Source organism: Helianthus annuus, chromosome 3 (assembly GCF_002127325.2).
Source record: "Helianthus annuus cultivar XRQ/B chromosome 3, HanXRQr2.0-SUNRISE, whole genome shotgun sequence".
Taxonomy (NCBI): Eukaryota; Viridiplantae; Streptophyta; class Magnoliopsida; order Asterales; family Asteraceae; genus Helianthus; species Helianthus annuus.
In genome coordinates, this window is record NC_035435.2 from 157,810,117 (window position 1) to 157,882,205 (window position 72,089).

General features: G+C 39.5%; 1 protein-coding gene across 1 annotated transcript; it reads left to right on the forward strand.

Moving 5' to 3' along the window:
* The first annotated feature begins 24,681 nt into the window (after positions 1–24,681).
* Positions 24,682–33,628, forward strand: LOC110930218 (nuclear pore complex protein NUP98A). The gene is made up of 13 exons (XM_022173467.2): positions 24,682–24,839; positions 25,190–25,265; positions 26,146–26,430; positions 27,045–27,653; positions 28,178–28,390; positions 28,466–29,121; positions 30,899–30,974; positions 31,069–31,111; positions 31,186–31,324; positions 31,415–31,531; positions 31,616–31,796; positions 31,884–31,946; positions 32,597–33,628. The coding sequence occupies exons 2-13, from the start codon at positions 25,247–25,249 to the stop codon at positions 33,280–33,282; spliced, it is 3,087 nt and encodes a 1,028-aa protein (XP_022029159.1). The 5' UTR covers positions 24,682–24,839; positions 25,190–25,246; the 3' UTR covers positions 33,283–33,628.
* Positions 33,629–72,089: the final 38,461 nt, after the last annotated feature.

The window sequence follows — 72,089 nt, forward strand, 5'->3', positions numbered from 1 at the left end:
GCTTATTAAATTATAAGCATGTCCCTAAAGTTTCACGTCAATCCGAGGTCTAGAATGAGAGTTATGCTAAAAGGCGCACTTTTAAGAAAGTTTTGTAATTAACGGCGCAATTAGCATAACGCTCATCTAACCCAAGTTTTCGGCACCAAAACTTTTACCCACTGTGGTAAAATAATATTTTGGGAATTTTAAAGATTTTTAATAATTTTTACCTTGCTCATAACCTGCGGTTATGGCTACGGTTCGGTTAATACCGAATATGCCCTTTTTGGCCAAAACGGGAGTTCTACAAGGTCTTTTGACCCGATTCCAGTTGCTACTGGTTTTAAATAATAAATAAAGTATTTTAAGCTTTTTAAGCTGCTCGGGAAACTCAGATTTCCTGTAGAACTCGAAAATCCTTTTTAAAGTCTTTAAAATGACCGAAAAGCCCCTACGGGGCATAATATAAACTTAAACTCGTTACGGGCATTACGGAAGGTATCCTACTGATACCAAAATACTTTTAAGGCATATTGACTTAGGAAATAAGCGTACGACTCTTATGGTTAACCGTTTCGCCTATTCGCGCACACGGTACGGCTCATGAAACTAGTTTTCGTGCAATAGCCGATACGGGTCAAATTATATTATTTGAACCCCAAAATCCAGAGTATGAACTATAAACCCATATAAAACAAGTCATTGAACTTGTTGGGTCCAAATCATACTCCATTCTCGGTTTTCGCCTTTTCGTGCGAATTAACCGTATCTATATATCGGAATCAACCGGTTTAAGCTACGGCTAATACAAGGACCGTTAGGATTCTAAGAGGTTAATTAAAACCTTCGTTCCAGATTAGGAGCCCCAGTAAAAGCTATCAGTGACTTGATCTTAATTAAGGATTAATACTTGCAAAGGTAAATACTTTTGACTTATTTCCCCTATATGGGCTTGGGTTACGGTATATTAATACCGCTTGATTGAGCACTATATTCGTCCACCGCTTAGGTGGATAACTAAATAATATGATTGGCTCATTTAAACAGTTTTGTTGCTTATAAGCCTTTGGGGGGTTTAATGACCGTTGTCCCGGATATCCTTGGCATCATTTTACGAAATGGCCACGACCATCGACATCCCGGTGTAGGCGTACACCCGGTATAAAGTGTCGACATTAAAACTAAAAGACGTAGCCGTTGGTTTCTGTACTACGGTTTTACGCAAACGTGGTGTGTCTATAAATCTTTAACCCGGCACGACCCGGGCTACTGAACGCATAAAAGAACATGTAAAACGTTCACAAGATCATTATGAATTTTCCCAAGTTATAAAAGAGTTTGTGCCTTGTGCATTCAAATCAATTTTAATAAACATTTTCAAATGTGTCAGTTGAATGTATTTACCAGTGTAAACTGACGTATTTTCCCCAAAAAGATTAAGTGCAGGTACCTAAACGTAATTGGCTGGTATTAGCTCCCTAGCGTCGGGATAAGCCTCGCAAGCTTGATCGCAGTATCTAATGGAACAATACCTTACTTTTATTTTCGATCCACTGTGGATATTCAACTTCTGTAATACATTGATATTATGGTCAGAGGTTGAAATTTATATATTTATCTTATGCTTCCGCTGTGCATTATATAATTGTGTGGTTTGACTATATTGTTGCCAACATCGTCACGGTAATCCCCCACCGGGCCCACCGGTGAGACACGTGGAAATCGGGGTGTGACAGGTTGGTATCAGAGCCAACATTGAGTGAATTAAACACTATCCTAATGTGTTTAATCTCAGTGACACAATTGCACATACTTGAGTCTAGACAATAACTTAGGACAAATTCGGATTTTTACTCCTTTCTGTCTTTATTTTTCGATTTGATTTTTAATAAGTTTTGGAGCAGGAAAATGCCACCTGTTATATTCCGAGGAAGAGGAAGGGGACGAAGAGGCCGAGGAGAAATCGTGACACATCACGATCAAGAAGCTGGACCATCTGGTACAAGACATCCTTCGATGACACGAAGCGAAGAGCCACAACGAAGAAGAGATCTTTACGAACCAGCGAGGCATTCCACTTCGCACAGCTCAACGCCATCCTACCGGCACTCCTTTGGACCAGATTCAGAAAATAATCCCAACAACCCACAACCTTCCTTCATACCTCTACAACGTTCGGTATCGCACCGAAACTACGACGACCCTAGTCCATACTATGTAGCTCAGTTTAATCCGGCTGACTACATACAGGAACCTTCAGGTTTTGTTCCACTAGGGCCACAAGACCACTTTTCTGAAGATCCCATGGAGGAAGATGAGGATCCAACTGAACCAGCTCGTGGTACGCCCACGCATCCGATAGAAGTATCTGATGGATCTTCATATCATGGTCCGCAGTATCAAGGCCCAGACAGCTTTATGGCCTTGTTTGACCGACATGAGTGGTACAACACACCATCTCATCAGACATCGCAACCGAGACATCCACAGGATCCATCTGAGGATTCACGCTTTGAGGCAGTTACGCCACCACCTCCGCCACCGGCACAACCAGTTATACCTGATCCGCCGAGGCGTAGGAGGACCAATGCTCGTATGTCTACACGAGGAGGAGGGGGTAACCACTTCAGCACTCCTCGACATTCTAGTAGTAGCCACTATCCGCCGCTACAAGAAGAAGGACCTTCAAGTCCTATGCAGGAGGCGAACTCCGCACCTACTGCACGAAATTCGCCACCATTTGGGTATGACCAACCCATACCAGCTTACACAGGTCCAACGGCTTACAACCCGTTTGAACCGTCACAAGCACAATACAACTACGGCTATGAGCGCGACCCATATGTGGTGTCGGCTAGATATAATGCGCGCTACCCTGACGGAGCACATGGAAACATGGGACCACCGGATTACTCAGCTCATGGGTATCCAATACCTCCCAGACCTCCAGTTCCGCAACAAGCGCCACAACCACGATTCTCTCCTCCTGAACAGGAAGAAATACTCCATCGACTAGATCGTGTGGAGAGAGAGTTCGGGGAAGAAAAGAAAAGCCACCGAGGATTTCTCAAGGGCTTGGCGAACCTACTAAAGGGCAAGAAGAAGAAACGTGACCACTAGCCCTTAATAGTTGTACTACTGTAATTTCTACTTTAAAATAAGTCCCTGCGTGGACAACTTATCGTATTTCAGTCCCTACATGGACTTATATTTAGTCCTTGCATGGACACCTACCTTGTTTTAGTCCCTGCGCGGACTTGTCACTTATTTTAAAACCTCTATGGAGGTATGTATTATTTGAAAGACCCGTTTAGGGCAATATGTAATTGTATTTGAAATTTCGGAATGTATGTTATGAGTTTTGTTTTAATATATATAAAAATAAATCAAAACCATTCCTTTTATATTGATCTGCCTAAATAAAGAATCTTAAGGGGGTGAAACCTAGCTTGGGGTCTTTTAAGATCAGTCAAGATGGTACGACCTAGCTGAAAAGATTCTGATTCCCTGTTAACCTCTGTACGCATGTTAACATTCATGGCAGATGTGATTCGTTAAAAATCACGCACGTCATTCTTATACAATAATCCTTTGAGGATTTCAAAACCCAACTAAATGATATATAAATCGTGGGTTAAATCACCAATGAAGGTGATCAATATTATAAAGACATCCATTTAGTGATGCAATGCCTACGGGCCAGTACTATAAAGACATCCATTTAGTGATGCAATGCCTACGGGCCAGTATTATAAAGACATCCATTTAGCGATGCAATGCCTACGGGCCAGTATTATAAAGACATCCATTTAGCGATGCAGTGCCTACGGGCCAATATTATTAAAACATCAATTAGTGATGTAGTGCCTACGGGCCAATATTATCAAAACATCCATTAGTGATGTAGTGCCTACGGGCCAACCATATTAAGACATTCATTAGAGGTGTAGTGCCTATGGGCCATAATAATTGTCTTATAACGACAAAGAACAGTGGTGGTCTATGACTCCCTGTCAGAAAGAGATGAAGAACTACGGTTCAATTCTCTATGCCTTTGATTCTCTGGAATCTCGGCCAGCATTATAAAACACCATCATGATTAGGCTTTATGCCGCCAGTACTATTTATATAGTTAATATAGGATATATTCAAATCCTAATATTTAATGTAATGAGATAACAAGTTAACCGAATATGGTCTCTGTACCATGGTTGACAAATTGTCATAAAAGACAATCATATAATAATCTCCTAAATTAAAAATTTTGTTATCTTCTGTAACAGATCCAAGTTACAATGGCGGATCCCGATGGAGAGAACAGCCACACAAATGAAGATGACTATGACAATGCGTCAGTACATTTGACAGGCGCACAGCTAAAGGCTCTGATCAACAATGCTGTCCAGGCAGCTATTGATCGTCAAAATACTGAGTCTCAAGGCAGATCTGTGTCAAAACCACCCTCTAAACCAAAGACACACTCCAAACCACCCTCTGAACCCAAGAAGGATGACGACAAGCATTCGTCTACCGAGCACAGCGTTCACCGTGATAGAGAATACACTGATGCGTCCAGTGCTAAGGGTTGCACCTACAAATACTTTGTATCATGTAAGCCCCGTGAATTTACAGGGGAGAAAGGTGCGGTTGACTGTATAACCTGGCTGGACGAGATGGACACGATTGTGGACATCAGCGGGTGCGCTGAGAGGGACGTGGTTAAGTTTGTGTCCCAGTCATTCAAGGGCGAGGCCCTGGCGTGGTGGAGAGCTCTGGTGCAGGCTTCAGGTAAGTCTGCCTTGTACAAAATGTCATGGGGGGAGTTTATTACCCTCATAAAAGAAAACTACTGCCCTCAGCACGAGGTTGAGAAGATTGAGGCGGATTTCGTCTCACTGGTGATGACAAACCTGGATTGTCAAGCTTATCTGACAAGCTTTAACACTATGTCACGCCTGGTGCCATATCTTGTGACACCAGAGTCAAGAAGGATTGCCCGATTCATTGGGGGCTTAGAGCCGGCGATCAAGGCCAGCGTAAAGGCCTCTAGGCCAACGACCTTCAGGTCAGTTACTGACCTCTCCTTGTCTCTTACACTTGATGCTGTCCGTCTGAGGGCACAAAGGAGCAAGGAGGCTGAGAAGCGAAAGCGTGAGGATGATACCTCACGAAAGTCCGGTAAAAAGCACCGTGGAAACGGTGAGGGCAAGAAAGGGTCGGAGGCAAGGAAGGAGGGGCAAGCTGATGGAAGACCTTACTGCGAGGTCTGCAAGAAACCTCACTCCGGGAAGTGTAGGTTTGCGTCTGGTTCGCAGTCGCAACAAAGGACTCCACCCTGTGGGCTATGCAAGTCCAAGGAGCATAAGACAGTGGAGTGTAAAAAGATAAAGGACGCAACCTGCTATAATTGTAATGAAAAGGGGCACATAAAGAGTAATTGCCCGAAGTATGCCAAGAAGGCGGAAGAAACGAAGAAATCAAATGCGAGAATTTTTCGTTTGGATGCAAAGGAAGCGGTCAAGGACGACACTGTGCTTACAGGTACTTTTCTCGTAAATAATATATTTGCAAGAGTACTGTTCGATTCTGGCGCTGATAAGTCCTTTGTAGACCAGAAATTTTGCCAACTACTAAATATGCCAATCAAAACCCTTGACGTAAAATACGAAGTAGAATTAGCAGACGGCACGATAGAAACCGTCTCTACCGTTCTAGAAGGATGTGAAATGTCCATTAGGAACCATTCTTTTCCTTTATCTCTACTTCCTTTCAAACTTGCGGGTTTTGACGTTGTGCTAGGCATGGACTGGTTATCCCATAACCAGGCCCAAATCATTTGCGGCAAAAGGCAGATAGTTTTAAAAACTCCGAGTGGTGAATCTCTTACCATTCGAGGTGATACGCATTACGGATTGCCCGAAGACGTATCTATGCTGAAAGCTTCAAGGTGTTTGAACAGAGGCTGTGTAATTTACATGGCTCAGGTGATAATTGAAGAACCAAAGCCGAAGATCGAGGATCTTCCGGTCATTTCTGAATACCCCGAGGTTTTTCCTGAAGAACTACCTGGTTTGCCACCAGATAGACAAGTGGAGTTCAGAATTGACATCATTCCTGGAGCAGCTCCGATAGCACGAGCACCTTACAGACTAGCGCCAACGGAAATGAAAGAACTGAGGACCCAGTTGGATGAACTACTGGCAAAAGGTTTTATCAGACCTAGTTCATCTCCCTGGGGAGCTCCTGTCCTATTTGTAAAGAAGAAGGACGGATCAATGCGGTTGTGCATCGACTATAGAGAGCTGAATAAAGTTACCATAAAGAATAGATATCCCTTACCAAGGATCGATGATCTATTCGATCAGCTGCAAGGAGCAAGCTACTTCTCCAAGATCGACTTAAGGTCGGGTTATCATCAACTAAGGGTCAGAGATGAAGATGTACACAAGACTGCATTTAGGACTCGCTATGGTCATTACGAGTTCCTAGTGATGCCTTTTGGGCTCACAAATGCACCGGCTGCGTTCATGGATCTCATGAATCGCGTGTGCAAGCCGTATTTAGATAAATTCGTCATAGTCTTCATAGACGATATCCTGATCTATTCTAAAAGCCAAGATGACCACGAGAAGCATCTCCGTTGCATTCTCGAATTACTACAGCGTGAGAAACTCTACGCCAAATTCTCGAAGTGTGAATTCTGGCTACGAGAGGTCCAGTTTTTAGGACACGTTGTGAGTGAGCGTGGTATCCAAGTGGATCCCGCTAAGGTAGAGGCGGTCATGGACTGGCAAGAGCCAAAGACGCCTACCGAAATTCGTAGCTTCCTGGGATTAGCAGGATACTACCGGAGGTTTATTGAAAATTTTTCAAGGATTGCTGCGCCCTTGACTTCCTTGACCAAGAAGAAAGAAAAGTACATTTGGGGCCCGAAGCAGCAAGAGTCCTTTGAAATACTGAAGCAGAAGCTAAGCAACGCACCTGTGTTGACCTTACCTGAGGGTACAGATGAATTCGTAGTTTACTGCGATGCATCACGCACAGGCATGGGATGTGTTCTTATGCAGAAGGGCAAGGTGATTGCCTATGCTTCAAGGCAATTAAAGGTGCATGAAAAGAATTACACCACCCATGATTTGGAGTTGGGTGCCGTTGTATTTGCACTTAAGTTATGGAGGCACTACCTTTATGGTATTAAATTTGTGATTTATTCTGATCACAAAAGCCTCCAGCACCTGTTCAACCAGAAGGAGTTGAACATGAGACAACGCCGTTGGATGGAAACCCTGAATGATTATGACTGCGAAATCAGGTACCATCCCGGCAAGGCGAATGTAGTCGCCGATGCATTAAGCAGGAAAGAAAGGGTAAAACCCATTCGAATCAATGCCAAGAGCATTGAAGTTAAAAATAATTTGATTGAAAGGATTTTGGCTGCACAGCGAGAGGCTGTGTTGGAAGCTAATTATCCTAACGAAAAACTGGGAGTAACTGAGGAGCAGTTGACTCTTAGCAAGGATGGAATTCTTAGGCTGAATGGACGTATATGGGTTCCGATTTATGGGGGACTACGAGATATTGTTCTCCAGGAAGCCCATAGTTCCAAATACTCAGTCCATCCTGGTGCTGACAAAATGTACCAAGACTTAAAGGCAAATTATTGGTGGATAGGCTTGAAAAAGTCTGTAGCCGCCCATGTAGCAAAGTGCTTGACTTGTGCTCAAGTCAAAGCCGAGCACCAAAAGCCGTCTGGCTTGCTACAACAGCCTGAACTTCCCGAGTGGAAGTGGGAATGCGTAACTATGGATTTCATAACCAAGTTACCCAAAACCAGGAAAGGAAATGATACAATATGGGTCATAGTCGATAGGCTGACTAAATCAGCTCACTTTCTACCCATCAAGGAGACGTATAGCTCCGATATGTTAGCCCAACTATATGTTGATAAGATTGTAGCCTTACACGGCATACCTGTGTCTATTATCTCCGACAGGGATACTAGATACACATCTCACTTCTGGAAAAGTTTCCAGCAATCTTTGGGCACGCGTTTAAACTTTAGTACGGCTTACCATCCACAGACGGACGGTCAAAGTGAGCGTACTATCCAAACGCTAGAAGACATGCTTCGTGCATGTGCGATCGATTTAGGTGGTAACTGGGATAAAAACCTACCCCTGATCGAATTCTCCTACAATAATAGCTACCACACCAGCATAAAGGCTGCGCCTTTTGAGGCATTATATGGTAGGAAATGTAGATCGCCTGTTTGTTGGGCGGAAGTAGGAGAGGTCCAATTATCGGGACCAGAGATTGTTTTCCAGACAACGGACAAGATTGTCCAGATCCGGGAACGTCTCAAGGCTGCCCGCGATAGGCAGAAGAGCTACGCTGATCCAAAGCGTAAGGATTTTCACTTCGAAGTAGGTGAAAAGGTATTACTTAAGGTGTCACCCTGGAAAGGGGTGATGCGTTTCGGCAAGAAGGGCAAGCTGAGTCCGAGATACATAGGGCCTTTTGAGGTCATTGAACGAGTCGGATCAGTTGCCTATAAACTAAACTTGCCTGAAGAGCTCAATGGAATTCACAATGTGTTCCACATCTGCAATCTCAAAAAGTGCTTCGCCGACGAATCGTTGGTGATTCCACACACAGATGTGTATATAGATGAGAGCTTAAAGTTTATAGAAAAACCCTTGTCGATTGAAGATCGACAGGTGAAGAAGCTTCGCAGAAAGCACGTACCGATTGTAAAAGTCAAATGGGATGCTCGTAGAGGTCCTGAATATACGTGGGAAGTCGAAGCTACAATGAAAGAAAAATACCCCTATTTATTTGAGTAAATCTCGGGTCGAGATTTATTTTAAGGGGGTGAGGATGTAACACCTCGAAATTTTGTGTCCAATGATGTGTTAACACGTGTCATTTGTTTACACGTGGCATCTATAATAAATAAAGGACTAATTTTGACAAACCTTGAAAGTATATAAATTCGAGGGTTATAAATGTCAACAAGGGTAAATATACTGTATAGTATCCCTAAACAATGCTTAAACCTTCAAACGAATAAATTATAGATCGTACAAAAAATAAAACGCGGAAGAAAGTGAGAGATTACAAACTACAGGGGTTAACTGTGTCAACATGTTTAATAATACCTCTGAGTGACCCTTTAACGTTCCAAAGACTTTGTAACGGTATTATACCCTCACTAAAATAATATATATGAATTTCGCGAAGTTTCGATATGAAACGAGAAAGTTACGATCGAATTCGTAGAAGAAGGGTTAAAAGCGTCAACAGCGAAAGTTAAGGCTTTCCAATATAATTAATAAATAAACCGGGGACTTAATAATGCGGGTAATTAACACGAGGCCCCTATCGGTAAATAACCGAGGGCCAAACCGCAAAGTTACCCCTTCAGAACCGAAAGGCCAGGTGAATCATTACGAAAGATTTCGTTATTAATGGCCCGATTCTGTAATGATTATAAAAGATATGAAAAATTCTGAAAATATAACCTCACGCGACCCGCGTAAGGTTTAAACCTAAGTTGAGGCGGGCCGCGAGCTCCCTCTATTACGCGTCTGATTTTATAATCCCAAGCGACCCGCGTAAAAGCTGCATGGAATGTCCATGCGGGTCGCGTACGACGCCCAGATACAGAATAGTTGTGGTTTCTTGACTTTTGAGCTCTTGAACGATCATTTGATCAATTATGGCAGCATGGGTGACCCCTACACGACCCATACACCTCAGGGGACATCTACCCATCATCATGGTCAGTATAGATTGTTGTGTAGTGAACTAGAGGGCATGGTTGCACTATAAATAGCACCATTGTGCTCATAACCTTCATCACACTCAAAACACACTATCTGATCATTCTAAGGAGCTCTCTAGCTTTTCTTCTGCTCTATAGTCAAGAACACAACCTCTGTAAGTGATCTCACCCTTTGTGGTGTCACATTTCCATAGTTATAGCCTATAAACGCAACCGTCGTAACTAACGGTTGTCATTGCAATATCTTGCAAATGATTCAGTCTTATGACGAATCAAAAATGGTTATGAGTTGGTATTTATGTGGGTATTAAACCTCTAAAATGGTTCCCCCTGATCACCACTCTAACTATGTCAAATATCGAGTCAAACGCGCGGTTAAAAAGTCAACAGAAAGCTATTTTAGCAATTTAAGCATAATCTGTGATATATATGTTATGAGACCTGTTTTGACAATCATAAAACATGATATTATGTATATAAACATGTTTGCGCTCGTTTGAATCGATCATTTACTATAGAGAACCGGTTCGGAACCGAATGTCGCAAAAGTTTGACTTTTGCTTTGACTTCAGTTCTGACCCGTTTTAGTGAGGTATGAATATACCTTAGGACTCTCTTAGGACCAGGTCACATGTTGGTACAAGCCTCTGTGGTCGGTTCATGAGTTATCCGAGTCTTTAGCGCATTTCCGTCATTCGCTTAAAAGTTGACCGTAACGGCCTTTTAAAATTAAAACGAATATTTCGGACACGTGAACGAACCAAAACCTTGCTTATTAAATTATAAGCATGTCCCTAAAGTTTCACGTCAATCCGAGGTCTAGAATGAGAGTTATGCTAAAAGGCGCACTTTTAAGAAAGTTTTGTAATTAACGGCGCAATTAGCATAACGCTCATCTAACCCAAGTTTTCGGCACCAAAACTTTTACCCACTGTGGTAAAATAATATTTTGGGAATTTTAAAGATTTTTAATAATTTTTACCTTGCTCATAACCTGCGGTTATGGCTACGGTTCGGTTAATACCGAATATGCCCTTTTTGGCCAAAACGGGAGTTCTACAAGGTCTTTTGACCCGATTCCAGTTGCTACTGGTTTTAAATAATAAATAAAGTATTTTAAGCTTTTTAAGCTGCTCGGGAAACTCAGATTTCCTGTAGAACTCGAAAATCCTTTTTAAAGTCTTTAAAATGACCGAAAAGCCCCTACGGGGCATAATATAAACTTAAACTCGTTACGGGCATTACGGAAGGTATCCTACTGATACCAAAATACTTTTAAGGCATATTGACTTAGGAAATAAGCGTACGACTCTTATGGTTAACCGTTTCGCCTATTCGCGCACACGGTACGGCTCATGAAACTAGTTTTCGTGCAATAGCCGATACGGGTCAAATTATATTATTTGAACCCCAAAATCCAGAGTATGAACTATAAACCCATATAAAACAAGTCATTGAACTTGTTGGGTCCAAATCATACTCCATTCTCGGTTTTCGCCTTTTCGTGCGAATTAACCGTATCTATATATCGGAATCAACCGGTTTAAGCTACGGCTAATACAAGGACCGTTAGGATTCTAAGAGGTTAATTAAAACCTTCGTTCCAGATTAGGAGCCCCAGTAAAAGCTATCGGTGACTTGATCTTAATTAAGGATTAATACTTGCAAAGGTAAATACTTTTGACTTATTTCCCCTATATGGGCTTGGGTTACGGTATATTAATACCGCTTGATTGAGCACTATATTCGTCCACCGCTTAGGTGGATAACTAAATAATATGATTGGCTCATTTAAACAGTTTTGTTGCTTATAAGCCTTTGGGGGGTTTAATGACCGTTGTCCCGGATATCCTTGGCATCATTTTACGAAATGGCCACGACCATCGACATCCCGGTGTAGGCGTACACCCGGTATAAAGTGTCGACATTAAAACTAAAAGACGTAGCCGTTGGTTTCTGTACTACGGTTTTACGCAAACGTGGTGTGTCTATAAATCTTTAACCCGGCACGACCCGGGCTACTGAACGCATAAAAGAACATGTAAAACGTTCACAAGATCATTATGAATTTTCCCAAGTTATAAAAGAGTTTGTGCCTTGTGCATTCAAATCAATTTTAATAAACATTTTCAAATGTGTCAGTTGAATGTATTTACCAGTGTAAACTGACGTATTTTCCCCAAAAAGATTAAGTGCAGGTACCTAAACGTAATTGGCTGGTATTAGCTCCCTAGCGTCGGGATAAGCCTCGCAAGCTTGATCGCAGTATCTAATGGAACAATACCTTACTTTTATTTTCGATCCACTGTGGATATTCAACTTCTGTAATACATTGATATTATGGTCAGAGGTTGAAATTTATATATTTATCTTATGCTTCCGCTGTGCATTATATAATTGTGTGGTTTGACTATATTGTTGCCAACATCGTCACGGTAATCCCCCACCGGGCCCACCGGTGAGACACGTGGAAATCGGGGTGTGACACTTTAACTCTTACGACAGACGCCCAAAGGGTTCAGACCCTCGAAGGGTTGAAGGACGAAACCCTTCAGGCAGAGATAAAGGCATGAGTTTCACTCCCCTCACCAAAACCCCTCAAGAAATCCTGGCAACGGAAGAAGTCAAGCAAAACTTTAGACCTCCCAGGCCCCTCCCCAAGAGTCGAAAAAATGAGAACTCCACGCAATTCTGTGAGTTCCATGAAGAAAAGGGACATCACACCAATGATTGCTTCCAACTGAAAAAGAGGATTGAAGAGGCTGTTAAGTCAGGAGAGCTCGCTCATTTGGTAAAAGGGGTTCGAGACAAAATGGCTGAAGGCAAAGGGAAGGAAGTAAACATGGTGTATTCTGATGAAAAGGTTCCTTACAAGAAGCGACGGTTGGAAGATTGGGAACTTCAATGTGTCTGCTTCCCCCCAACAAGGAAGGACCCACTTCCTGGTCCCCTTGTGGTTGAAGCCACCGTGGGCACATTACAAACATGTAAAGCATACATAGACACGGGAGCAGCCACAGAAATCATGTTTGAGAAATTTTTCAACCAATTAAGTGATGAGGAACGTTCAAGGCTTCAACCCTCCGGAACCTCCATAAAAGGTATCGCCGATATAACCTTGAAGCCTTTGGGGTAGATAACCCTTGATGTTTGTTTTAAGGAGGGATCAAAAGAAAGAACCCGACCACTGACCTTTGTGGTTATCAACATCCCTTCCAGCTATGACGTAATCATAGGGAGGCCCGGACAATGTGCATTCTACATGGCAGTGTCTATCGGCCATGGCACAGTCAAATTTCCTACTGAAATAGGGATTGCAACCCTTCAACCCTCTCAGGAAGCTTACCTGATCGAAGGTGAAAGTTCAAACGGTGAGAAAGACAAGCAAGGGTTAGTCATCAACCCTAAATACCCTGAGCAACGAATAAGGGTCAACCCCAACCTTTCCCAAGAGACTCTTTCATACCTTGAAAAGCTGCTGAAACATCACAGTGATGTGTTCGCCTGGTCTCCTGAAGATATGACTGGGATCCCTCGAAACATTGCTGAACACGAGTTAAGAATACCACCAAACGTCAAGCCGGTGGTTCAAAAGAAAAGAAGCCTGGCACCTGAGAGAAGCTTGGCAGCTTGCCAAGAGGTTGAAAAGCTTGTATCAGCTGGCATTCTCCGAGAGGTCAAGTACCAATCATGGATTGCAAATCCTGTTATGGTCAGAAAACCCGACAACTCTTGGAGAATGTGTATAGATTTTAAAGATCTTAACAAGGCTTGTCCCAAAGATTGCTACCCACTCCCGGAAATTGATCTCAAGGTTGATTCCCTCACGGGATATCCGTTTAAATGTTTTCTTGATGCATACAAAGGTTATCACCAAATCCTCATGAAGAAGGAGGATGAAGAAAAGACAGCTTTCCACACAGACAAGGGCATTTTTTGTTACCAAAAGATGCCTTTTGGCCTCAAAAATGCAGGTGCCACCTATCAGCGTCTCGTCGATAAAGCTTTTGAAGACCAGATCGGTAGAAACATGGAGGCATATGTTGATGACTTGGTGATTAAGAGCAAAACGGAATACCAAATGCTTGATGATATCCAAGAAACTTTCAAAAACCTTAGAAAGATCAACATGAAGCTCAACCCGGAAAAATGCTCGTTTGGATTCGATGAAGGAAAATTTCTGGGTCACATCGTTGGAAAGCAAAGTATCAAAGCCAACCCTAACAAGGTAAAAGCTGTCCTTGAAGCTAAACCACCGAGAACCAAGAAGGAGGTTGAAAGCTTAAACGGGAAGCTTGCAGCCTTGAAGCGTTTTACCTCAAAACTGGCCGAAAGGTCTCTACCATTCTACAAAACGCTCAAGAACTGCTCGAATAAAAAAGATTTCAGATGGACCGATGAAGCTGAAGAAGCTTTCAATCAAATGAAGCTGCACTTAGCTTCCCTACCAGATATTGCAGCACCAGAAACTGGGGAGCTCATATCGGTGTACCTTTCAGTTGCCGACGAAGCCATCAATGCAGTTCTCACTATCGAAAGAGACAAGGCTCAGGTACCCGTTTATTTTTTCAGCAAAACTCTAAAACTAGCTGAAACCAAATATCCTGCCCTTGAAAAACTCGCTCTAGCCCTGGTTCAAACAGCCAGAAGGCTTAGAAGATACTTCCAAGCACATCCTATACAAGTGGTCACTGACCAACCTGTCAAGAATGTGCTTGAAAAACCTGAGAACTCAGAAAGGTTGGCAAAATGGGCAGTGGAATTAGGTGAACATAACATCACCTACGTCCCATGAAAAGCCATTAAAGCTCAAGTCCTGGCTGACTTCCTAGTTGAAGTCCCAAACCAAACAATTGAAGAAGTAAACACCACAACCGCTGAACCCTCCAACCCTGAAGCCTGGAAATTATTCACTGACGGGGCTTCAAGCGTTGAAGGGTCAGGAGCTGGTTTAGTCCTAATCAACCCTGAGGGGCTGGAATTCACGTATGCTCTCCGTTTTAATTTTCAGACCACCAATAACGAGGCTGAATATGAAGCACTGATCGCTGGTCTACGGCTGGCCAAAGAAATGAAAGTCAAAAAGCTTGAAGTGTTCACTGATTCACTACTAGTATCAAGCCAAGTTAATGACAGCTATGTCGCCAAGGAGCCCAACATGAGAAGGTACAAAGAAAAATCCAAGGAGTTAATGAACATCTTCCAGACATGCAACATCAAACAGATTCCAAGATCCCAAAACAAAAAGGCCGATGCCTTGAGCAAATTGGCATCTCTCACGTTCGCCCACCTCACGAAAAAGGTGTTGGTTGAAGTGTTAAAGGCCCGATCGATTGATGAATTGGAAGTGCAAGATGTGGTCACCGAGGAAGATCCAAATTGGATGACTCCTATCAAAAAATTCCTTAAAGACAATGAACTACCTAATGATCAAACAGAAGCCGAAAGGGTGAAGATCAAAGCAAGACAATATGTGTTGCAAGGAGAAACTCTCTATAAAAAAGGTTACCTTGCACCCTTGCTAAGATGTGTGGGCCCTGAACAAAGCAAGTATTTGGTTAAGGAAGTGCATGAAGGAATATGTGGAGCTCATTTTGGAGCTAGGTCGGTGGTTGCAAAGCTCATGAACCTTGGATACTTCTGGCCATCAATGCATCGGGACACCGTTGAGCAATTGAAGAAATGTGATGCCTGTCAAATCCATTCCCCAATACCAAAAAGTCCCAAACATGACCTGGTTCCCATAACCTCGGCATGGCCATTCCATAAATGGGGAATGGACATTGTTGGGCCATTCCCTCCAAGCAAAGGGGGAGTAAAATTCCTATTGGTAGCAATTGACTACTTCAGCAAATGGCCAGAGGTTAAACCCCTTGCCAAGATCACAGGAAAGCAAGTCATAGACTTTGTTTGGGAAAATATCATCTGCCGCTATGGGCTGCCAGGGGTAATTGTCACCGATAATGGGAAACAATTCGCCGAGAAACCCTTCAGCCTTTGGTGCAAGGAATACAGGATCAACCAAATCTTCAGCTCAGTGGCTTACCCGCAGTCAAACGGCCAGGTTGAAAGGACCAACAGAAGCATAGTGGAAGGCATCAAAACAAGATTGGGGAGGTATGAAAGTAATTGGTTCGAAGAATTGCCTAGCGTTTTATGGGCAATTAGAACAACAGAAAAAGCAAGTCACAAGAAGACACCTTACAGCTTGGTATTTGGATCCGAGGCCGTAATCCCCGCTGAAAATAGGAGTTGTAACCCAACGAATTGTCAACATGGATCCCGAAGTAAACAAGCAAGAGACCATGTTGAACTTACAACTCCTAGAGGAGGCCCGAGATCAAGCAGCAATACAAGAAGCCAAATACAAGCAAAAGATGGAAAGCTACTACAACAAGAAGGTCAAGAACGAACGATTCAGGCCAGGGGATCTAGTCCTCAGAAACAACGAAGCTAGCAAAAAAGAAAATCAAGGGAAACTAGGCCCAAAATGGGAAGGTCCATACACCATCCTCGAAGCACACAAGGGAGGGTCCTACAAGCTGGGAGATCTAGAAGGCAAAAGGCTCCCAAGGCACTGGAACGGAAAAACCCTGAGAAAGTTCTATGTTTAGAAAGTTTGGTTTGTATCAAAACAAAAACCTTTTGTAAAAGCAGATATTGCTTGAATGAATGAAGTCATTTTATCAAACTTGTCTTTCTATCCTAATATCAGGTTGAGAACCTAGCAAAAAACTCCATGGCAAGGGCCATGTAAGGGGATGAGCTCCCAGGCCATATCGCTCAATAGGTTCAAGGGTTGAATGGACCTATATAAGGGGTGAGTTCCTAGATCAATACAACTCCATGAGATTTGTTAAGAAAAAACAATAATGTCTCATAGATAGGTTTGAACAGCCTACACCAATCGTTCCTTAAGTCTTAGAAACACAATCAACAAATAGACTTACGAAATCAACTAAAACTACAAAGAAATAAGGAAAAGGATAGATACTACGTCTTGATGTTAATAAACACTAAGGTAAAGTGTCTGCAGCACGAAACCCTTTAAAGTGTAAAAAACATAAAGACAAAGTAAACAAAGACAAGGCAAGAAAATAAAAATAACTGACAAAAATAAACAAACTTATCAGTTAAACATGCAAGCCAAACCAGAAGCTACCAAGGTTTAAAGCCAACAGAAAATAAGCTTGAAAGGTTAAAGGCTTCAACCCATTAACAACTACACAAAAAAGCTTGAAGGGTTGAAAACCCACAAAACAAACCAAGCAAAATAAATAAACAAACATAACACAAACAACATAGCAACCATCATACCATAATTAGGAAGGCCATAAAAGACCTTCAGAAGGAAGTCAAAGCAAGTCCTAGTAACTTGCAAATAAAACTAGTGTTCAATGGCCATACAGGCCTAACCAACCACAGGAACCTTAAGGGTTCCTAAAAACCTAATATTGTTTAAAACATTACAGACATTAAGTGTTTGCTAAGAAAGCTACGAATAAACATCAGTTATCAGAAGGATTGGAACCTTCAACCTTAGACTTCTTGGCTTTCTTAGCCTTCTTCGCCTTAGCACCTTCATCAACACCAACCGCAGAGGTCTCTAAACCAGCATCTTTTGAAGCATCAGGCAAACTTGAGAGGGTATCATCGCTATCCCCAGAATAAGACCTCTTCCTTGACAGGGAACCCAAAACCTCAGCACAAACTTTCTCATTCAACCCCTCAGGCTTCAATTCCTGTAAAACAGATAAAGGCTTACCAAAGCAAGATGATACTTCATGAATGTAAGGGTAGGTTAGCCTCTCCATCTGCTCAACAGAAGCCTTGAAGATATCAGAAGCCTCGGGGCGAAACATAGGTGACTTCTCCAAGGGTTGTCCGGACTCATGAAGCTTGTAGCCAGCAGTAAGGCCTTGATGTTTCCCCAGGTTCAAAAGCTTAGTGTAAACATCACCAAGGGCAGAGTTAAACTCCTTGGAGTATAAAAGATAAGTGACAACCTGCTGGAAACCATGCTCAATCAACCACTGATTGTCCGCAGTCACTTGGCCAACCGAAGCTTTCAACCCTTCCTTTTCTTCACGAAAAGCCTGCTGCTGGACAGCCAAGGCCTCTCGGTCAGCCTTTAGCTTCAGTAAGTTAGCCTCAAAGCTCTTCCTCAGATCACCCATCTCAATATCATGCATCTTTTTCAAATCATTAACCTCCTTCTTCCACGCTGCTTCCTTCTCTGCAAACCCAGCTATTTCCTTCTTCATTGATGCTAGGGAGGACTTCATCTTATCCTTCTTCTTGGAGAAGTCCTCATATTCCTGCATCCTTTGGCGAAAGCGAGTAATCCCTTGAGGAAGCATAGCAGCAAGGTTACAGGTGGTTAAAACCATGCGAGACAACATAAAGTCATCGTCCATCTCAGCAATGGTTTCACGCACAGAAGGAGGAGCAAGATGACTAAGAGCATCCTCACAAACAGCAGCATCCTTGAAGGTGTCATCATTCTTCACTAGCCAAGCAGGCACATAAGTACCTTCAGGGTTCAACCCTTCAACGTCCCTGCTTGAAGATTCCTGAATAGGGACAACCTTCTTGCCTCGAACCTTCTTACCATGAACAACCAACTCCTTGTCCTTCTCAACACCTGCTTCAACTTGATCCTCCGAAACTTCAATATCATCAGTCAAATCCACTGGCTCAGTAGAAGTGGATTGAGGACCAGCTTTCAACAAACGACGAGAAGTTCGGCGAGTTGAAGACTTGGGAGCATTAGACTTGGTAAAACCCTTAACGTTGGCAACACTAGCATAACCCGTACCCTCAAACCTTTGCTCGGAAGTCCTAACCACAACATTCTCACCCGGAACAGACGGGGCATCCTCAAACACAACATCGGACGTGTCGTCACTCTTGATAAAGTCCAAAGCAGACATAACTGGTAAAAACAAAACAAAAGAAAATAAGGCATAAGCAAAGTAAAATAAGAAAAGGCATAAGGGAAAAAATGCATACCAATGCCATTTCTCATTAACACCGGATCCCGATCGGCTTTTCCCCAAATATTAGTAACCCCTAAAAGCACTAACAAATGTTCGGGAAAGGGACGAACCCTCGAAGGGCACCCCCGAATGGCTGAAAGAAAAGCATCGTTCAACTCTGATTCAGAAGGCTCCGGATCATTAAGAACAGCATCCGGATGCCTCCACACCATTTTGAAAGGAACGATAGATTCAGAAACCCAGAAAAATCGATCCTTCCAGGACCCAAGCGTTGTAACCATGGATGAAATAAGACAAGTATCAACCTTTGATGTCTCAAAGGTAAACCAGTCACCATTTTTGGCTAAACGAAAAAACCTCCGAAAGAGCAACAAAGAGGGATCATACCCAAGAGCACGACACAACATTTCAAAGTGCAAAACCCTAGCCATCCCCTTTGGATGAACTTGCCCAAAAGAAACGCGATAATACTCAAGCAAGTTCAAAACGAAAAACGAAAAAGGGTAACGCAGATTAGACCACTGAAAATGACGACAATATAAGGCAATCGAACCAGGGTTTGGTTTTTCAACAGGCACATCGCAAGCAGGGGCAGTTGGGTTAAATTTTTTATCAATACCATACTCCAAACAAAACAAGTCTACTTCCTCTTGTGTCATTCGAGAGAATGACTTTGCTAAATCTTTAAGAGCACCCATTTTTGAAGAAAGTAAAAACGAAAATGGAGAAGAAAAACTAACCTGAAGGAAGAAACTTGGAATGATTGTGAGTAAAATGAAGAAGTTCTACAAGTATAAAATAAATATGATATTAAAGCATTGGTAATAAAGGTAAATAAATGGCTCCTGCAAAACCGCCGCCTGACACACGTCAATCAAATCAACTGTCAATCGTTTAAAATTCAAAATTCAAAAAGTAACTACCTCAAGCCTTTCAAGCCTCCAAGCAACGAACCCTTGAAACCTTTAAAACATATGCATAAAAGTCAGAAGTCTTTGAGCATACTATCCCAAAAACCTCTGACTTGGGGGGCTGACGACGGGGGTAGCCCAAGGTCAAATAAAATGACTAATATGCAAGAGCTTAAAAGGTTGAAAGGTTCATCGGATGAAAAGCTGTAAAGTGAGAAAAGCGAGGAACAGTAATCAGTCACATCTGAGGACTCACCTCACCAACTCACGCCCACAAACTCAGAGCAGGTCTGCACAAGTACACTCTATTAACCAGGGGTCCAAAGCCTTCAACCCCAAAAGGGGAAACCCTCCATTGCAAACAGGTTTCGCTAGTCTTGTATATGCCATTTCAGGAGATGTCTTCCCCTGTAAGAAGACAGCTCATTTTCACTTCTGGGACATTCCGAAACACAGAGATTCCTTAATCTCTGGTCATTCAAAGAGTACTTGATCACTTCCAAGTTACTCTTCATCACATTCAACACACACTCATTCTATTTGCTTTCTTTTCTGGATTCGAGCTTGCCTCGAAGAAGGAACTTCAAAGCAAATAACAATTACATACTAGTGAACCTCCTTCCACGTTTTGCAAACGTGGAGGGACCCCGCGACCTGCGTTAGGCAAAACTGAACCCTTCAGCCCTTTTGCCTAACCGACTCAGCTACCATCATTGGTCTCGTATTTGTTGCATCAACATAAACCAATAAAAATACATTGAATTAAGTAAAACAAATTCATCTGTATTAATCATTGAATTTAAAGTTACAATTCATGCTCCCCCTTAGTTGATGCACACTTTGTTCTAAATCTCTCTCGAAATATAGAACAACTTATTAAACATCATGAAGAAGACGTTTATGATTTATACATAACTGACATTAGATGACGTCATCTTGATGTTAACATCTCAGTTGTTAAGTAAACAACAAAAGATATTAACAACAACCGAAATATAAAAAAAAACATTGAAACTCTAGATGAAGAAATATAAAAAATATTTGAAATTCTAGATGAACAATTGCTCATATGCGAGATCAGTTGTTTACCTCAAGTAGCCGTTTTTTCAGTAATTATTTAATTCTTTCAATCTTCTCCTTTTAGTCCTCATTCATTATCTTTATTTTTTTTTAATTCACCAATTTTTCATCAGGGGGAGTCAATGCTCAATGCTTCTTTTTTTGAAACGACAAAGATTAGTCCTATTGACTTTACACCAATAATCTAAATTACTCTCTTGTCCAAGTTTGAACCAGATACCTCCTTTATAATATGCATTCTTTTACAAATATGAACTAGAAATTAGACCCGCCCGCGTTGCGGCGCGGGCCACGAAAGAAACATTGCCAACACGCGTTATAACGTATAATATCAAACAAACTTTTAACTTCATCGTGAGTAATATTTTTGCGCTACAGGAACATATACTTGCATCAAGAAAACAAACTGTATCAAGATAGAGTATCTCAACTTCTGTAACTGTTACCTCAATATTTGATTGTAAGCGTTCATTTTTTCATGAGCTAAACTGCTAAATTCATAAAATGCATGACAATGACAAAAGAAACAACTTTATATAAACATTTTTAATAGCTAGAAATAAGATGGACACAGCCTTGCATGACAACCATAAAGAGCAAGATAAAACTATTGCGTTAATTAATAAGTTTAAAATAAAGTGAATGTTATTAAGATTGGTAAAACAGGAGTCTCATGGGTAAGCTAACAGGTCATACCAAGTGCAGGTGTGTGTTTAGGGGTTATCCAAGTGTAAAACTAATGCATGATATGGAACAATCGAAATTAAATAATTATTAGTTAGCTGGAAGACGTGGAAATAATATAACAACTCGAATTAAACCATTAAAGACTCATATCTGTTAACAGTAAAAAAATGATAAATTGGGAACACTTGCAAAGTTAAAGCCTCCAATATAAACAACTTGTTATATCGCTTTCTTCAAGATTTAGATTATAACTGTGTAGAATAATTTCTATAATTACATCTGATATCTATATTATTATATATGTGTCTTAGACATGTTAGTTGTAACATGAATGCATGATACTCACAGATACATAAGACTACCTGTAGTGGTATCGAATTTGGGCGTTTTTTGGTTGAAGAACGCCCCTCCACGCCGGAAGTTTCGCCCCCATGGGCGTTGTTTTGGAGATTTTGGGCTGCAGCGTTCTTTATTCAACGCCCAACTTCCAATTCTTTGGCCAATCACATGCATTCTTGTTTTCTTGCCCAATCACATGCATTCTTCCTTTTAACATAATGCCCACATCCCCACTACACCCATTTTAGAAAAACGCCCCATAAAACCCCTTGCTGACTGGATCACCACATGGCGCAAAACGCCCAACTGTCCAAGGGTGAGGTTTCTTCCACTCCGCATGGTCTAAGAATTGTATGCTTTGCAATTATTTGTGGTGAACTCATAAAGAATGTAGTTAAAATGAGGGGTATACTTTTGACTTTCTTGATAATGGAGAATTTATAGTCCTACATGTTCTGTTATTTTAGGATAACATAAGTCAGTATAATCCAGTTATAGTCACCAATGTAGAATTTTTTTTAAACTTCTAAAAATCAAAAATTGAATATCAAGGAATGTAAATAGGCAAAAGTACATCAAAGCTCTAAAGGTTGCTACAAAACAATGTGTTGTCATACACCATACCTACTGGCATGAATGTAAAGTTTACAATTCTTTTCTCTGTGTTTAGTATGATTTTATTCCTTCCTCTCCTTGAAAACATTCTAGGGCTTGTATGCACTCTAAAAAAATTAAACATATATGTAACTGTGAACTGATTGAAGAACTAACAACAACAAAAATCACATATCCATAATTGAAAAAAAAAAACTGACCTTGTAAACAAATATGTAATTGCAGAGGGATTTTGGTGGTGAAAATGGTTCGTAGATTGTCAAACAAAAGCTACATCATCAAATTCCAACATCGTCAATAAAAAAGACAAAAACATATCTAATCACCTAATTACAACTCTAACAAATTCATATCCTGTTAAATTTCCTTTCTTTTATGTTCCTGGTTAATGGTTCACATTTCAATAGGATCTAGCAAAATATAAATAACCAAAACAAAAGGCCAACAAAATCAGAGAAATTTGAAGAAAAAGAAATAAATCTAATACCGTAACTGACAGACGAACAACGTCCCAGCCAAGTCGTTGCCGTTTTCTTGGTCCAATGTGAACATTACTCATCCGAAACTCGGTAATACGCTCCATCTCCATGACCCCATGATGATTTCCACAAATCTATGATTAAATTCTATGCAAATCAATGATATTTAGACGATGATGCAAGGATAAACAAACTTTCACTGAAGAAAAGCCTAATGCCAAATGAAGGGTCCATTTAGGGTTAGTGCAGGCGAAGAAGCTGCAAATAGACATGAGCTCATCCCTCAATTACAAAAACTATAAGTGTGAAAATTGACTAAAAGAAGGTGAAAATGCATAGCTCAAGTGAGAATATCTAAACGCAAAATAAACTGAATCATTAGAAGAAACAGAAAAATCAAAACAGAAACCCCAAATTAGAATCAAACAATCAACTAAACCTAAAAAATAACATGAAAAATCTGACTGTAGGCATGATCCACCAGAAAAATTAAAGAGAAATTAAAGAACTGGATAAATCAAGAGAACACAGAAGAGCATACCGTTAAAACATCAAGACGATACCTCAACTGAAATCGGTGGCGTCGTGCTACTACGGGCGACGTCAAGCTTTCCCCAATTAAGCTACAAACCTTATAACTCAGGTGATGAAAGAAGGGTCCCCTAATTCAGCTGCAAACCTTATAACTTAGTGATGAAAGAAGGGTTTTATGATCCTTTTTTTTTTGAAAAGCACCCAAAGCCCATGGTACAATCAACCTAAGCACAAAGTTGTTGCTTATTTATAGGTTTTAATTTTAATTAGATCTTTCTTGGTGAAGTGCTTACATACCTTAGTTTTGATAATCATAAGTGCTTTATGAGTTTCAACCATACTAACTATGTTCGAAAAAAAAAGAGTGAATTTCAAGTTTTGTCCTTTATCTTTAGGCCATTTTGCAAGTTTTGTCCTTTATGTTTAAATTTGACGAGTTTTGTCCTTTATGTTTGAAAATCAAGCACGTTTTGCCCTTTGGGGCAAAACGTGCTTGATTTTTAAGGACAAAACGTGCTTGATTTTTTAAACATAAAGGACAAAACGTGCTTGATTTTTAAACATAAAGGACAAAATGTGCTTGATTTTTAAGGCCCAAAGGGTAAAACGTGCTTGATTTTTAAACATAAAGGACAAAACTCGTCAAATTTAAACATAAAGGACAAAACTTGCAAAATGGCCTAAAGATAAAGGACAAAACTTGCAATTCACTCAAAAAAAAAATGATTGTTTATACCCGTTTAATTAAGAGGAAAAAAAAAATAAGGGCTACAATTTAAAACAAGATGAAAACTCGATACAAAATAATCCAGGTAGAGTTGTACTAAACAAGTCCATTTTATAATATAGTCGAAATGACTCATCCATGTAATAAATAATCACATGTGGATTAACCCAACCAACGAGTTTTCACCCTACTAATTCGTTTCAAATTAGAACAAAAAAAATTACAACTTAACGTTCCAACCCTTAAAACCCAACCTCCAACCAAACAACCATTTAACCCACCAACACATATGACTCCCTTCAAATATTACGTTACACAACTAATCATGTATTCATATCGCATTACCCGTTAAAATTTTTTACAAAATAATAATAATAATTTTCGAATTTTAACCGGCCACAAAACCAGTCACTCTACCGTTACACAAAAACGTAACATTTTATCTCCAAATCATAATTTTCAAAATGAGCGTATGTTTTAAGCTAACTTGACCGACTCGATACAACAAGTTTAACTTTAACCCAAACGGTTATTTTCATTGTATTGGTCTTGTTTACCCTTGCCAGCGTGACCTATTATTCACAGACAATCGCCTCTCTCTCTCTCTCTTCCTTCTTTCTCTCTCTAACCCTCTCGTAGGGCGACGCAATTCGCTATTGCGTACAGATCCACGATCTTCATCCCTAATCCGCTTATTATCAGGTACGATCAATGTTCAATAACCCTAGCTTGCATTCTTACATGTTTTAATCCTGTATATATTGTATCTATTCTGATTATCAGCTGTTTATTCGTTTGTTGTTGTTGTTGTGTTAAGTTCGGTTTCAGTTAGCCCTAGATTTACCGGTTTTGTTATCAATTTGTTTGTGTTTACGGTTTTTGTTTTTTGATTGCTGAATTGATAAGTTGAATTTGAATAGATGAGAATAGCTGAATGAATTTATACTTGTTTTTGTTGTTGTGGTTGTGGTAAGTGCATAGTGTGTTTGTTTCGTGTTGCTTGAGGTGTAAGTTATTGTTATTGAATGAATTAATTTGTTTTGTTATTTCAGAATTTGAGATCCGGAGGCTGTTGTTGGACGTGTGCTGTGAAGGAATAGAGAGGAACAATGTTTGGTTCTAGCAACCGTAAGTCTTTTTTTTTTTATTTTTATTTTTTATGTTCTTGTGTTAGAATGAATGTTAACTTGTGTATTATTAAGTTACTTCATGTTTTTACTAAGTGGTTAGTTTTGAAAAGGAAAGTTGTAAATCGATGAAATGTTTTAAGTTTTGAATGTCATTTTAGTTGAAGCATTTGAATAGAAAGTGAAGTGTTTGCCATTATTATCTGTCAAAAAGTTTAAAATGAAAACTAAGATGGAAATTAGATATGAACTTAATTTGTTATGCATAGTATTATCACTCACTTACTTAGAACTCAATGCAAAGTTGCAAACTTCCCTTTGGCAAAGAAATGACAGAGTTGATTTGATTATATACTCATGCAAGCCCATATTTTATAAGTGTTTATACGAACGGGACCTATATGAATAAAGTGATTGAACTTTTAGTGAGAAAAGAACCAAGTCTGTTTTTTTTATTGAAGAGTGGAGCTTCAAGTTCCGCATGCTCTCTCTTGACTATGTGCAACTCAATCACACCCTCACTTCTGTGTCCAAAATAGAGAGAATGAAGCAAGTGGCAAAATGAATCTTTTTGCCCAAAAATAGTATGTGCTTATTTAACCGTTGATGTACTTCTGGTTAACCATATGTTGGCTAATATCTGTCATTTATGTTTTTTATATTGTACATGCTTGCATAGAGTAATGTTTAGGAGTGTAACTGGACGTAAAATTTGAGGCTTCTTCTTAAGTGAACCATTTATACATGCTTATTGACATGCATGTCATGTTGCATCATGCTCTGTATTGTATGCTTGATTCTTGGAACTTGTCACTATGTTTTTTTATTTATTTATGATCAGCAACTTTGTGAATTTAACAGTTTCTGGTATTTTTAAACAGCTTTTGGGCAGTCATCTAATAGCCCATTTGGGTCCCCATCAGTTTTTGGGCAGAACAATAGTCCAAATAGCAATCCTTTTGCTGCAAAACCATTTGGTAGTACGTCTCCCTTTGGTTCACAAACAGGGAGCTCAATTTTTGGTGGCACGTCTACCGGTGTGTTTGGTACCCCAGCTTCCTCACCAGTTTTCGGTGCCTCGTCAACTCCTGCTTTTGGGAGTTCAATGCCTGCTTTTGGAGCTTCCTCAAGCCCAGCCTTTGGTGCTTCATCCTCTTCTTTTGGTGGTAAGCACACATATTGTTTCGAATATTGTACTCAATATGGCTTAAACTTGGTCTTTAATAATATTAAATTAATATTAATGTTGGTTCTGTGAAGAGTATCTTTAGTATGCTGTGTAGATCTACTGATGTGGTTGGTTAGAATTCTAGTAATCGCATTATTTTGTTCAAGCATCCTATTGGTTTTTTTTGTTGAGCATGCAACTTGCGGTTGAAAGTTGAAACAAAGGCTCAAGATCTTGTTTTGATCGGTAGAATCATTATTTAGATGTATTTCTTGAGTGTGACTCACATTCGGTGGACGGCACATTGTGCATATATGTAGTCATGTAGTAACCATAGAGTATAATTTTCTTTGTAACAACTTCATAAGTTCATACGTAAAAATCACAATTGTTTTTACTTGCCTCTTTAAATAGTTATTCTTATTTATATTTTCTTGATTCTACTTTTTTTTTAACATCTCACAAAGATACCTGATTTTGGCTCATGACGTGTATGCCTCTTGACTATGATCACATCAGTTTCATATTGTTCTGATTGTCATATTATGTCAAATCAAAGCTTGTAATATTATATCTAATTAATTTGCTTCACCTTATTTACTTAAATTACAGGTTCATCTGTGTTTGGTCAGAAGCCTGCGTTTGGTGGCTTTGGATCCACTACACCGTCAAGTCCTTTTGGAAGCTCATTTCAGCAATCACAACCTGCTTTTGGGGCCTCAAGCACACCTGCTTTTGGGGCCTCAAGCACACCTGCTTTTGGGAGCAATCTTTTCGGTTCCTCCCCTTTTGGAGCATCAAGTCAACCTGCATTTGGGGCATCAAGCACACCTGCTTTTGGTGCCACAAGCACCCCCGCGTTCGGTGCCACAACCACACCTGCGTTCGGTGCCACAAGCACACCGGCTTTTGGTTCTACATCAACCCCTACATTTGGCAACACGGGCTCTGCATTTGGTGTCTCTAGCACCTCTGTTTTTGGTTCAAGCACTCCTGCGTTTGGTGCGTCAAGTACACCAGCATTTGGTGCTTCAAGCACACCAGCATTTGGTTCTGCGAGTACTCCAGCGTTTGGATCTTCACCTACTCCTGCTTTCGGTGCAACAAGCTCTCCTTTCAGTTTCGGGTCAAGTCCAGCATTTGGTCAATCGACTTCTGCATTTGGAAGCAGCCCGTTTGGTGCCACTAGCACAACCTTCGGGGCTCAAAGCTCCCCATTTGGTACGTAGCTAGTATTTGTTCCAGAACTAATAATCTAATCTATGTGTTGTTATTAAAAAGGTTTGAGTACAATGCCATTTTCGTCCCTGAGGTTTGGCCAGTTTTACGACTTTCGTCTAAATGTTTGTTTTAAAATCTTGCCTTTTTCATCTGGCTTGTTAGCTTCATCCATTTTTTCCGTTAAGTCTGTGGTATCATCATCTTTTTTGTTAACTTAAAGGGCAATTCGGTCTTTTGAATACTTGTACGTTATGCTAAATGCTTGTACATAAGGTGAAAAAGACCGAATTGCCTTTTAAGTTAACAGAAAAGATGGAGTTACCCCAGACTTGACGTTGAAAAATGGATGGAGTTAATGAGCCAGATGAAAATGACAAGATCTCAAACCTTTTGAATCCAGATGCGAAAAACAAACAAACCTTTGGAAGAAAGTCGCAAAACTGACCAAACCTCAGGGACGAAAATGGGATTTTACTCAAAAAGGTTTACTTTGCTGAACTTTGTTACTATTCACAAACATGCAGGAGCCCAGACCACAACACCAGCGTTTGCGAGTTCCGGGTTTGGGCAACAACGTGGGGGAACTAGAGTAACTCCTTATGCTCAAACACCTGAGGCCGACAGTGGTAGCGGGACACAAACTGCTGGAAAACTTGAGTCAATATCAGCAATGCCTGCATACAAAGAAAAAAGTCACGAAGAACTTAGATGGGAGGATTATCAATTGGGCGATAAAGGTAATAATCAGTTCCGTTTCCCCGTTACCGTCTTTTTGTATCAGTTTCTTAATGTTATGTTTTCTTTTGGTTCAGGGGGCCCGAATCCTGCTGCTCAATCTTCTGGTGGAATGGGCTTTAACATGACCAACACACAGCAACCGAACCTGTTTGCTTCGTCGTCACCTGCATTTGGGCAATCATCTGCAAATCCATTTTCTTCCACTACGTCTACCAATCCGTTTGCTCCAAAGACTTCAACTTTCACCACCCCGGGGTTTGCGACCTCAACTCCGTCTCTCGGTTCTTCACCTTTCGGTACTACAACGTCTAATCCTTTCGGGTCAACACCATCAGCAGCGCCATCTGCATTTGGATCAACTCCTGCTTTTGGATCGACTCCTGCTTTTGGCTCTACAACGTCTCCTTCTCTTTTTAATACACCCAATACATCTGCGTTTGGAACATCAACGTCTATTTTTGGTACTCAAACCCAGGGAACAACTTCATCGTTTGGTACTGGCTTAAACTTTGGAAACACTCAATCATCACCTTTGTTCCAGTCAACCACTCCTACTCTTGGGCAAACAAGTTCTCCTTTTGGGCAGACTTCCTCACCTTTCGGGCAGGCTGCACCGGCTTTCGGGCAGAGTACTCCGGCTTTTGGTCAAACGAATGCGTTTGGAGGAAACTTGTTCTCTAGCACCCCTTCGTTACTAAGCACCAGCAGCATGGGATTCAATCCGACAACTGTAAGTTCCCTTTGTTAGCATTCTTCGTATGCGATTACTTATAATTCATTAAATGTTAATAGAGCATGTGTGAGATGAGGATTTTGGAAACTATGACATCACTAGCTCACACATAATCACATGTCCAAAATCAATTAGTTGGTCAACTAATGAAACTGCTGACTATTAGTTGACAACCGGAATACTATTTAAATGTCTTTGAATTACAAGGTCATAAGTAAGATATAAAACAAATAAATATAAATAGAGCTAATTACGTTTTTTGTCCCTGTGGTTTGTCAAAAATCACTATTTTAGTCCATTAGTTTTAAAATTGCCAAAACAGTCCATGTGGTTTCACTTTCGTAACTATTAGAGTCCACTCTCACTAACGCCATCTAGTTATTCTGTTAGTTTATTTGAAATGATCATAATGCCCCTGTTTTTAAAATGAAAATAAATAAAGAGTTAGTTACGTTTTTCGTCCGTGTGGTTTGTTAAAATAACCATTATAGTCCATTAGTTCTAAAAATTGACAAAACAGTACCATTACTTTCACAACTTTCACCTTCAACTCACCAACAATGGCAGTTAACAATTTCATCTATCTAATATCTTTTACTCTACTATTCGCTCTCCCTGTTTCCTCAAATCCAGCCGGAAGATCACCTGCTTCGGCTCCACACCCTCTCTACTTCATCCATCTTCAACATCTCCCACCAGTACCTCACACACATACCTGAACAATGACCACCTCCACCACCCATTATGCCCACCACCCCTCAAGTTTTTCAAGTAGGCAATAAGTTTTCCTACTGACGTCGATTGTAATGGGGAAATTAGGTGGCCGGATCTTAGGAAACGGGGATGGTGAAAAGTAAAGTGAGAGATACGGGTACTGTTTTGGCAATTTTTAGAACTAATGGATTGTAATGGTTATTTTTAACAAACCACAGGGACGAAAAACGTAACTAACTATTTATTAATGTTAAATTTAATAACGGGGGCATTATGGTCATTTCAAATAAACTAACAGAATAACTGGATGGCGTTAGTATGGGTGGACGTTATTTTTGACAAACCACTAGGACGAAAAACCGTAATTAACTCAAATAAATATTAACAGATGATTTTATTTGTGTTCGCTCACCTTACGAAATCGAAATCACAGGGACTGTTTTGGCAACTTTTAAACTAATGGACTGAAATAGTGATTTTTGACAAACCACAAGGACGAAAAACGTGGATAAATATTAACAGTTGATTTTATTTGTGTTCGCTCACCTTGTGACATTTTCAAATTCAATAGCTAAAAAATGTTTTTTTATGTACAATGTACGAACATCACCTAACTGTGTCCTTTTTATGTTTGCACACGTACCTGCTTGTAAATGCATATTCTCACCATTGATTAAAATATCTGAATCCTGTACGCGGATGATGTCAAACGTGTTGACATGTTTTTGTTTACTTCTATGGTAACCATTCTAGAATGAGTTGTTTATATCCGTAAGTTTGTTTTATCCTTTTAAAGAGTTCTCATGTATTTGAGAAAAACACAGGGACTCATAATACTTCTTTTTGTATATAGTATGTTTTCAAATATAAGCTTTATTCATTGGAAGTGTTTTCTATGGAATGCGTGATTCGGAGATCTGTTGTTTTTTTCTCATGTATATTTCTCTACTGTTTTTTTTTTTTCTGAATTTCGCTTGTACTGTATGATCTTGTTAGTTTTTTATAGCTCTGTGAGACCGAATCCGTTATAACTATTAACTTTTGTTGATTATATATACAGCCTTCTCTTTCAAATCCTTTTCAATCGGCTCAACCAACCCAAAATACTGGTGGCTTTGGCTTTGCAGCACCATCAGGTGATACACTACTTTTCAACTTCTTAAATTCCATTTTGAAAATTTTCATTTATTTTCTCTTCACTATAATCTTATTTTCTTATTGCTTTAACAGGTGGCACATCAAGCATTTTTGGTCAGAATAATTTTGGACAAGCGTATGCTTTTTAACCCTCTCATTGTTTATATATTATTCGTTTAATTAGTAATTTCTCAATGCTTCATATGACAGGCCTGCCAGTCAGAGCCCCGCACTAGCACAGCCACAGTCTATTACAAATCCGTTCGGAACGTTACCTGCAATGCCGCAGATGTCAATTGGGCGTGTGGGAAATGCACCATCAATTCAGTACGGAATTTCTAGCCTGCCAGTAAGTAAATTATATAATATATAACTACCAATCACATATAGTATGAAGTAAATATCGTATTATATGCTTACATATTTTTAATCTTTGTAGGTTGTTGACAAACCAGCCCCTATGAGGATATCATCTGTGTTGACTTCTCGGCATCTTTCTCAAAGGCGGATTAGGTTGCCTGCAAGGAAATATCACCCCAAAAATGAAGGTCCAAAGGTTGATACGTTTTACTCGAGTGGCTATCTTACTTCATATTCATGATAAAAGAATCGTGTTTAATATTTTGATTGATTTCTGCAGGTTTCGTTTTTTAGTGACGAGGAAGAGACTACGAGCACACCTAAAGCCGATGCTCTTTTCATTCCCAGAGAGAATCCAAGGGCTCTCGTTATTCGCCCTGTTGAACAATGGCCTGCAAAAGCATCTGCCGAGAAACCAAAAGAAAAAGATGCATCTAATTTTTCTCCACCACAAACTAATGGTAGTTATTCCAGTTAATGTATTTATGTTAGGAAAATAAAGTGAAATCATTGCTTTCTCGACATTATAAATTGTTATCTTAATTCAGGTCAATATACCGAGTTTGCTTCTACCACGCATCAAAATGGACGCCCTACAGAGAATGGGAACAGTAAGATCATTGCTTGTAATTGGTAAAACCAAAACTGTAACCGAAATATTCGGTTTTTGGTTTTTGAAAACCGTTCGGGTTCGGTTTTAGCAACGGTTTGGTTTTTCGGTTTTTGGAACAAAATTACGTAAGATTCAAAAATTAAAAGTATAATCCAAAATTTAAGAATCTTTCTTAGATGTTTATATTTAAGTTATTATATTTAACCTTTTTAATTAATATTGTTTATATAAACCTAACCTTCTAATCTATTTCTATGTTTCTCCAAAGTTTTTATTAAGAGATTTTCCTTTTTAATACTTTGAAAATCATATATTTTTTATGTTACATTTTGTTTTTTCTTGTAGGCAATGGATAAAGCATTTCAAAGATAAATAAACATGTTAATGTTTTATTGTAAATATTTAACCTTCAAGAATAAAGTTAATAATTCCTAAATTGATATATAACAAACTTAAAAAAATGATATTTTAGGTTGTTCGGTTCAGTTCGTTTTTTTTTCTTTTTTCATAAAATGCAAAACCGTAACCAAACCGTAAATTTCGGTTCGTTTTTTTTTCCTTTTTTGTGTGGTTCAGTTTTATAGTTCTTCTCAACAATTCCTAATTTTTTGGTATCTGAAAATGCAATTGTTTTTTTTTTTCATGCAGGAAATCATTCTGAAAATGGCATTTTCAAGGAACAAACTACTTCCGTCAAGATAACCCAGAAAACAAACGGTGTACACGACGATCAACCAACTTCAAAATCCGACTCATACATCACCTTAACCGGTCACCGAGCAGGTGAGGCGGCAATCGTTTACGAACATGGGGCCGACATTGAAGCACTGATGCCTAAACTTCGCCATTCAGATTACTACACCGAGCCACGGATCCAAGAACTAGCCGCTAAAGAGCGCGCAGAACCGGGTTTCTGCCGCCGTGTAAAGGACTTTGTAGTCGGGCGGCATAACTATGGAAGCATTAAATTCTTTGGGGAAACCGACGTGAGACGACTGGACCTTGAGTCTCTTATCCAGTTTAATAACCGAGAAGTGATTGTTTATATGGACGAGACGAAAAAACCGCCAGTCGGACAAGGCCTTAACAAGCCCGCTGAAGTAACACTTCTGAATATCAAGTGTTTTGATAAAAAGACGGGGCGTCAATTCACCGAAGGACCTCGAATTGAGAAATATAAAGAAATGTTAAAGAAGAAAGCTGAAGACCAAGGTGCGGAGTTTGTGTCGTATGACCCGGTTAAAGGAGAATGGAAGTTTAGGGTCAGCCATTTCAGTCGATACGCGCTCAAAGAAGATGACGACGAGGATAAGGATGGCTCACTGGTTGAATGATAAGCGGTTATCTAAGGCTGGTTTGTATAGAGCTTGTGATATACACTTATACATACAACTACAAGCCAGTGATTGTGGTGGACTGCTCGTCTCATGCAAACTTGCACTTCTGTTATTGTGGTTTGACAAACCAACATACACGTTTTTCTATTTGTTTTTGTGTTTTTTATCAAGTCATGTTCGATCTAGCAAAACATTATTATTGGTGGATTTGAACAAAGAATCGTAATTTTTGTTTTTTTTTTTTACTGTGATGTAACAGTCATCAGTCATGTGGATTTTGGTGTTTTCATCTTATCCTTTTTTTGTTTTTGTGTTGTATCGAATGGCCTAAGAGCTTTTTTGAGTTTCTTTCTTTAAAATACTTAAGCTTGTGAATCCAAATCTACAAAGAAACATAAATAAAAGACCCACAAAACCCACAATAAAGTAAAATAACAGGTGAATATGCATCAAGAATTAACAAAGAAATAATAATAAGAGTTAATTACACAAATGGATCCTTTGGTTTATACCTATTTTCGTCTTTGGGTACTAACTTTATTTTTTAACAGGTTTAGGTTCTATGGTTTTAATTTTGTAATACATTTGGGTACTAACTACTAACACCAAAATTAGTTAATTAATGACTAAAATACCTTTGCATTTTTTTAAGTTTATTAATTTAACACATTTGGGTATTAACACCTAATTTTATTTAAGTTTAAATCAATTTTACAAAATTTATTTTTTTTATTTTCATCTTTTTATTATATCTCTTAATTAACATAAACTCTATTTATTTTTTTTATTTTCATATTTTTATTAAATTTCTTATTTAACATAAAATCTATTTGTTACACCAGTATTTTTTTTAAATAGATATTTTAAATAAAATCTACTAGTTATATAGTTTTATGTAAATTAAATTTCTTACTCGTTTTAAATAATGTAAACCTTACTCGTTTTCAATTTTGGATTGAAATGATTGATAATAATAAATATCTTTCATGTAAAAAATTTAAGCCTTTTTTTAACTCGTTTTTTTTTCATTTACATTTTACTATTTTAGAAAGATATTTAATTTACATAACACTATATAGCTAGGTATTTTAGATAAAACTAAAAAAAATTAAGCCTTTTTTAACTCTTTTTTTGTAAAAAAAGATATTTAATTTACATAAAACTATATAGCTAGTAGATTTTACTTGTGCAACTAGTAGATTTTATGTAAATTAAATATCTTTCTAAAATAGTAAAATGTAAATGAACAAAAAAACAAGTTAAAAATGACTTTTTTTACATGAAAGATATTTATTATTATTATTATTATTATTATTATTATTATTATTATCAATCATATATATCTAAAATTGAAAACGAGTAAGGTTTACATTATTTAAAACTAGTAAGAAATTTAATTTACATAAAGCTATATAGCTAGTAGATTTTATTTAAAAAATCTATTTAAAAAAATACTGATGTAACAAGTAGATTTTATGTTAAATAAGAAATTTAATAAAAATATGAAAATAAAAAAAATAAATAGACATTATGTTAATTAAGAGATATAATAAAAAGATGAAAATAAAAAAAATAAATAGATTTTGTAAAATTGATTTAAACTTAAATAAAATTAGGTGTTAGTACCCAAATGTGTTACATTGATAAACTTAAAAAAATGCAAGGTTATTTTAGTCATTAATTAACTAATTTTGGTGTTAGTACCCAAAGGTGTTACAAAATTGAAACCATAGAACCTAAATCTGTTAAAAAATAAAGTTAGTACCCAAAGACAAAATTAGGTATAAACCACAAGACCCATTTGTGTAATTAACTCTAATAATAAAAAACAAAACTTAGAAATTAACAAAGAAACAACAAGTTACCAAAATTTTAAAGGACCTACATTTTACGACGGAACCTTTAAACTGAACAATAGCAGACGTAAAAGCTATAATAGTTATTTAGTAAATTTAATACTAAGAAAAACAATAATATAGTTAATATAAAGGGTAAATTACATTTTTCGTTCTTTATGTTTGTATCGAATTGCAATGGATATTCTTTAACTTCAATAATTACAGTCAAAATCCTTTATTTGGAAATTTTATTACACCCTAAGTCCTTTAGCACTAATTCAGTTAAATTTATCAGTTAAGTCTGATCATGTGCAAGAGTGTTGAGGGCAATTTCGTCATTTTATGCCAGTAAAAAATACATTATAATAATTAAAATAAAAATACTTATAAACAATTAATTAGTTAAGTATGTATTATTTAACCAACCTGCACACCTAAACCACCATTACCACCACCCTCCCACCACCACCCCAACCCATCGGCAACCACGAGCACCACCACCAACTTCACAATAAACATCATCATCTTTACAACCACCACCATCAACCACGATCATCTCCATCTCCACCATCACTACCACCGTCCCACCACCGCAAACCTCCGACAACCACAAGCACCACCACCATCAAGCCCTTCGGTTCACAAATCGAAACTTTCTTCTTCGGTCGTCGCCAAACAGATCTAATTTGGTGAGAGGGGTGATTTAGGGTTTTGAGCGACGAGTTGTAGGATCGGATCATGAGTGAAATAAACCCTTAATTGAAGTGATTGAAGGTTTGATTTCTTCGATTACAATACAGTTATCACCCACTTTGTTGTTAGGGTTATGCAATGGTTCTAAAACAATTGTCTTTTTCTCCTGGGTGAAATATTTCAAGAAATTCAGCTTCAAGCAATTACCCCAAACCCATTAGAACCCAGACTAGAAAAAAAAAACGACAGATAAATCATAATCAAGATTTGTCAAGCATTACCAGTGCCTCTTCACTTAACATGTTTTCGAACTTTGATGATTAACATTGTTTGTAAGACAACTCGATTTGCTGATGGGGCTCTTCATGTTGGAGGTTGAGTAGATTTGGAGGAGAGACGGGATATGAGGTGAAATGAGGGTGGACCAAAGGAACTGGAGTAGCAGGTGGTGGTAGGTGGGTGCCTGAGGTTTTTGATGGTGGTGGTAGTTGCCGTTGCCGTCGTGGCCCCATCACCAAGGGTGGTGGCCGACGTTTCTTGGGAGAGAAAGTGACATGGGAGAGAAGAGAGAGAAAGGGGATAAGGTTTTAGGTTGTGTGGATGTGAAAATGAAAGGGAAAATAAGATATACTTTAAATATAATAGGTAAAATTACTAACATAACCTCATGTGCAAGGCACATGCTATAATTAACTGAAAATTTTAACCTGGTTAGTGTTAAATGACGTATGGTGTAATAGGTTTTTCAAATAAAGGATTGTGACTGTAATTATTGAAGTTAAAGACTATCCATTGCAATCCGATACAAACATAAATGACTAAAAATGTAATTTACCCTAATAGTAATTAGATAGTTACGTACTTTTGAAATAAGAGTGAGAGGGGTGGTCACCTCTTGAGGGTAACTTCCCACTAATGATTTCTTGCATGTCAACTTCTCTCTCCAACTCCCATCTTGCCCTTAATCACAAGGGGTGGTTTCACTTAAACCATTTTATTTTTAAAAAAGAAAAAACATATGATTGGTTGTAAGATAGTAGGGCCCACTATACACCATTCTCTCTCTCTCTCTCCTCTTCCATCCTCTCCCCTACTGCACTGATCACTCCCCGATTTCAAGCTTGCCGCACGGTGAGGAAAGGGCTGGCGGCGGTGTTGACGCGCGGTGAAAGCCCACCTCGCACCCACCCCGTTCACCCTAGTAAAACAAAATGTGAATTGGATGTTGTGACGTGGGATTAAGAGAGATGAACAATCAAAATTAACAAAAGTGAAGGGTTGCCCAATTATAAGTAGCAAAAAAAAATAGTGTTTTGAGAGGAGGAAGAAATGTTGATAGGGAAAATATTTCAAAAAGTTTAGTTTGTTTAAAATCGAACAAACTTTTGTTGAATATATATAAAATCTATCTACTATAATAAAAGAAACCAACTTTGGGACACGTGTCATCATATTAGGCCATGTCTTATGGATAATTATTATTTTATTTTAATCTCTTTTAATTAACTATAGATAATCATTCTGCTAAATATTATTTAGTTTACTTATTACTTTTATATTTATCTATTTACTTCAAATTCAAACTTAGTTATCTAATTTGATATTAGAGTAAATTACGATTTTAGCCGCTACTGTTATATCACTTTTACCCTTTTAGCCCAAAAAGAAATCTTTTAACATCTGAGCCCTCAACGTCTATTTTTCTAGCCCTTTTGGCCCCTAAAAGTAAATGGATGGGGTTAGTGTTAGGGGTCAAAAAGGTTTGAAAAAACACGTTGGGGGCTCATATGTTAAAAGATTCATTTTTTGGCATAAAGGGTAAAAGTGATATAACCACAAGGGGCCAAAATCGTAATTTACTCTTGATATTAACTATATATTTGAACGTTTTATTTAGTTTGATATCAAATAGATTTTACGAAACTTAAAATAAAATTAACTAATATTATTTATCATTTCTACATTTAGAAGTTTTAAATAAATGGTTAAATTTATTGAGATTTCGTTACATTTACACGTTTTAAATAAAAAGGTTAAATTTAAAATATTATTCTAAAATTTAAATTGTTAAATTAAGATATTTTTAAATAAAACAAATTATTTATCACGAAAACCAAACTTTGTATTAATATATGAAATATTTTTATTTTCATTACTAAAAAAATATATATATTTTTATTATTTAGTATAGAAAATTATATTTATTCAACCTGTGTAATAAATGAGTGAAGAGGTAAGGTCCCAAAAACCTCGCTTCGAGTATTTGGGACCATACCACAACCTCGTCTTTTAACCCACTTTAGACCTTGCGCGGCTGCGCACCGGTCCTATAAAGAGATATTAGAAGAAAGACAGCAGACAACACCTGCGCGCCAAAAGGAAATTGATAAATCCTTGCGCCATTCTCCATAACAAAGGGATAAAAATCTTAGCAGGCACTCCCGCTTAAATGATACCCAGAGTTAGATATTATTTACTGCACTGATACCACATGATAAGGAGTCACACTGGATTATGGCAGTAATCTTCTAGAAGACTCAATCGTGTACCACCAGACGGTTATAACCGTTTGGGCCACGTGTCATCATCCCAGGCTCTCTTGAAGTCACAATGATGGCATGGAATTGGAGAGAAATCTCCACTTGTGTCACATCCCAACCACGTAAAACAACAAAACGTGGCGGAAACGTCGGGGAGTGTTGTAACAGAATCATTGTTTCACAACCATGGATATAATTTCGTTTTATTGAATCATTGAACTCTTTGTTCTATTACAAATCAGATAAATACAAATATTATCTTTCAAGTTTTAAAGTCGCTAAGGCACGAGTCCATCATATGTATAGCATGTATCAACAATCATCACATAGCAACACCTGAAACATGTGTAAAAATAGGTACGTCAGCATAAAAATGCCTGTGAGTTACATAGGTTTTATTGAAAATAGGATTCATGACTTGTAAGTTTAAAAGAATGTTTTAACAAAATAGTCATGAACTTTAAAAATGTTTTCTTTTATAAATCATATAATAAGTGATAAGAAAACAGATAAGAAAGATGTATAAATAAATAATTAAGTAAAATGAGTTTGTATATATATATATATATATATATTGTTTGAAAAAAAACAATATTTTGATAAAAAGGTTCGTAGTATATGTAAAAATATACTTTGGTTTTAAGAAAGTCGAATAAGTAATATATTAAAATATATTTCAGTTCCAAAATCGTTAAACAAACAGTATATTAAACATACTTTAGTCGTTAAATAATAAATTTTCGGTAGTATATCAAAAGTATACTTTGGTTTAATTAATAACATATTAAACTATGTTTTGGTTTTATAAACAACATATTAAACTATGTTTTGGTTTTATAACTAACATATCAAAATATGCTTTGGTTTTATGAATAACATATTAAACTATGTTTTGGTAATTAACTAACATATCAAAATATGCTTTGGTTTTATGAATAACATATTAAACTATGTTTTGGTAATTAACAAAATATATGTTGGTTTTGTACAATATCACATATGAGAGCATATCAAACTATACTTTTGGGAGTATAACTAAATATACAATAATAACGTGATTTGGAATTCATTCAAACCTAGTGCATCAAAATACACCTTTGAGACTATAGAAATACCACGAAGGCAATCCCTATTTGGATAAAATATCGGTTTCTGACATTCCATGACAACAGGAATGGGATGTCAAATCCTATAGCGTTATATCATACTACCAATCGGTCTGGTGAACATAAAATAAGTACAATTCAACAATTAATTTTATACTCTTTGAAAAATCAGTGTTTAAACATAAATAATCATTCAGTTTGTCAAAAGATAAGTACTAATATGTATAATCAATTATACTTTGAAATCATGAACATAACAAATAGGTACACATGCTTCACCCCAAAACATTGAAAAACAGTAAAAGAGGGGACTATGTACTCACTTGAGAGTGCTTAGAAGTCTTGAATAACAACCAAGCAAAGCTAGAGGGAGCACGGAATCAATCAGCACCTAATATAGGTAACTATGTAAATAAACCGGACCTAAATCGGAAGATTGGATACAATGAGGTCTCGTAAACCAAATGAGTATTGGAACTCATATGATATGGTTTACAAAGCCTACATACTAAAGCGAAACCTAACCTAAGTGCTTACGACCCATTACGACCTGTTTAGGTAGCTTATGCTACTTTAACGTGTCGTTCGCGTAAAACGCGTTTGGAATGCCTAACTAGTCCTATGACAAGTATTATATGCCTTAACATGTCTAATAATGTTACCTAATCAGTTTAGATATCAAAAGTTATGTTACATATGCTTAAAATTGAATTTTTGGCGTAAAAAGGGCATTTTGGTAATTTTCCTAAGGCATATATACTACCTATCATACAACTACTTAAACGAAGTGACCATAAGGTATAACCTCGGAAGGTTATTCCCTATACAACTATGGTCACCTAATGTGTTTGGTCGGATCCTAATGATCGACCAAATGGGTCGGGTTCGAAAGTATAAGCGACTGATTAGATCGCTTACCTTACGACCCTATATAAGCACAAATCTAAAAGTGACGAGTTTAACGAGGTTAGAAAACAGGTTTGGTATCAAAACAAACGGTTTTGATACCTAAAAGTAGTTTGGTTACAAAATACGCAAGAATACGCATTTTGGCCGAAACTACGACTCGTCACTACACCTAAATAACGTGGTAATCAGTAGGCATAGTCACAAGGGACTATAACCATCGTGATTACGTTCACGTTATGAAGTTTAAACAAACTTCGTGTTGACCATAAACTGGTCAATGCAGAAAGTCAAACTCAGTTTGACTTTTAAGCTAAAAAAAACGCATAGAAGAACGAAAGAGGACTTACAAAGGGTCCAAAGAGATTTGATTCCAAGTATTCTCAGGTATGAAGTGAATAATCACATCAACTTAGAGAAATCTCAGATCAAATGTGCAGAATTCAAATGAAGGGCATACGTTTATATAGGATTCGGTAAACCGTTAGGATCGTTTCTCGCAAAACGTGCTTTGATCTTGGCCCTCCACTTGGGCTCATGGTTTTCAAAACCAGGGGAATGCCTAATACCATCAAAATATGGCCCAAGGTATCCCAAATCAGGGGTTTAAAACCATCAAAATTGCAAAAATGAGCCAGATTCAATGCTTCTGTCTGGCAAGCCCACGCGGCCCGCGCAAGAGAAGACCTGGGCTTACGCGGCCCATGTAAGAAGTTTGGCAGTTTGACAGTTTCAGCCACTACAGCCTAGAAACTTGAGTTTTGATGCATTTTTGGCACATTTAAGCCTTGTTAACCCCATTTAAAGGCTCTAAAATGAAGCCAAAGTATAGAAAACTTAAAATATGCTCAAAAACATCTCAGATGTCGGTTCATTTGGTCATACGGTTGCGTTGTTCGGATAATTACGACGGAAGTCGTAACGAACGCAAAAACGATCCAAATTACGCGACGAATGGAATTTTATCATGCCAATCACTAAAATAAATTATTTTAATGATTACATAAATTTTTGGATGTCCAAATATATTCAGAACGTAAGATATGCGCGAAAATGCAAACTTATGCACTTTTTGACGCTTTTTAGTCCCTATTGATCAATAAAGTTTATTTTAGTATACCGTACCCCTCAAAGCTATTTCTAAGCTATGCAAAGGATATTTAAAGTATGTTTAACTTATGATCAAGTTCCAGAATGTTCGCTACTATGCAAATCAGCATACTTTTGCAGTTTGACACAAATAGTCCCTACGACCGAATAAACTTGATTTCAACACACCAAACCATCCAAAACTTATTTATAAGTTATGTAAAGGTTATTTAAGGTATGTTAAGCCTATGTCACTGTTCCGGAGTGTTTGTTGCATTAAACTGGTTATATTTAAGCATCAGTTTGCGTATAACCTTCCAGAAAGCGATTTAAAGCTCGAAATCGAACAAGAATTGATATGTGCAAACGATGCACATATTTATACAAATCCCAAGTATGAAATACAATATTTCATTGGTTTGGTTTTTGTATGATGGTAGAAGTGACACAGGTGTCACAACTTGCCCACTTCCCACGTGGCAATACCCCAACCGTTGATCTAAATAGCGATCCGTGTGCTCTCACGTCAGATCAAGAGGATTAACGGACAAGGAAATAATCGCTTATGGAGTTAGCATCTTCCGTTAATATTTCAGCAATGAGTTTTCCCTCCCAAACTCCTGGCTATAAATAGAAGAGTACTGCAGGTATAATTTCCAAGTTACATTCGCTTCACTTATACTCTTTCTTCTTCATATTCCGATACTTATTCTCACGCCGGAGGGTGGTCACGTAGAGAACCCCCATTCTCCCCGTGACGAGGCTGACAGTGTTCTGTTTTGCAGCTATCGAGAAGAAGAAGAGATTCGACCCTTTGAATCAAACGAGAGAGAACCAACCCTTTTTATGCAGAACCTAACCCCATGGATTATTTGATTCCGGTCATTTATCCAGTGTTTCTTCATTGGCGCCCACCGATTTCTCTGTCTCACCTGTTTTTTCTCGTTTCGATTCACCTTGTTGTTTCCATTTTCTAAATGGAAGAAACTTTAACTCATCGTTAAAATGGCCCTCGGCCAAATTTCGCTAACAATACCCAGGTTGAGGGTATTGTAGAAGAAGCTTCGGATGACAACGGAGTGCAATTCACTAACAATCATCCAAACGAACCGGTCACCCCAGGGGTTCAACCGGAGATCCATGTAAGCTTAATTCTGCCCCTAGGAGAGACCCCAATCTCCTGGTATGTCAGATCTCAGGGGGCATTAAATGCTGTGTACGCACAACTTTGTGCACAAACCGCTCCCCAAACCCAATCACGAAGGCCTGTGTCCCAAAATCGAGCACCATCAGTCCCCCATGTTTCTCAGCATAATGGAACGTCACGGGTCTAGGTTGAAGACACTGAAGTCTACTCTAGATCTCCAACGAGATATGATTACACTCAGTCCAAAAATCGGAGGAGGGAGTATCGAGATGAGTCACATTCTCATAGAAGGCCATCAGTTCACACCAGGTTGGGTTCTCAGCGGAACACCCACACCAGTGAATATGATCGAACCTACCGTAAAGGAGAAAGTACCAGTGTGTTTAATCGGTTACAGCCGAACTACAACAAGTGTAGACCACGCGCGGTTTACAATCCTGAGGCTGAGCACAATTATGATCTGATCTATCGCTCTGCAGAAGCGGCAGAGAATTCAAAATTTGTTGTCGAAATCGCTCTGGCTCCACTAGAGAAAGCGAAGCTCCCGTCCAACGTAGGCAAGTTCAACGGAATGACGGACCCAGATGACCATCTGCGAGTCATCATAAGCGCAGGACTGGTGGGAGGCTGGACCCTACCGATGTGGTGCCACCTCTTCGTTCAAACCCTTACAGGCACCGCAAGGCTCTGGTTTGACAACTTGCCTGGGAGAAAAATCACGTCATGGGTAGACTTGCGCGAGAAGTTTCTGGTTCACTTCAGCCAGCAAAGACGATCCATCTGCGACATGGCGGATGTGATGAATATCTGGCACCACGATAATGAAAGTCTAGAAGACTTCATTACTCGTTATAACAAGGAAGTACTCGAAATCGGGGACATTAACGAGCACCTGATCCGCGCCCAATTTAAATATGCAGTCAGGTGCGACGACGTGATAAAAGTCCTGTCTGGAACGGAAGGACTCCCGAAAAGGTGGGAAAAATTAATGGCGGCGGCTAAGGTCTATGCCCAAATGGAGAAGAATCTCAGTACCAACAGGCCACCACCACCGCACAGCCGTCCCTTAGATTTAGGCCCAAGCAGCGGGAAGAAATTTAAGAAAGGCTGGCGCGATTCAAGCTCAGGGAACTATTCACCAGCGGATGCATGAGCCACAATCAATAAGCTCGCTGCACAGAGAGAAGCTAAACAAGAGAACAGGGAGAGACAATAGACTCCCCTAACCAAAACTCCCGCGGAAGTTCTAAGTACGGAGGATTACCAGTTTAAGCCTCCACCACCCATGAAGAACAAACGCAGACAGGACCCGAGTCAGTATTGTGATTATCACAAGGACAACAGTCATACCACCAACAATTGCATCTCCTTGCGCACTAAGATCGAGAAGGCACTTAAGAGTGGTGAGCTCACTCACCTACTACAAAACGTGCGCAAGGAGATAAAACAAATCACTCGAGGCGAAGAAGGCCCGAGTAAAAAAGCGAAAAATTAAGCAGCAACTCTATGATCTCCTCGCAGAACGAAACAGACTCTACAGATTATCAAGTCTAAGCAGGAAATAGAGTGTAAGTTAAGTCCCGTGTAATTATTTTTAATAGACTTTGTAACGGCCTCTGCGCCTTATACTGGAATAAACAACAAAGTTTCTATTATTCTTATGTTTTTTCTTACAAAGTGCATGCAATTTCTTTTGGTAAGCGCAAAAACATTATGGTAAATATAATACAAGCCTCGTGAACGGTCAGTGATTACATCACACAAGACCATGCGTTCACACATGAGCTTTATACCACCTTCATTCGCCTTACCTAATCAAATTAATTGTACACATGCAAAATATTGTAAACCAAAAACACACATCATACTATTCCTGGCGCACCAATACGCCTTAAAAAACTATCAGACACGGCGGTGTCTCAATACATGTTACCAAATTAACAAAAAAGGATACACATCCAAACTACAAAAAATTGTTCAAAACAATCACAAAACGAAACCTACGCTAGATCTTCGTCTTCATCCGGGAAGATTTCTTTCAGCTGGGCTACATGATCTTCGGACTACAATGCAACGTTTATAAGATCCATGACAGGAAGCTGCAAGTTATTGAATTCCATTTTCATAGCTACAAGGGCGGCACCAGTATTAACACCATGAGTGGCGGATCTACTAGTATCCCAGTCAACCTTCAAAGCATTATTCACATGGTGCGAACATTCCGCATACCCTTGATCATATCCATCATTTCGCGCAGCAACCACCAAAAGCGCAACCGTTTTATCTAGTTCTTCAGAATTCAACACTGATTCAACAACCTACAAGAATAAGAAAGGCAAATAAGGGAAATGCGCAAAACATTTCCGCATGGAAAAACAAGCAAATGACAACTTACACAGGCAATCCCACACTCTTTCAGCCATATCATATCGCTTTTCAAAGGTTCAAGCTCGCTCTCTGCTGTTGCCCGCGCCGTTTCAGAATTTTCTAGTTTTTCTTCAGATTCAGCTAAGCGGTGGGAGGCTTCAGTTTTCTCAGTATGCGCATGCTCCAAATCTTTCTTGAGTTGTTCCTGGTCAGAAAGCAAAGCGGTAAGTTCTTCTATCTCTTTATCTCTAAGAGCAAGAGTGGCACAGGCATATACCCCTCTTTGTTCGCTTCGTTCCCTGTGGGAACGCGCCTCATCTCGCCCAGCTTCAGCGTCAGCTTTTTCCTTCTTCAACTTTTCAATCTCTGCATCTTGTTTCTTCAATTTCTCAACCTCAGCCTTGAGATTATTGATAACATTACGGAGACCCATCTTTTCGGCATTATCCTTCTCATAAATCTTCTTCCAGTTCTTGCGCTCCTTGGAAAGAAGAGCAGCTTCGGCTTCCGCTTTTCTCTTCCAGCCCACAACAGACCACTATTCAGTTTTTCGATCAGCCTCAAACTTGGCCTGATCAGCTTCCAGTTTAGCCCGCAACTGGGCAACACGGTTCTCATCATCAGCAACTTTCTTCTTGGATACCTTGAAGGCAGCCCACTCCTTATGCATACTGTGCCACTCGCGCACTATGCGATGCGTAGTGGATGTACAAGAAGCAACCTCCTCAAGGTAGGCATGGTAAGTTTGATCATGAAGATGTCCCTCTTGAAACTTAATTTCTCCAGGCGGAAAAATCCCCTGTAGCCAGTCCTGGCATACACGCCAATCTGAGAAGGTGTCACCCTTCTTTAGATTCCAAACAGGGACATGAATTTCAGAAGCATTCTTTTCCAAATAAGTTCTGTAGTAATGTATAACAACCCTCCCGAATATTTTTCCGACACCCTAATATATTTTAAAATATCCCAATATGTCCCTAAAAACACATCATATGTGAAAAACGGACCCCAGATACCTTAAATATTATTAAAAATAATTAAACATCAAATTTTTGGGTTTGAGGCGGGCCGCGTAAGCCACCCCATTAAGCTCACGCGGGCCGCGACAAGGTGATGGCTGGCACGACCATGGGCCGCCACGTGGCCCAACACCCGACAACCCTATACGATGACCCGGACAAGCTAAACCCTACCCGGGCTACTAGGCGGGCCGCGTAGCCCGTTGTCTCTGTTTACGCGGGCCGCGAGAAACCCAAACTCAGCCCCTATATAAGAAGGCATCGAGCCTTCAGTCGAGAATCGTTCAAAATTACTTTCTCTCTCTAAATTCTTAATAGTAGGCATTATACTCGAGTATAATACCCCCTAAATAACGAGGTTCTGCTCCGTTGTAAGTATCATAACCCCTGGATACGTATCAGATACTCTGCCCGATTGATCTAGGGTTCCGTAACGGCTATCGTGGTACTGCCCGACGTAGTCGTTGGAATGCCGTCTCGGGGAGGGTATTGCTAATGTTAAAATGGGTTATTATACTAACACGTGTGCATTTGTGTAAATTATAGATTATTCCCAGGAAGTCCTTACTGAAAACCTAAGACAACAATGTGAGTAATCCTCTTTTTGTGTAAACCTTTTTGTGAGTAATCTCCTTTTTGCAAACTGTTTTTACAAAACCTCACTTAATTAATTATACATTAAGCAGTCATTGAGTATTTGTAAGGATAAAATTACAGTCGGTAAATTTGGGGTTTTGTATACAAAATTTGTTACTGCCTTGCGAGGAGTAACATGACCATAAGTCGGAACGACAGTACCGTGGGTGGTAATTGATATGACTTGGAAACAAATGTAATTGCGCGACCGCCCTCAATACTGTACAATGGTTTTTATTAAAACTTGATTGAACTGGGATTCACCCACCAGTATTTCCCACTGACAAAATGTTTTAAATGCGTTTCAGGTAACAAAATGTGAAAGCCAATTAGAAGCCAGCTGGACAGCACTGAAGGCTTGGAAAAGTGGCAATAAAGTTACCTAAAAGAAATAGATGTTTTTACTAAATAAAAATAGGATTTATTCCTATGAAAATGTGTGTACTGAAAACTTGGGTTTTATCCCATGTGTTTAATATTATGAAAATGTGGTATTTTACTCTGATAAAATATTTCCTAACTACGGTCCTGATGAAATTTTCGCTGCCAAATTAGACTAAAACAGGATACCACCGAAACTGGCCGCGGCGGCCCGTTCCCGGGGTTGTAATAGGGGGACGGGGGTTGCGACAGAAGGTGGTATCAAAGCTAAGCCACTGATTCAGCCACAGAAGTGTTCTGCTGACACAAATTCAAAGTGTTAGGAAATAAATTACGAAAATACATGCATAATTGTATTTTCTTGTTATGTGTTATTTGACTATTTGTTTGTTTACAGTATGAGCGACCAACGACCATCTGACGCGTACTGTCAATTGTCTGGTTCGCCTAGAAGCGAAGGTGCCTCTTCTCAGCCTGCCCTCTCGGGGTACTCTGCTGATACGGGAGAAAGAATATTCATATTTAAGGCTCAATCTGAAGAGCCATTTCCTCAGAAAAATTGGGGATGGTTCAGTAGGGGAGCACATAAGCGTAGAAAGCGTATGAAAAAAGTTACAAGACCAGAGAGCACTTGCCGCAGCTAAAAGAGAAACCGATGCTTATGCCCAGGATATGCTTAATAGGGGTATAGCCAATATCCACATCTTAGCAACCACTGCAGCTGACCCAAACCTGGAGCAAATGTTAGCACCCCAACCACAACCATCAATTCTTGACCAACCAATGGAGATAGAAAACCCTGAAAATCAAGTAGAAATGCATGATTTCAACCCGGAGGAAATACCTAGGGTACCCGCAGCAAATCCCTTAGACCCAAATTACGACCCATGGTGGGACGACAATAGGGACTGTGTGCAACGTTACCCTATACACGAAGACATGCCCATGCAAAACCTAGGAGCCTACCTAGGGTTAGACCCTCTAGATCCCTATTACGATAATGATGTATTCATTAGGGAGATTCTAGAAAATCCTTACCCATACCAGGCCCCTACACCTCCATACCAGGAACCCGCACCCCAGATCCCGAACCCAGTCCTAGAACCTGCACCCTCAATGAGTGCAGAAAACGTACAAGAACTTAGGACATTTGTTGAGGAAATTTTAGAAAATAATGAAAGGATGAGACAAGTGGGAGAGCGACTCGTCTGGAAGTACGACGAGCACAATATGGATTTCTGGATGAATCCATATCCGTAGGAGTGATGGTGGAGAAGGTCATAATAATAATAATATAATATATGTGTGTATGTGTATGAAAAAACAAAAAAAAAAAACTACAGATGCCTATTACTAGTAGTGTAGCTTTAAATTTCAGTCGGTATTGTAATTTTAATTTCAGTACTGGTGTGTAATAGATGCATATTATATGAATAGAGTAAAGTCGCAATGATCGACGCTTTTGACCAAAGTGCGTGTCATGTGATTGACTATGTTAAATGTTTAAAATTCAGATGGACAACGAAGTGAACCAGGAAAACTAGAGTGATAATCACCCGAATAACGATAATCCGAATAATGAGAATCCAAACAACAATAACAATGGAAACCAAGTAGATAATAGTGTCATCCAACACATAGTGGCCCAAGGAATCATAGATGCAATGCCATTTATTATCCAAACTGTTAGAGAAGCTGATAATAAAAGTAAGCATAGCAGTAAGCGACCAACTGAACCTGAACACAGCGTCAACAATGGACCCGTACTTAAAGTGCCCATTCCCAAAAGAAGAAGAACTATGCCCTATGGTTGTTCTTGTAAAGAATTCTGGTCCTGCAAACCAATAGAATTCTCGGGCAATGAAGGACCCATTGCAACTCTACGTTGGATAGAAAAGACTGAGGCTGTTTTAAAAATAAGCAAATGTGCTGAAGAAGACAAGATAATGTTTGCTTCTAATTTGTTTAAGAACTCAGCCTTAGAATGGTGGAACACTATCCTCCAGTCAAGAGGAAGTGATAAGGTATATAACATGGAATGGAAGGAGTTTAAAAATATGGTAGAAAGGAAATTCTGCCCTCCCAATGAAAAGGAATAGATAGCAAATAAATTTCTGAACCTTAGGATGGTCGGAGTAGATAGTAAGGGTTATACTACCACATTCTTTGAATATACCAGAATAGTACCAACCCTTGCATCACCTAAACCGGTATTAATCTCCCGTTACATCTGGGGATTAATTGGAGAGATTAGACATGTAGTCAAGGCAGCTAGACCCAAACTACAGAAGAAGCTGTAGAACTAGCAAATACCTTGACATATGAATTAATCCGTACTAGAGAAGAAGACCAGAGGAGAAACCTAACTCAAAGGCTTACCCAAGAATTCCGTTCTGGGAATTCCAACCGTAGGAACATAGGTTCTACCTCTACACCATACTGCAAAGCCTGCAAAAAGAAGTATTCTGAAAGATGCTCCACTTATTGCAATTTCTGCAAAGTAACGGGGCACAAGGAAGAAGACTGCAGAAGGAAACCTACTAATGGACTGTGCTTCAACTATGGAGAAAAAGGTCACATCAAGCCAAATTGTCCAAAGTTGGCTCCAGCTACGAACAACAAGAACACTAAAAATGCTAGAGCATTTGTTCTGACTGCAGATGAAGCCAAAATGATTCCGGACGTGATAGCCGGTACGTTTTTAGTTAATGATATTTTTGCTAAAGTATTATTTGACTCTGGTGCAAACAAAAGTTTTATCAATACTTCGTTTTGCAAACTTCTAAATCAATCATTAACTAAACTCCCACAAGAATGTCTAGTAGAAACCGCAAATGGAGAAACCGTTAAGATTTCTGAAATCTTGCAGGGAGCAAGAATAGAAATTTTAAACCAAAAATTTATTGCAAACCTTTACCCAATGAATCTGGCAGAATTTGATATTGTATTAGGAATAGATTGGTTAATAGCCAATAAAGCCAGTATTTTATGTGATCAAAAGTCAATCCAAGTAAATTCACCAAGAGGTGAAAAGATTACAATTAAGGGAGATAAACCATCTAGATCCACTAAATTCATCTATGTGATGAAAACTGCAAGTTATATAAGAAAAGGATCTATAGTGTATTTGATTTATATAATCATTAACACTAAAGGAAAAGAACTAAAAGACATTCCAGTAGTGTCTCAGTTTTCAGATGTCTTTCCAGAAGAATTGCCAGGGCTACCACTAGACAGGTAAGTCGAATTCAGAATCCACCTGCTACCAGGAACGACACCAATTGCCAAAGCACCTTATCGTTTGGCACCCGCCGAAATGCAGGAACTGAAGAAACAGTTAGACGAATTGTTGGAGAAAGGATTCATACAGCCAAGCTCATCGCCGTGGGGAGCCCCGATTTTATTCGTCAAAAAGAAGGATGGATCGATGCGTATGTGCATTGATTATCGTGAATTGAATAAGGTCACGATTAAGAACCGGTACCCATTACCAAGGATCGATGATCTGTTCGATCAACTTCAAGGAGCTCGATTTTTCTCTAAAATCGATTTAAGATCAGGATATCATCAACTAAAGGTACAGGAAGAGGACAATCCTAAAACCACATTCAGAACAAGGTATGGCCATTATGAATTTACTGTCATGCCATTTGGTTTAACCAATGCCCCGGCCGCATTTATGGACATGATGAACCGAATATGTAAGCCATATTTGGATAAATTCATAATAGTTTTTATTGATGATATTCTCATTTACTCTAAAAGTAAAGAGGATCATGCAAAGCATTTGCAAGCACTTTTAAGCCTATTAAGAAAGGAAAAGCTTTATGCTAAGTTTTCAAAGTGCGAGTTTTGGTTAGAAGAGGTGCACTTTCTTGGACACTTAGTCAACCATGAAAGAATTCATGTGGATCCAACAATGATCGAGGCGATTACCAAATGGAAAACCCCTGAATCACCAACCGAGGTTTAGAAGTTTCTTAGGATTGGCATGATATTATAGAAGATTTATTCAAGATTTTTCTAGAATAGCCATTCCCTTAACTAAGTTAACCTATAAATCCATTAAGTTTGAATGGGGACCAAAACAGGAAGAAGCCTTTAGAATCCTTAAGCAAAGACTAACTCATGCACCCATATTAGAATTACAAGAAGGAACTGAAGACTTTGTAGTCTATTGTGACGCTTCTAAGTTAGGTTATGGATGTGTGTTGATGCAACGTCAAAATGTTATAGCTTACGCATCTAGACAACTTAAGAATCATGAAGAGAATTATTCCACCCATGATCTAGAATTAGGAGCTATAATTTTTGCCCTTACAATTTGGAGACATTACCTTTATGGTAGTAAGTTTACCATATTCACAGATCATAAAAGTTTAAAGTATGTTTTCGGGCAAAAAGAGTTAAATATGAGACAAAGACGCTGGATGGAAATTCTTAGTGATTATGATTGTAATATCCAGTATCATGCAGGAAAGGCAAATGTAGTGGCGGATGCTTTAAGTCGAAAGTATCATGAAAAGCCAAAAAGGGTACGTTCTCTTAAATTAAATCTACAAGTAGATTTAAATAATCAGATTAGAAAAACAGAAGAATCAGTAATCAAGGATGATACTAAAAAATTAAAAGGAATAATTAAGGAATTAGAACAAGGAACAGATGGAATTTGGAGGTTCCATAAAAAGAGAATATGGATACCTAAATTAGGAAACCTACGTCATCGTATATTAGAAGAAGCCCATAAGTCCAAGTATACGATGCATCCAGGAAATGATAAGATGTACCAGGATTTAAGGAAAAATTTCTGATGGATAGGAATAGCCGTTTTACAGCAATTGGAAAAATGCCAGTTTGGAAATGGGAAATGATGACAATGGATTTTTTTAGCAAATTACCCAAAACAAGAAAAGGTAATGATACAATCTGGGTGATTGTAGACAGGCTAACTAAATCAGCTCATTTCCTACCAATGAAGGAAACTTTCAGTATGGAACAGCTAGCTAAATTATATGTAAATGAAATAGTTTCATTACATGGAATTCCTTTATCAGTTGTTTCCGATAGGGATAGCCGTTTTACCTCTCATTTTTGGGCAAGTTTCCAAAAAGCAATGGGAACTAAGTTGAATCTAAGCACAACTTACCATCCTCAAACGGACGGACAAAGCGAAAGAACAATTCAGACCATAGAAGATATGCTTAGAGCTTGTGTAATTGATTTCGGAGGTAATTGGGACGATCACTTTCCTTTAATAGAATTTTCTTATAACAATAGTTATCACACAAGTATCAATGTTGCACCCTTCGAAGCACTTTATGGACGAAAGTGCCGAACCCCAGTCTGTTGGGCAGAAATTGGGGAAAAGCAACTATCTGGACCTGAGATAGTACAAGAAACAACTGACAAGATCATTCAAGTCAAGGATTGACTAAAAGCAGCATGTGATCGACAGAAGAGCTATGCTGATAACCGACGCAAACCGTTGGAATTTCAAGTAGGAGATAAAGTATTGTTAAAAGTCTCTCCTTGGAAAGGTGTGGTAAGATTCATCAAAAGAGGAAAGCTAAGTCCCAGGTATGTTGGACCTTTCGAGATTATTAAAAGAATAGGACCTGTAGCTTATCAGCTACAACTGCCAGAGGAAATGGCAGGAATACATGATGTATTTCATGTATCGAATCTCATGAAACGCTTAGCCGATGAGTCACTGATGGTACCTCGTAAGGACATAGAGGTAAATGAACAACTTAAGTTTGTAGAAAAGCCTCTACAGAAAGACAGGAAGATTAAGAATCTTAAGCACAAGAGATTAGTTCTAGTCAAAGTAAAGTGGGACTCCAAAAGAGGACCAGAATATACATGGGAGCTTGAATCAGAAATGCAAAGGAAATATCCACACCTATTCTAGTAGATCTCGAGGACGAGCTCTAAAATAAGGTGGGGAGGATATAAAAACCTTCCCAAATATTTTTGCGACACCCTAATATATTTTAAAATATCCCAATATGTCTCTAAAAACACCTCATATGTAAAAAACGGACCCCGAATACCATAAATATTATTAAAAATAATTAAAAATCAAATTTTTGGGTTTGAGGCGGGCTGCGTAAGCCATCCCCTTAAGCTCACGCGGGCCGCGACAAGGTGATAGCTGGCACAACCATGGGCCGCCACGTGGCCCAACACCCGGCAACCCTATACGATGACCCGGACAAGCTAAACCCTACCCGGGCTACTAAGCGGTCGCGTAGCCCGTTGTCTCTATTTACGCGGGTCGCGAGAAACCCAAACTCAGCCCCTATATAAGAAGGCATTGGGCCTTCAGTCGAGAATTGTTCAAAATTACTTTCTCTCTCTAAATTCTTAATGGTAGGCATTATACTCGGGTATGATACCCCCTCTAAATAACGAGGTTCTGCTCCGTTGTAAGTATCATAACCCCTGGATACGTATCAGATACTCTGCCCGATTGATCTAGGGTTCCGTAACGGCTGTCGTGGTACTGCCTGGCGTAGTCGTTGGAATGCCGTCTCGGGGAGGGTATTGCTAATGTTAAAATGGGTTATTATACTAACACGTGTGCATTTGTGTAAATTATAGATTATTCCCAGGAAGTCCTTACTGAAAACCTAAGACAGCAATGTGAGTAATCCTCTTTTTGTGTAAACCTTTTTGTGAGTAATCTCCTTTTTGCAAACTGTTTTTACAAAACCTCACTTAATTAATTATACATTAAGCAGTCATTGAGTATTTGTAAGGATACAATTACAGTCGGTAATTTGGGGTTTTGTATACAAAATTTGTTACTGCCTTGCGAGGAGTAACATGACCATAAGTCGGAACGACAGTACCGTGGGTGGTAATTGATATGACTTGGAAACAAATGTAATTGCGCGACCGCCCTCAATACTGTACAATGGTTTTTATTAAAACTTGATTGAACTGGGATTCACCCACCAGTATTTCCCACTGACAAAATGTTTTAAATGCGTTTCAGGTAACAAAATGTGAAAGCCAATTAGAAGCCAGCTGGACAGCACTGAAGGCTTGGAAAAGTGGCAATAAAGTTACCTAAAAGAAATAGATGTTTTTACTAAATAAAAATAGGATTTATTCCTATGAAAATGCATGTACTGAAAACTTCGGTTTTATCCCATGTGTTTAATATTATGAAAGTGTGGTATTTTACTCTGATAAAGTATTTCCTAACTACGGTCCGGATGAAATTTCCGCTGCCAAATTAGACTAAAACAGGATACCACCGAAACTGGCCGCGGCCGCCCGTTCCCAGGGTTGTAATAGGGGGACGAGGGTTGCGACATAATGATCCCCCAGAGTTTCATTTGGGCGGATTGGAGAATTCTTGTCCGCATCAGAGAACGAGCCTTGGTCTTCAACGGTGACCTTTTCAATATTCTCAGTCATAGAACCAGAAGCCTTGAAAGGAGAACTTATAACTGGGATTTCTTTAGCAGCCTTCCCTTTCTCCGAATCATGAGAAGTAAGATCAGGAGTTTGTGGATTACCAGCGCCATCCACGACCTCTGGGCTAGTAATTTTTTCTGCATCCACGGCAACATCAAAAGGCTTATCAGCCTCAAAATCCTCACCCCCAACAGCCTTCTCCGCCTTGCTCTCAGGAACCTCAGTGTTCTCTAATTGATCAGCAACAGAGGCGCGCAGAAGGGAAGGAGGAAGTTCTTCATTAACCACAGGTAATGGTTCTGTGGGAACAGGAGAAATTGGTTTTTCTGAAAAACAAGCATGTAAATCACAAATTATTCAAGGAAATAAGAATAGGAGAACAACAGATGGCACTTACCAGGAACAGGCTCTGAAATAAAGGCATCCAGATTGCCTCTCCTGGTAATCTTCTTCCCCTGAATCTTCTTCGTAGGCTGACCTTCAGTTTCAGCGTCAGACTGTTTTCTTTTCCCTGATTTCTTTCTCACTAAGCGCTCAGGGCTCGATTCCAAATCAATGGGATCATCAGGATTTGATGGAGGAATATTAGCAGCGTCTTTTGGCTCTGGCTTCGGGCTTCTTATAACTGCAGGCGCAAGACCCTCCAATGATTCAGATACCACCACATAATCACACCAGGAGTCAGAGGAACAACGCATACCTTTCTTCTCTCCCCCAACATTTTTAACCTTGGAAGATTGTGCTTTCTCAGCATCACCCTTCTTCGGGGCAGCAGTAGTTGCGGGTGCGCGTTTTTTCTTTTCAGGGCCTATGCCCAAGTTAGACAGTTCACCTACTAACAAAGTGCAGAATAAAACTTATTCAAACGCGCAAAAGTAGCAAACAATAGATACTATGATGAAAACTTAGCAGCGCCAGCGGCATGTTGCGCGAACAGGTCATTGTCCCGCGAAAGAACAAAGTTCTTCACAATGTGGTGATACCACAGCTCTTCATCAGGCTTTTTGGTAATAGTAGCCATCTTCCCACCTTCTCTCTCGAACGCCACAACATACAAAGAGAGAACTACAAAAGAAAAGGAGTAAGGTCTAAAAGGGGGGGGGGAGGAAAAAGAGAAGAAAGATAAAGAAACAGGACAAGACCCAAAATCTTACCTTTATCACCTTCCATATAGACCGGCTTATCTTCCCGGTTCATCCTCCAGTTCAGACTCATACTGGCAGCAACGAGGGCTTTCTCGGGCAAAGCAATAGACGGAACATCCTTTAAATCTTGGTACCAATTTTCATCAACGGGAGTTTGGATAGTCTCAGTAGGAACATCCTCCTTTCCCCTAAAAACCATCCTCATCGGGATAACTCTTGCTTTAATAAAAAAGAATTTTTGCTTCCAATCATGGAATGATTTTGGGGGTTGAAGCAGAATCTTCCTCGCCAATTCTCTTTGTACAAAGGAATAGAATCCTTGAGAGCAATGCATTTGATGAAAAACTCGAAATCGAGGAATCGTCGGTTCAATTTGCATCGTACAGCACACAAATTCAAAATGCCGAACCCTAACCATACCAATTGGGTGCATCGGGAGATATGGAACTTGTAATACTCAAGAATTTCGAGGAAAAATTTTGTTACAGGCAGACGGAAGTTGCCTGCATAAAAGAAATCCCAAAATAGGGTCACATACCCGGCCGGAGCGTCTGCCGCCGTCTGTCCCTCTTCAGGTATCGGGCACCCCAGTTTTCCGGAAACCTGAGATTCCGAATCAAACCATCAAAAGTTGCCCTAGACCACTTTAATGGTGGAAGTTCGGCAGACATTTCTTCAGTAGAGTCTTCGTGATGATCTCCGGTTGACATAAGAGGAAGAAATTGCAAATTCTTTCTGGAAACGGATAAAGAAGACGAGAAGGGAAAAGGTTTTTCAACGAAATAATGATTACTGAAAATAGGAAACCCAAAACACTTATATACTCACCGCCATAAATAGCCTAGGTAACTGCAACAACACCTTTTTCGCGGTGGCACAGTTATCCAAGCGTCAGGGGCGAGTGGGGAATAGCACAAACGCGACTTTACGAGCGCGCGTAAGACACGGTCAGTAACATACAGGCTGACAATGACGACTGTCACACGTCAACAGTCATTACTGCACCATTTCGCAGACCCAAAGTCAAGAATTTCAAATATTAAAATAACAAGCAGAAGTCTTTTTCTCCGGAAGATTCTTCATATCCGCGCTAAAAAAGCTCTACAAGCGAAAAGCATCCTTCTCTCTCCTAGTTCAGTGCTCCACTTATTTGCATAAGAGCAACACTAGACTGGGGGGACTTGAAGGGGTAAGGTCCCCAAAACCTCGCTTCGAGTATTTGGGACCATACCACAACCTCGTCTTTTAACCCTCTTTAGACCTTGCGCGGCTGCGCACTGGTCCTATAAAGAGAGATTAGAAGAAAGACAGCAGACAACACCTGCGCGCCAAAAGGAAATTGATAAATCCTTGCGCCATTCTCCATAACAAAGGGATAAAAATCCTAGCAGGCACTCCCGCTTAAATGATAGCCAGCCTTGGATATTATTTACTGCACTGATACCACACGATAAGGAGTCACACTAGATTATGGCAGTAATCTTCTAGAAGACTCAATCGTACACCACTAGACGGTTATAGCCGTCTGGGCCACGTGTCATCATCCCAGGCTCTCTTGAAGTCACAATGATGGCATGGAATTGGAGAGAAATCTCCACTTGCCCACTTCCCACGTGGCAATACCCAAGCCGTTGATCTAAATAGCTATCCGTGTGCTCTCACGTCAGATCAAGAGGATTAACGCACAAGGAAATAACCGCTTACGGAGTTAGCATCTTCCGTTAATATTTCAACAATGAGTTTTCCCGCCCAAACTCCCGGCTATAAATAGAAGAGTACCGCAGGTATAATTTCCAAGTTACATTCGCTTCACTTATACTCTTTCTTCTTCATATTCCGATACTTATTCTCACGCCGGAGGGTGGTCACGGAGAGAACCTCCATTCTCCCCGTGACGAGGCTGACGGTGTTCTGTTTTGCAGCTATCGAGAAGAAGAAGAGATTCTACCCTTTGAATCAAACGAGAGAGAACCAACCCTTTTTATGCAGAACCTAACCCCCTGGATTATTTGATTCCGGTCATTTATCCAGTGTTTCTTCAATGAGGTTCTTTAAAGATGTATTATTTTATTATTTGGTAAACAGTGTTACATTATTCAACCCGAGTAATACACGTGGTTTTAAAGATATAACTTTTTTATTTGGTATATAAAATTAAATTTATTCAACCCGTACAATACGTTTCTTATAGATATAACTTTTTATTATTTAATATATAAAATTATATTTATTCAACCTATGCAATAAAGGAGGTTTTTAAAGATATATTGTTTTATTATTTAGTATATAAATTTATTTATTTGATCCGTGTACTACACGGGGTTATAACCTAGTTTTATTTTTAAAATTAACGGAGTTAAATACCATTTGGTAGTTTTCATAACAAGATTATTTCGGATTATAATGTAAGATAACAAATTTGTAACTATTTTGATGATGAATTTTGTTTTTTAGAACGTTCATTGAAACATATAATTATTAGCAATTTGTGATAAAACTGATGATTGTGAATAATAACTATAGTATGTATGAATTATGATAAGCACAGGCACGTCTCCCTCGATCTCTCGAGATGCTAATATGCGGAGAGGCCAATTTTGGAATTTAAAATTAGGCACATTTCAACTTTATCACTACTTGTCGGATTCATACATTTAGTAACTTGTTATTATTTTTCCCTAAAGTTCTTGTAATAACAAATACACATTTTATAAGGGTGTGCCTATTGGCACACTAAAGTGTCTATTGGCACACCAAACCCTAACAAAATTAGGGTTTATCTACACAGCGTATTGGTCAATACGCAGCGTATAGGGTTAACCCTCTACGCTGCGTATTGACCAATACGCTGCGTAGATAAATCATGGATCTCAGTGCCTGATAACTAATCATTGCACAGAAAACAAGGGTCATATACGCTGCATATAGGTCTATACGCAGCGTATATAAACCATTAGATTTTTTTGAGTCATTTTGGTAGGTTTGAGAGATCATTTTTTCACAAAGTTTAAATACGCTGCGTATAGACCTCTAAGGGGCGTGTATAAAGGTCTGAAAATGTCTTTTATACCCTTGTGTTGAGGCTATACGAAGCCAAATACAAGGGTAGTTGTGTCATTTTTGTCTCATACGCTGCGTAGGGACCTCTAAGGAGCGTATATAAAGCTCCATTTTTGTATTTTTTTATTGTGTATTCTTTGTTTATTTATAAAAAAAAGAAAATCATTTATAAAAAAAACAATATTATTGGTAAATAATACAAATATAAATTATAAAAATAAAAAATAATATAAATATTATGAATTATAAAAATTAAAAAAGAAAATTATTTATAAAAAAACAATATTATTGGTAAATAATACAAATATATTGTTTTGTTATCGTTTAAATTAAATTATCGTATTCCTTTGTTTATTTATAAAAAAAAGAAAATTATTTATAAAAAAACAATATTATTCGTAAATAATACAAATATATTATATTGTTATCGTTTAAATTAAATTATCTTATCATATTGCATCGTATCGTATCGTATTGCATCAAATCGTATCGTATAGTGTATAGTGTATAGTATATAAATCTCGTATAGAGGCCTATACGGGTGTTATTGTATAGAATAGTATCGTATCGTATCGTATAGTGTAGTATAAGTCTCGTATAGGTTTCCTATAGGTCTTGTATATGCATATAGGATTAGATGGGAACTAAACCACACCTATACGATACGGTATCACACTTATAGGCTTATACGAGGTCAATACGTGACCTATACTACGTTATACGATACGGTATCACACTTATAGGCTTATACGAGGTCAATACGTGACCTATACTACACCTATACGATACGGTATCACACTTATAGGCTTATACGAGGTCAATACGTGACCTATACGATGCTATACGATACGATATCACACTTATAGGCTTATACGAGGTCAATACGTGACCTATACTACGTTATACGATACGGTCACACTTATAGGCTTATATGAGGTCAATACGTGACCTGTAATACACCTATACGATACGATATCACACTTATAGGCTTATTGTAACACCTCGAAATTTTGTGTCCAATAATGTGTTAACACGTGTCGGATCCAGTGATTTGTCGGATCAAAGATAGTTATATGATGGTAATCATGTGGGCATTAAACCCCTAAAAGGGCACCCTCTGATTCCCAATCTAACTAGTTCAAATATCGAGTCAAACGTGCTTAGAAAAAGTCAACAGAAGTGTCATTTTGCGATTTCTTGCATAATCTGTAATGTAGATGATATGTGACCTGTTTGAACACTCATAAAACATGATAATAAGTATATAAACTAGTCTAAGCTTGTTTGATCCGACCATTTGTTGTTTTGACCCGGTTCGGATCCGAAAGTCTCAAAAGTTTGACTTTTGCATTGACTTCAGTTCTGACCCGTTAAAGTTTGATTTAGATATGCCTTAGGACTCTCTTAGGACCAGGTTACATGATGGTATAACCCTCTGTGACCGGTTCGTTGTTTGTCCGAGTCTTTTACAGATTTCCGTTAAATGCTTAAAAGTTGACCGTAACGCCCTTTTTAAATTAAAATGAGAATTTCGGACATATGAAAGGATCATGACCTTGGTTACTGATTTCTAAGCATGTCCCTAAAAATTTTACGTCAATCCGAGGTCCAGAATATGAGTTATGCTAAATAGCGCAATTAAAAAAAAACTTTTGTAATAAACGGCACAATTAGCATAACGCCTATCTAAACCCGGATTTCGACACCAAACCTTTTACACACTGTTGTAAAATAATATTTTGGGATTTTTAAAGATTTTTAATTATTTATAACCTGCTCATAACCTGCGGTTATGGCAACGGTTCGGTAAATACCGAATATGCCCTTTACGGCCATAACTCGAGTTCTACAAGGTCTTTTGACCCGCTTCCAGTTGCTACTGATTTTAAATAATAAATAAAGTATTTTTGACTTTATAAACTGTTCGGGAAACTCAGATTTCCTGTAGAACTCTAAAACCTCTTTTATAATCTTTAAAAAGACCAAAATACCCCTACGGGGCATAATATGAACTTAAACTCGTTACGGGCATTATGGAAGGTATCCTACTGATACCACAACCTCTTTAGGTCATGTTGACTTAGGAAAACAGTGTAGGACTCCTACGGTTACCCGTTACGCCTTTTGCGCGCACGGTTCGGCTTATGTAACTAGTTTGCATAAGTTAGCCGAAACGGGTCAAACCATATTGTTTGGACCCCAAAATCCAGAGTATGATTATTATACCCATATAAGACAAGTCTTCAAACTTGTTGGGTCAAAATCACACTCCATTCACGGTTTTCGCCTTTCACGCGATTAAACCGTAACTATCCTTTGAAACTGACCGGTCTAAGCTACGACAATTATAAAGACCCGTTAGGATTCTAATAGGTTATTTTAAAACCTTCGTTCCAGAATAGGAGACCAGTAACAGCTATCTGTGATTTATTCAATTAAGGATTATACTTGCAAAGGTAAATACTTTTAACTTATTTTCCGTTATACGGGCTTGGGTTACGGTATCTAAAATACCGCTTGGTCGGGCAATTGACCCCAACTCATTAGTAGTTGGGTATTATCAATGTGACCCGTTTAAAAATTTGTTTTGTTGGCTTAACGCCTTTGGGGGCTTAATGACCATGTCCCAGATATCCTTGGCAGCATTTACGAATGGCCACGACCTTGACATCCCGGTGTAGGCGTACACCCGGCATTATGTCTATAATTATAAAAGTGTAGCCGTTGGTTACCCGCCACTGTTTTATACGATGTGGTGTGTCTATTAAACTTTAACCCGACACGACTCGGGCGACCGAACGCATAGTAACATGTAATTCTTTACAAGATTTGATTATAAATTATCCCAAGTTATAAAGAGTTTGTGCTTTGAGCATTTAAACCAATTTTATTAAACATTTTACAAAAGTGTCAGTTGAATGTATTTACCAGTGTAAACTGACGTATTTTCCCCAAAAAGACTAAATGCAGGTACTAGGCGTAATTGGCTGGGATTTCTCCTTAGCATCACTAGAAGTCTCGCACGCTTAAGATGCCTAAAGTCTGTTGAACAATACTTTTGTTATTTCTATTTGATCCCCTGTGGATTATTATTTCAACAATGGTGATACATTGATATTACACTTAAAGTTGAAATATATTATCTTTATGCTTCCGCTGTGCATTCATACAATTGTGTGGTTTGACTATATTGTTGCCAACTACGTCACGGTAATCCCCCACCGGGCCCACCGGTGATACATGTGGAAATCGGGGTGTGACAGGTTGGTATCAGAGCCAACACTGAGCGAATTAAACACTAGCCTTTTGTGTTTAATTTCAGTTACACAATTGCACATACTTGAGTCTAGACAAGAACATAGGACAAATTCGAATTTGTTATTCCAGTTTGTCTTTTATTGTTTATTGTTATTTAAAGTTTTAAAAGCAGGAAAAATGCCACCTGCAATCAGACGAGGAAGAGGAGGAAGAGGCAGAGGAACGATCATTACTCACCATGATCACGAAGCTGGACCTTCGAACACGTGAGCTCCTTCCAGTACAAGGTGTGAAGAACCACATAGGCGAAGTAATCTTTTTGAACCTGCGAGACATTCTACCTCGCATAGCTCGACGCCATCGTACCGTCACTCGTTTGGACCAGACTCGAAAAATAATCCCGATAACCCTCAACCATCCTTTTTACCTCTACAGCGATCTGCATCGCACCGTACTTTTGATGATCCCACTCCTTACTTCAGAGGTCAGTTTAACCCAGCAGATTACATTCAGGAACCTGCAGGCTTTGTCCCGTTAGGACCACAGGATCACTTCTCAGAAGACCATATGGATGAGGACACAGATCCCATAGAACCTGCTCGTGGTACGCCCACACATCCTATCGAGATCTCTGATGGATCTTCTTTTCATGGCACACCTTATCAAGGGCCAGATAGCTTTCAAGCGCTGTTCAACCAGCACGAGTGGTACTTCACACCCTCCCATCAGACATCACAACACGAGCAGCAGCAACAGCAAGATCCCTCCGAGGATCCATGCTTCGTGGCAGTTACGCCACCACCACCGCCACCGGTTCAACCAGTAGTTCCAGATCCGCCAAGGCGTAGAAGATCAGGCGCACAGATGTCTACCCGAGGAGGGGAATTTCATTTTAGCACCCCTCGCCACTCGAGTGCTAGTCACTATCCGTCAGTACCTGAAGAAGGACCTTCAAGTCCAGTACAGGAGGCGAACTCCGCACCAGTTGCACCATCTTCGCCACCATTTGGGTATGACCACCCAATACCTGCATACACGGGTCCAACGACATACAACCCGTTCGAACCGTCGTCGCACGCGCATTACAATTACAACTATGATCGCGACCCATATGTGATAGCGGCTAGGTATAATGCCCGCTATCCCGACGGAGCTTTTGGAAACCTAGGGATACCGGATTACTCAGCTCATGGGTATCCAGCACCTCCTAGACCTCCAGTTCCGCAACCGGCGCCACAACCACGTTTCTCTCCTCCTGAGTAAGAAGAAATCCTCCATCGGTTAAGTCGTGTGGAACGAGATTTCGAGGAAGAACGAAAGAACAACAGGGGATTCCTTAAGGGTCTAGCAAACCTGTTGAAGGGCAAGAAGAAGAAGCGTGACCATTAGCCTATATATATGTTCTAATGTAATGTCTATTTTAAATAAGTCCCTGCGTGGACGTTTATCATATTTCAGTCCCTACGTGGACTTATCCTTTAGTCCCTGTGTGGACACTTATCTTGTATTGGTCCCTGCGTGGACTTGTCTCTTATTAACCTCTTGTAACACCTCGAATTTTTGTGTCCAATGATGTGTTAACACGTGTCATTTGATTACACGTGGCATCTATGATAAATAAAGGACTAATTTTGACAAACCTTGAAAGTATATAAATTCGAGGGTTATAAATGTCAACAAGGGTTAATATACTGTATAGTAACCCTAAATAATGCTTGTACCTTCAAACGAATAGAACATAGATCGTACGGAAGCGAAACGCGGAAGAAAGTGAGAGATTACGAGCTACAGGGGTTAACTGTGTCAACATGTTTAATTATACCTCTGAGTGACCCTTTAATGTTCCCAAGGCTTCGTAACAGTATTATACGCTCACTAGAATATACTGTATAAATTCCGCGAAGTTCCGTCTTAAAACGAGAGAGTTATGCTCAAATTCGTATGAGAAGGGTTAAAAGCGTCAACAGTGAAAGTTAAGGCTTTCCAAATAATTAATAAACTAACCGGGGACTTAATAATGCGGGTAAATAACACGAGGCCCCTATCGGTAAATAACCGAGGGCCAAACCGCAAAGTTACCCCTTCAAACCCGAAAGGGCAGGTTAATAATTACGAAAGATTTCGTTATTAATTACCAGGATTTCGTAATCATTTCAAAAGATTTAAAATTTCTGGAAACCAAGCCTCTCGCGACCCGCGTGATGGTTAAGGTTAAGTTGAGGCGGGCCGCGAGCCTCCTGTTTTACGCGTCTGATATATGAATCTCAGGCGACCCGCATTAAAAATGCTTGGAACTCCCATGCGGGCCGCGTGGGACGCCCAGATGCAGAAAGTTGTAACTACTTGCCTTTTGGAGCCTTTGAACGATCAAACACCAATGAATGAGGCATGGGCACCCTACACTTGACCCATATCACTTAGGGACACCTGCCCATGATCCATGATCAAAAGTAGACTGAGTTGTGATGATCTTGAGGTCTTTTGAACACTATAAATAGCCACATTTGGCTCATAAGTTCACCACACCTCAAACACACATCTCTGATCATTCTAAGAGCTCCCAAGCATCCATCTCTGCTCTATAAGCAAGATACAACTTCTGTAAGTCGTTCATAACCATTTTGGTCATACATTTCCATAGTTTTAGCCTATAAACACAACCATCGTAACTAACGGTTGTCATTACAATAACTTGCAAATGGTTCAGTCTTATGACGGATCAAAAGTAGTTTTGAGTTGGTATTTATGTGGGTAATAAACCCCTAAAAGGGTTCCCTCTGATCACCACTCTAACTATGTCAAATATCGAGTCAAACGCGCACTTAAAAAGTCAACAGAAAGTCATTTTGCCATTTTCTACATAATCTGTAATGTATACGTTATGAAACCTGTTTTGATGTTCATAAAACATGATATTAAGCATATAAACTTGTTTGCGCTCGTTTGAATCGACCATTTGCTATATTGACCCGGTTCGGAGCCGAATGTCGCAAAAGTTTGACTTTTGCATTGACTTCAGTTCTGACCCGTTTTAGTGAGGTATAGATATACCTTAGGACCCTCTTAGGACCAGGTTACATGGTGGTATAAACCTCTGTGATCGGTTCATGAGTTATTCGGGTCTTTTGCGCATTTCCGTTAATCGCCTAAAGGTTGACCGTAACGCCATTTTGAAAATAAAACGAGTATTTCGGACACGTGAACGGACCATAACCTTGCTTATTAAATTATAAGCATGTCCTTAAAGTTTCACGTCAATCCGAGGTCTAGAATGAGAGTTAAGCTAAATAGCGCAATTAAAGTAAACTTTTGTAATAAACGGCGCGATTAGCATAACGCCTATCTAAACCAAGATTTCGTCACCAAAACTTTTACCCACTGTATTAAAATAATATTTTGGGAATTTTAAAGATTTTTGATAATTTTTACCTCGCTCATAACATGCGGTTATGGCTACGGTTCGGTAAATACCGAATATGCCCTTTTTGGCCAAAACATGAGTTCTACAAGGTCTTTTGACCCGATTCCAGTTGCTACTGATTTTAAATAATAAATAAAGTATTTTAGACCTTATAAACTGATCGGGAAACTCAGATTTCCTGTAGAACTCGAAAAGCCCTTTTAAAGTCTTTAAAATGACCGAAAAGTCCCTACGGGGCGTAATATTAACTTAAACTCGTTACGGGCATCACGGAAGGTATCCTACTGATACCACAACCTCTTTAAGGCATATTGACTTAGGAAATAAGCGTAGGACTCTCATGGTTAACCGTTTCGCCTATTGCGCGCACGGTTCGGCTTATGAAACTAGTTTTCATAAATTAGCCAATACGGGTCAAATTATATTATTTGAACCCCAAATTCCAGAGTGTGAACCATAAACCCATATAAAACAAGTCTTTGAACTTATTGGGTCAGAATCACACTCCATTCTCGGTTTTCGCCTTTTCGCGCGATTAAACCATATATATATATATATATCGGAACCAACCGGTCTAGGCTACGGCTAATATAAGGACCCGTTAGGATTCTAAGAGGTTAATTAAAACCTTCGTTCCAGATTAGGAGCCCCGGTAAAAGCTATCGGCGATTTAATCGAACTAAGGATATATACTTGCAAAGGTAAATACTTTAACTTATTTCCCCTATATGGGCTTGGGTTACGGTATATTAATACCGCTTGATTGAGCATTATATTTTTCCATCGCTTAGGTGGTTAATTAAATAATATGATCGGCTCATTTAAACAGTTTTGTTTCTTAAAAGCCTTTGGGGGGGTTTAATGACCGTTGTCCCGGATATCCTTTGCATCATTTTACGAAATGGCCACGACCATCGACATCCCGGTGTAGGCGTACACCCGGTATACATTGTCGACATTAAATTTAAAAGACGTAGCCGTTGGTCTTTTTTTATACTACGGTTTTACGCAATGTGGTGTGTCTATAAATCTTTAACCCGGCACGACCCGTGCTACTGAACGCATAAAAGAACATGTAAAACGTTCACAAGATTTTAATAATTTTCCCAAGTTATAAAAGAGTTTGTGCCTTGTGCATTCAAATCAATTTTCATAAACATTTTCAAATGTGTCAGTTGAATGTATTTACCAGTGTAAACTGACGTATTTTCCCCAAAAAGATTAAGTGCAGGTACTATACGAAATGGGCTGGTATAGGCGTCCTAAGCATCGTACATAGTCTCGCAAACTCGATGCTACATCTGAATGAACAATATTTATTATTTTGATCCGCTGTGGATATATTCAACTTCTGTAATACATTTGATATTACAACCAGAGGTTGAAGTTTATAGATTTATCTTAAGCTTCCGCTGTGCATTATATAATTGTGTGGTTTGACTATATTGTTGCCAACATCGTCACGGTAATCCCCCACCGGGCCCACCGGTGAGACACGTGGAAATCGGGGTGTGACACCTCTATGTAGGTATGTACTTGTTTAAAAGTCCCGTTTAGGGCAGCGTGTAATCGTATTTGAAGTTTATGGAATGTTATGTTATAGATTTCATTTTTGTTATTACTATATATGAAATAAATCGAAATCATTCCTTTTAAATTTAAGTCTGCCTAAATAAAGAATCTTAAGAGTGAAACCTAGCCAGGTGTCTTTTAGACCCGGCCAAGATGGTAAGACCTGATTAAAAGATTCAGAATTCCAGTTAACCTCTGTAATCATGTTAACGTTCATGGCAGATGTGATTCGTTAAAATCGCACGCGTCATTCTTATATAAGAATCCTTCTAAGGATTTCAAAGCCCAAATTAATGATATAATAAATCATGGGTTAAATCGTCAATAAAGAGGATCAATTATTTAACATCCATTAGCGATGTAGTGCCTACGGGCCAAACTTGTTAAACATCCATTAGCGATGTAGTGCCTATGGGCCGAATTATTAAACATCCATTAGTGATGTAGTGCCTATGGGCCATAATTGTTGTCATAATAAGACAAAAGACAGTGGTGGTCTATGACTCCCTGTCAGAAAGGGTAAAAGGACTACGGTTCAAACCTTCATACCTTGATTCTCTGTAATCTCGGCTAATATTATAATAACGTCCTCGTGACTAGGCTTTGTGCCAATAACAATATTATTTGTAATTAGAATAGGTATGTTCAAATCCTAAATAAAAGTGAGTAACAAATTAACCAGATATGGTCTCTGTTACCATGGTTAATGAATTGCCATAAAAGACAATTCCATAATAAACTCCTAAATAAAATTTTTGTTATCTTCTGTAACAGATACAAGTTACCATGGCTGATTCTAGAGGAGAAAATAGCCACACGAAGGAAGACGAATATGATAACGCCCAAGTTCATCTGACGGGCGCAGAGTTGAAAGCACTTGTCGATAACGCTGTCAAGGCAGCTCTGGATCGACAATATGAGGAATATACTGAAACTCGGAGCCGAACCATATCCAAAACACACTCCAAGCCAAAGACCCACACAAAATCTCACAGCAAACCGCTGTCCAAGCCTAAAAAGGACGATGATAATCATTCGTCCAATGAGAACAGTGTCCGTCAAGAAAGAGTATATACTGACGCATCTCGCGCCAGAGGCTGCACCTACAAATACTTTGTATCATGCAAGCTCCGAGACTTCAACGGGGAGAAAGGAGCGGTCGATTGCATGACATGGCTTGACGAGATGGACACCGTGGTGGACATCAGCGGCTGTGCGGAAAGAGACGTGGTAAAGTTTGTGTCTCAATCATTCAAGGGCGAGGCCCTGGCTTGGTGGAGGTCGTTGGTTCAGGCCTCGGGAAAGGCTGTTCTATACAGCATGACATGGGAGGAATTCGTTTCTCTCATCAAGGAGAATTACTGCCCTCAACATGAGGTGGAAAAGATAGAATCTAATTTTCTATCATTAGTGATGACAAACCTTGACTGCCAAGCTTACCTGACGAGCTTCAACACGATGTCTCGGTTGGTTCCATACCTGGTAACCCCGGAGCCAAAAAGAATCGCTCGTTTCATCGGTGGGTTAGCCCCCGAAATAAAGGCGAGCGTGAAGGCCTCTCGGCCAGCGACCTTTCGATCTGCAGCCGATATATCTTTGTCCCTTACTCTAGATGCGGTCCGACAAAGATCGCTAAGGAACAAAGAAGCTGAAAAGAGAAAGCGTGAAGATGAAACTTCATGGAGGTCGAGCAAGAAACACCGTGGAAACGGTGATAACAAGAGAGGATCGGAGTCAAGGAAGGATGGGCAACAGTCTGGTGAGAAGTCCAAGTGCAAGACTTGCAAGAGACATCACTTTGGAAAGTGTAGGCTCGAGTCAAACTCGCAGACCCAGTCGAGGTCGTATGCTTGCGGGTTGTGCAAGTCCAAGGACCACAAGACCGTGGACTGCAAGAAGATAAAAGATGCTACCTGCTATAACTGCAGCGAGAAGGGGCACATTAAAAGCAACTGCCCTAAGTATGCCAAGAAGCCTGAAGAGGCCAAGAAGAACAATGCTAGAGTCTTCAGGATGGAGGCGAAAGAAGCAGTGCTGGATGACAACGTAATCACAGGTACTTTTCTCGTAAATGATATCTTTGCAAGAGTACTTTTTGATTCAGGCGCTGATAAGTCTTTCGTAGATCATAAATTTTGCAAATTGCTGAATATGCCTGTCAAAACCTTAAATGTGAATTACGAGGTAGAGCTAGCGGATGGAACCATTGAAACCGTCTCCACTGTGTTAGATGGATGTGTGATATCCATTAGGAACCACTCTTTTCCTCTATCTCTACTTCCCTTTAAATTGGCCGGTTTTGACCTAGTATTGGGTATGGACTGGTTATCTCACAACCAGGCCCAAATCGTCTGCAACAGAAAGCAGATTGTGATAAAGACTCCGGCTGGTGAATCGCTTACCATTCGGGGAGATACCCAGTACGGATTGCCTGAGCAAGTGACTATGCTCAAAGCTTCAAAATGTCTGAAGAAGGGTTGTGTCATCTACATGGCACAGGTGATCATTGAAGAGCCTAAACCGAAGATAGAAGACATTCCCGTCATTTCGGAGTATCCAGAAGTTTTCCCTGAAGATCTACCTGGGTTGCCACCAGATAGACAAGTGGAATTCAGGATTGATATCATCCCTCGAGCAGCATCTATTGCTAGAGCGCCTTACAGGCTAGCACCGACCGAAATGAAGGAGTTAAGGACCCAGCTGGATGAACCGCTAGCTAAAGGTTTCATCAAACCTAGTTCGTCTCCCTGGGGAGCACCTGTCCTGTTTGTGAAGAAGAAGGACGGATCGATGCGTCTGTGCATCGACTATCGCGAACTTAATAAAGTCACGATAAAGAATAGATATCCCTTGCCGAGGATCGATGATTTGTTCGATCAGTTACAAGGGGCAAGTTATTTTTCGAAGATTGACTTGAGGTCAGGCTACCATCAACTGAAAGTCAGAGATGAGGACGTACATAAGACAACATTTAGGACTCGCTACGGTCACTACGAGTTCCTAGTGATGCCTTTTGGGCTCACTAATGCACCGGCTGCGTTCATGGATCTCATGAATCGCGTCTGCAAGCCATACTTAGATAAATTCGTCATCGTTTTCATCGACGACATTCTTATATACTCGAAGAACCAAGCTGACCATGAGAAACACCTTCGCTGTATTCTCAAGCTGCTACATCAGGAGAAACTCTATGCCAAATTCTCCAAGTGCGAATTCTGGCTACGAGCAGTCCAATTTCTAGGATATGTCGTCAGCGAGCGTGGTATCCAGGTGGATCCCGCTAAAGTAGAGGCTGTCATGAATTGGCAAGAGCCAAAGACGCCTACCGAGATTCGTAGTTTCCTGGGGTTAGCAGGGTACTACAGGCGATTCATTGAAAATTTTTCAAGGATTGTTGCGCCCTTAACTTCCTTGACCAAGAAGAAGGAAAAATTTGTTTGGGGCCCTAAGCAGCAAGAGTCCTTTGATATTTTAAAGCAAAAGCTAAGGAACGCCCCTGTGTTGACACTACCGGAAGGTACCGAGGAGTTCGTAGTTTACTGCGACGCATCACACACTGGCATGGGGTGTGTGCTCATGCAAAAAGGCAAAGTTATTGCCTATGCTTCAAGACAGTTAAAGGTGCACGAGAAGAATTACACCACCCATGACTTGGAGCTGGGTGCCGTTGTGTTCGCACTAAAACTGTGGAGGCATTACCTGTATGGTATCAAGTTTGTGATCTATTCGGATCACAAGAGCCTTCAACATCTGTTTAATCAGAATGAGTTAAACATGAGGCAACGCCGCTGGATGGAGACCTTAAATGATTATGATTGTGAAATCAGGTATCATCCCGGCAAAGCGAATGTAGTCGCCGATGCCTTAAGTCGGAAGGAAAGGGTGAAACCCATCCGAATCAATGCCAAGAGCATTGAAGTAAAGAATAATTTGATTGAAAGGGTGTTAGCTGCACAGAGAGAAGCTGTGTTGGAAGCTAACTATCCTAAAGAGAAGCTGGGAGTAACTGAGGAGCAGTTAACTCTTAGCAAGGATGGAATTTTACGATTAAATGGGCGAATATGGGTTCCTATTTATGGAGGACTACGAGATGTTATCCTCCAAGAAGCCCATAGTTCCAAATATTCTGTCCATCCTGGAGCAGATAAAATGTATCAGGATCTAAAGGTAAATTATTGGTGGATAGGCTTGAAAAAGTCTGTAGCCGCTTATGTAGCGAAATGCTTAACTTGTGCGCAAGTCAAGGCTGAGCATCAAAAGCCATCTGGCTTGCTACAACAGCCTGAACTTCCTGAATGGAAGTGGGAATGTGTAACTATGGATTTTATTACCAAGTTACCCAAGACAAGGAAAGGAAATGACACAATATGGGTTATCGTTGATAGGCTGACTAAATCAGCGCATTTCTTACCCATCAAGGAGACTTATAGCTCCGACATGTTAGCCCAGTTATACGTTGATAAGATTGTAGCCTTGCATGGCATACCTGTGTCCATTATCTCTGATCGGGATACTAGATACACGTCGCATTTCTGGAAGAGTTTCCAGCAATCTTTGGGCACACGTTTGAATTTTAGTACGGCTTACCATCCTCAGACAGACGGTCAGAGTGAGCGTACTATTCAAACGTTGGAAGACCTGCTGCGTGCATGTGCTATCGACTTGGGTGGTAGTTGGGATAAGAACCTACCATTAATCGAATTCTCCTACAACAATAGCTACCATACCAGCATTAAGGCTGCGCCTTTCGAGGCATTATACGGTAGAAAGTGTAGATCGCCTGTTTGTTGGGCGGAAGTTGGAGATGTCCAGTTATCAGGACCAGAGATAGTCTTCGAGACGACGGACAAGATTGTCCAGATTCGAGACCGTCTCAAAGCTGCCCGAGATAGGCAGAAGAGTTACGCGGATCCAAAGCGTAAAGATTTTCACTTCGAAGTAGGTGAAAAGGTGCTACTTAAAGTATCACCCTGGAAGGGGGTGATGCGTTTCGGTAAGAAAGGCAAACTAAGCCCGAGATACATAGGACCTTTCGAGGTTATTGAACGGGTCGGGTCAGTTGCCTATAAGCTAAACTTACCGGAGGAGCTTAATGGAATTCATAATGTGTTCCACATCTGCAATCTAAAGAAGTGCTTCGCTGATGAATCATTGGTGATCCCACACACAGATGTGCATATAGATGAGAGCTTAAAATT

Coding starts and splice junctions, on each gene's coding strand:
- LOC110930218 (XM_022173467.2), top strand. Junction 27,654..28,177: donor GGCTCAAAGCTCCCCATTTG/GTACGTAGCTAG, acceptor ACAAACATGCAG/GAGCCCAGACCACAACACCA. Junction 29,122..30,898: donor TGGGATTCAATCCGACAACT/GTAAGTTCCCTT, acceptor TTATATATACAG/CCTTCTCTTTCAAATCCTTT.